Source organism: Bubalus kerabau, chromosome 14 (assembly GCF_029407905.1).
Source record: "Bubalus kerabau isolate K-KA32 ecotype Philippines breed swamp buffalo chromosome 14, PCC_UOA_SB_1v2, whole genome shotgun sequence".
NCBI classification, from domain to species: domain Eukaryota; kingdom Metazoa; phylum Chordata; class Mammalia; order Artiodactyla; family Bovidae; genus Bubalus; species Bubalus kerabau.
Genome location: NC_073637.1, coordinates 14,134,056 through 14,206,144, shown reverse-complemented (window position 1 = coordinate 14,206,144; position 72,089 = coordinate 14,134,056).

Below are 72,089 nucleotides of genomic sequence, written 5' to 3'. Positions count from 1 at the left end.
TTTGCATATTCAAAACAACTGAGGGGTAGAAGGCTTAAAGCTAGATTGTGATGACACCTTTCAATAACTTTTTCAGAGTGATTTCTAAACAACATCAAGTTTAAATAAAAGTTGCAAGTACAATATAAAGAATTTCCTTTTTCTCCCCCTGAACCATTTGAGAGTAATTTACAACAGGATGTTGCATCACCCTCAAATCATTTAAGGTTCATTTTCTGTAAATAAGAACATCCTTCTCTATGATCACAAAACAACTATCAAAGTCAGAAGGTACCATGGATACATTACTACTATCTAATCTTCAGCCCCAATTAAGGTTTTCCAGGTATTCTACAATAGTTGTTTTTAGATAGCACATCTTTTTAGATTATTTCAGTTTGGAACAATTTCTCAGTCTTCCTTGGACTTTAATGATCTTGATATTTTTGAACAGTTACTGGCCAGTTCTTTTGTAGATGGTTCCCTCGATTTAGGCTGGTCTCCTGTTCATCAGTAGACTTACGATGTGCGTCTTCAGTAGGAACACCACTGAAGTGCTGCTGTGTCCTTGTTTCCTGTCAGGTCACACGTCATTTCCACTTGTCCCACTACTAGTGATATTAACACTGACCACTTGATTAAGTGGACTCTACCAGGCTTCTCCACTGTGAAATTATTCCTTTTTCTTTTGTGGTTAAAAATGTTTTGAAGGGAGCTACTATGTAAATAGCACATTACTCACCAACCTTTCAATTTATTCATTGATATATTTATATCAGTGTAGACACTTGGATTCTTCTTTTATTCAATAGGTCATAGCCCATTACTCTTATTATTTTTTGATGCTATAATTGCCTGTAATTTGACAAATGGGAGCTCTTTTAGGTTGACACGTGTGTCCTCTTGACATGTCCCCATTCATCTTTGAGCACTTTTTTACACTGGCAGGAAAAAGGTGCCCCAGGCTCATTTTTTTATTGTCCCTGTACAGCCCTAGATTCAGTCACTTCTCCAAGTAACTCTGACTCCTTTTACTGGAAAACAGTACTTTTTAGAAACCAAGAGGTGACTGTCAAATGTGATCATTGATATCGGAATGACTCAGCTCTTTGGTCCTTTCTGTGGACAGAGCACGAGAATATATGCACATACTTTCAGTTCAGTTCAGTTCAGTTCAGCCGCTCAGTCGTGTCCGACTCTTTGCGACCCCATGAATCGCAGCACACCAGGCCTCCCTGTCCATCACCAACTCCTGGAGTTCACTCAAACTCATGTCCATCGAGTCGGTGATGCCATCCAGCCATCTCATCCTCTGTCGTCCCATTCTCCTCCTGCCCCCAATCCCTCCCAGCATGAGTCTTTTCCATTGAGTCAACTCTTCGCATGAGGTGGCCAAAGTACTGGAGTTTCAGCTTCAGCATCATTCCTTCCAAAGAAATCCCAGGGCTGATCTCCTTCAGAATGGACTGGTTGGATCTCCTTGCAGTCCAAGGGACTCTCAAGAGTCTTCTCCAACACCACAGTTCAAAAGCATCAATTCTTTGGCACTCAGCCTTCTTCACAGTCCAACTCTCACATCCATACATGACCACAGGAAAAACCATAGCCTTGACTAGACGGACTTGTGTTGGCAAAGTAATGTCTCTGCTTTTCAATATGCTATCTAGGTTGGTCATAACTTTCCTTCCAAGGAGTAAGCGTCTTTTAATTTCATGGCTGCAATCGCCATCTGCAGTGATTTTGGAGCCCCCAAAATTAAAGTCTGCCACTGTTTCCACTGTTTCCCCATCTATTTCCCATGAAGTGATGGGACCAGATGCCATGATCTTCGTTTTCTGAATGTTGAGCTTTAACCCAAATTTTTCACTCTCTTCTTACACTTTCATCAAGAGGCTTTTTAGTTCCTCTTCACTTTCTGCCATAAGGGTGGTGTCATCTGCATATCTGAGGTTATTGATATTTCTCCTGGCAATCTTGATTCCAGCTTGTGCTTCTTCCAGCCCAGCGTTTCTCATGATGTACTCTGTATAGAAGTTAAATAAGCAGGGTGACAATATACAGCCTTGACGTACTCCTTTTCCTATTTGGAACCAGTCAGTTGTTCCATGTCCGTTCTAACTGTTGCTTTCTGACCTGCATACAGGTTTCTCAAGAGGCAGATCAGGTGGTCTGGTATTTCCATCTCTTTCAGAATTTCCCACAGTTTACTGTGATCCACACAGTCAAAGGCTTTGGCATAGTCAATAAAGCAGAAATAGAGGTTTTTCTGGAACTCTCTTGCTTTTTCCATAATCCAGAGGATGTTGGCAGTTTGATCTCTGGCTCCTCTGCCTTTTCTAAAACCAGCTTGAACATCTGGAAGTTCACGGTTCACATATTGCTGAAGTCTGGCTTGGAGAATTTTGAGCATTACTTATACTAGCGTGTGTGATGAGTGCAATTGTGCTGTAGTTTGAGCATTCTTTGGCATTGCCTTTCTTTGGGATTGGAATGAAAACTGACCTTTTCCAGTCCTGTGGCCACTGCTAAGTTTTCCAAATGTGCTGGCATATTGAGTGCAGCACTTTCACAGCATCATCTTTCAGGATTTGAAATAGCTCCACTGGAATTCCATCACCTCCACTAGCTTTGTTCATAGTGATGCTTCCTAAGGCCCACTTGACTTCACATTCCAGGATGTCTGGGTCTAGGTGAGTGATCACACCATCATGATTATCTTGGTCGTGAAGATCTCATGAAGAGCACGAGAATATATGCACATACTTTATATATATATGCACATTTGCATAATCCTCCTTGTTGTGCCTATCTATATATTAAAAACTATGAGATTATACTCTCACCTCCAATTCCAATTCTACACTACAAGATTCATTCTGGTTTTCTCTCTTTTTATATTTAAAACTCTTTCACAAGAATCTTGAAGTCATTATCCTTAATGCGCTTACTTACTTGATCATTCTCCCTGTATGTAAACAGCTCCTCACCACAAAGGTCACCCTTGGCTTTTGCAGAGATCACCTGTGCACCCTGCTTGGGCTCTCATGCTCTCTTTCACTGTCTAACCCTGATTCCTCCTGGGCATACTCCTCACCAGCCCAGGCTGTGACATACCTCTCTGCCACCATTGCTGGTTCTCTGTCCACTGCAGAGATGCCTTCCTCTCCTCACCTGAGCTTCAGTCTCCCAGGCTGGGCTACTGCTGCTGTTATTCTGCTGCATGGATGCCTTCTTTGCCCTGCCCAGGCTCTGGTGCCCTGCATTGGGCTAACCCCTTCCCCCATGTGGAAATCCTTCCCTGCCCACTCAGGCTCTGATGCTGTGCTGGGATGTTCTCTACATCAGGTTTCCTAAGTCTTTCTGAAATCTGACATCCCATACCTGATTGCAAATTCTGCCATCCCCTTATGTGTATGTGCCTCTTACCTCGTTTAGGCTCCAGTAACCCTGCAGGTTAACACTCCCACATGAATGACTTCCAGAGGCCAGTCAGACTCTGACATCCATGGCAGGCTGCCCCTCCCCTGAGGCACTGCCCAACATCCAATTGGGCTCCATTCCTCTGGGCTGGGCAGCCCTGCTGGGCAGGTCCCCTTCTTACTCTGCTCAGACTTCAAAGCTGGGGCTGTGTGACTATGATCTGCCTCTTTCACCCACAGACACCTGCCTTACTCAATGTCCCCCTGAATCACTTCTGCATTGAATTATTTGGGAGGGTAGGGCTTCCCAGGTGGTTCAGTGGGTCAAAAATCTTCCTGAAATGCAAGAGATGCAGGAAACCCAGGTTCAATCCCTAGGTCAGGAAGGTCCCCTGGAGGAGGGCAGGGCAACCCCCTCCAGTGTTCTTGCCTGGAGAATGCCATGGACAGAGGAGACTGGCGGCCTACATGAGGTCACAAAGAGTTGGACGCAACTGAAGGGACTGAGCATGCACTCACGCATTTGGGAAGGAAACAGGAAGAGAAAACTATTTTTTAATTATGATTTTTTAACTTTTGCCAGTAGCTGGAGAGAGATATTCCACTCGTGACAAAGGTCATGAGGAAGGAGGCTTGGCATACACAAAGGTGGGATCGAGCCTCAGGAGTGCCCCTGGATATTCTCGAGCATCTACCCCCCAAAAAAACCCAGAGTCTGCCTACTTTATTGCTTTGTGCTCTCACCTCTGACTTTACTGGGGGCTGTCCCCCACCACCATCTTGCTCTCTCTGTCAAAGAGTTAACTTACAGCTCCAATTAATAAAGTTCCTGGGCAATTAGGAGTGTTTAAATCCAAACCCCTCAGATGGCTCTCTAACTTGCCTGACAAGTTTACCCGGACTCCTACAGCTATGCATACGATTGTTTACAGTCTCCCAGCCTCAAGAGGCATGGGAAGCTTAAGATATTCAAATAGCCTGTGGCAGATTCATTTTGATATTTGGCAAAACTAATACAGTTATGTAAAGTTTAAAAATAAAATAAAATTAAAAAAAAAAGATATTCAAATAGCTTAGAGCCTCTCAGAGAGTTAGAAACTGTCAGAATAAAACTAGTAAAAGATTTCATTGATGAGCCAATGCTTGTTGCCAAGTTTCCACATCCCCTGAATTGTATCCTTGAATGTGTATTAATTAATATAGTTGGTATGTAGAAAAAATAAGTAGTGGCCTTGGTGCTAGCAACTTTAGACCCTTAAGGTAATAAATTCTTTCCTTTGTTGTATACCCATTACACATCCGCCCTATAGGAATGCAATTTTATCTTCGGAAGATGGCGCCAAACTTTAAAATAATTACTCTTAGAGAAAATAAGTCTTTGTTGTTAAGTCTTTGTCAAGAGTCATAAAGTGTTAATAGGCCTTCTGGCCAGAAGATGATGTAAATCACCTAAACCATTTGTATATGATAAATTTACAGGAAAGAAACCCTGGTTTTTGATAAGGATCAAAGACTGCTGACTTTGCATCCCCTATTATCCTCTATGTGTAACTTAGGATATAAAAGCCCCTGTTGAAAATAAAGCTACGGGCCTTGCTCACCAAAGTTTGGTCTCCCCATGTCATTCTTCCCCTTAACTTCCAGCTGAGTCTCCATCTGGAGCGCGGATATCCTCTGTGACCATTTATTTGCCTGGGCTTCTAAGACCCACTCGAGAAGGTGTCTAAGGTGGGGCACCTTCTGCTATTTGAGAGGGCGCCTGCGGCCTCCATGGTCAGAGCTAACCTGGTGTCACGGGTTATATTGATTTTCCGCGTAAACCAAGCTACTCAGCCTCTTTTCTCCACTGAATTTTCCTACTGAGCTATCCTCATTCTATTACTCTTTATATCTTTGATAAATATGTAAATGGTCGCCGACGCCATCTCCCCTTCAAATACCCTGGATCAGCTGGGGCTGGACCTCGGCAAACTTTGAATTTGAAAATTAATGTGACTTTTTTGTTTGTGTGTGTGTGTGTGTGTGTGTGTGTTTAGTTAAAAAGTTCTGGCGTATTTGTCAGAACATGGTCCTTAATTTTCCAAAATGATTCTAACCTCTTTGTTATCTCGTGGTCTAAAAAAAGCGTCTGGTTTTTATAATCTTCCTAGATAGGTGTGATCTTCTGACATTATAATATTAACACCTGAAAAATAAGTGTTCCCAGTAGAAAATAGATGGCGTGTGGAAATTAGGATGATTTAAGTAGAGTTTAATAAAGGAACTAGTTACAGAGTTGTAGGTGAAGCAAAAAATCCACAAGGGATCATGCTGGATCTTGGAGGTAGTACGTATAGACACAATCAGCATTCCCGGGCCTTGTGTCTTTGGATTCCATGGGTGGACTGTTCCTAGCTCTCTTCTTAGAGAACCAGCAAGCTGGCGGTTTCATCCATTCTAAATTTTTCCAGTTACTTTCTGTATTCAGGAGGACGTTTGTTTTCCTTTTAGAGTGTGGCTTCCCCCACTCTTATACTTTGTTCTCCCTTTTCTATAATTTCCTTACAGTCACTCCAGTTCCTTACATGTTAAAAACATAAATAAGAGAAAGAGAAAAAAGCAACCATGACCTTCTGAGACATCTTTTTCTCTTTTTAGAATCGGTCTGGGTTTCATGGTTATTATCTCCCTGTAGGATCAAGCAAACAACACTCTGTTTTGGAACTCAGAGCTTGATAGTGATGTCTTCCTTCTGAGCACCACTAGGTAGAGAAAGCCACATAATCATTAGGAACAACCAGGGGTCCTTCAGTCAGTTCAGTTGCTCAGTCGTGTCCAACTCTTTGTGACCCTATGGACTGCATCAGGCCAGGCCTCCCTGTCCATCACCAACTCCTGGAACCTACTCAAACTCATGTTCATTGAGTCGATGATGCCATCTAACCATCTCATCCTCTTTCATCCCCTTCTCCTCCTGCCTTCAATCTTTCTCAGCATCAGGATCTTTTCAAATGAGTCAGTTCTTTGCATCAGGTGGCCAAAGAATTGGAGTTTCAGCTTCAGCATCAATCCTTCCGATGAACTTCTAGGGCTGCTCTCCTTTAGGATGGACTGGTTGGATCTCCTTGCAGTCCAAGGGACTCTCAAGAGTCTTCTCCAACTCCACAGTTCAAAAGCATCGATTATTCAGCACTCAGCTCTCTTTATAGTCCAACTCTCACATCCATACATGACTACTAGAAAAACCATAGCTTTGACTAGACAGACTTTTGTTGGTAAAGTAATGTCTCTGCTTTTTAATATGCTGTCTAGGTTGGTCATAACTTTTCTTCCAAGGATTAAGTGGTCCTTAGGAATTAGCAAAGGGGTCCTTCCAAGGGGTCCTTAGGAATTAGCAAATTCTTGTTTAATTCATCTTATAGAGTCTTCCACTATATGTACAGGTGATGATATGGGTATTATTATCTCTATTTTGCAGGTGAGGAATCTGGCCCCCAAAACTATGTAATTTTCCTGAAGACATAGCCTGTCATGACAGGTTCAGGATTCAAACCTAACTTTGACTATCAATACATTCCTTTTCTACCATTGCCTACTGTTACTCCATCATCTCAACTGTATATAATAATCTATAATTTATTTACACAATGAACACTCTCATGATTGCTAACACAGGTCTCAAAATAATAGCTTGTTGTGAAAACTAGGGTCATTTTGTGTCTGTGTACATAAAGAAATGACATTTTGTTGTGGGCAGGGGAGCATCTTAAATTTCAGCTGTTTAAAATGTAGAGTGGTTGAGGTTGCTTAAACTGTCTGTGAGTTATTGGTAGATTTGGAGTCAATTTCCAAAAACTGTGAAGCATAACCATCCATATGCTAACTCAGTGATTGCTAGAGAGAAGACAGTGCTATAACAAGTCTTTGAAGATTGGTGTTCACCACTGAGATGTAGGGCTCAGATAACTATTTAACCAAGAACTTGCTCTTCATTTGTAGGGAGTAAGGTCAGATGACATACTCTAGCTATAGAACTCTTGGACTAGCCAAAATATTTGAGCAAGACTGTACTCTTCTGGGGCACAAGGAGGTACCCGTTTCTGCCCAATTGTGGCTGATGAAAGAACGCCCTTGTTCTAATGAGTAGTCTTTGCTCTCTGTTGGCTGAGACTTTGTCAGACCTGCATTGCAGACTGAGGCTTTCCCTGCCCAGTCCTACTTCCTCCTCTTTTTGTTATTCACTGGCTCATCCCACACCACCCACCCTATAAGCCTCTTGCACTTGTAACTCTGTCTCAGCACCTCATTCCTGGAAGCCTCATTTGGTGCAGAACTACTAAACAGAGTGTTTAATCTTTTATCTCCAGGGTTTACCAGTAGTGACACAAACAAAAGTCAAACTCAAGACTATTGGGCTCAATTTATCACATTGCCTGATGATATCTGAGGAAGTAAGAAGCCTCATTAAATGGTTGAGTGTCAGGAATTTATAGATCTCAGCAAAACTGGGTTGGAAGCAATGGGGTATACTGACATAAGAGTGGGTGAGAGGTTTAGTCAAAGTAGTCAGTCTAGGCTGCAAACTATGACACAACCTGAAGGGAAGTCAAGGCAGGCCAACCTGCTTATTTCCTGTGCAGCCAAATCATTCCCATCTCCCTGACTCCATCTTTTTCTATTCATATGTCTATTGTAACACTTACCAGATACTAATTAAGAAAACACATCTTTATTTAATATAATCTTAGGCACGCTAGAGCAGCAAGCGCCATGCTTTCGGCTCTCCAGAGCTCACCAGGGCACAAAATGGGGCCAGTGCTTCTTAGGTGCTCAAAGAATGTTTACTGAATAAATTTACGAACAGTGGTATACGAAAGTCCCTGATATATCAGTTTCTAATTATGCATTCTAATCACATCAAATTATTTTAGATATAACAGGTGTTATTCACAATGAACTGCCATTAAGGTCCTTCCAGAGGGAAGAGTCAGCCTTCTCTGTTTTAGCTGGCGATGGAGGCTACTGGCAAATCCACTACGGGACAGTGGAGTCACCAGGGAAGAGAGACTGGCTGGTCCCATGGGGAATTAGTTGGGATGGATTTGCCACCAAGAGAGTCAGCAACAGCCATATCATCTTGGTATTACTTAGATCTGTAACACTGTGGCTTTTGCTTCCAAAAACCATCCTCTCTTCACTAACCATCCCACTGAACACTTTTTCTGTTCATCTGAACTTTTTTTTTTTTAATTTTATTTTATTTTTAAACTTTACATAACTGTATTAGTTTTGCCAAATATCAAAATGAATCCGCCACAGGTATACATGTGTTCCCCATCCTGAACCCTCCTCCCTCCTCCCTCCCCATTCCATCCCTCTGGGTCGTCCCAGTGCACCAGCCCCAAGCATCCAGTATCGTGCATCGAACCTGGACTGGCAACTCATTTCATACATGATATTTTACATGTTTCAATGCCATTCTCCCAAATCTTCCCACCCTCTCCCTCTCCCACAGAGTCCATAAGACTGTTCTATACATCAGTGTCTCTTTTGCTGTCTCGTATACAGGGTTATTGTTACCATCTTTCTAAATTCCATATATATGCGTTAGTGTACTGTATTGGTGTTTTTCTTTCTGGCTTACTTCACTCTGTATAATAGGCTCCAGTTTCATCCACCTCATTAGAACTGATTCAAATGTATTCTTTTTAATGGCTGAATAATACTCCATTGTGTATATGTACCACACCTTTCTTATCCATTCATCTGCTGATGGACATCTAGGTTGCTTCCACGTCCTGGCTATTATAAACAGTGCTGCGATGAACATTGGGGTACACGTGTCTCTTTCCCTTCTGGTTTCCTCAGTGTGTATGCCCAGCAGTGGGATTGCTGGATCATAAGGCAGGTCTATTTCCAGTTTTTTAAGGAATCTCCACACTGTTCTCCATAGTGGCTGTACTAGTTTGCATTCCCACCAACAGTGTAAGAGGGTTCCCTTTTCTCCACACCCTCTCCAGCATTTATTACTTGTAGACTTTTGGATCGCAGCCATTCTGCCTGGTGTGAAATGGTACCTCATAGTGGTTTTGATTTGCATTTCTCTGATAATGAGTGATGTTGAGCATCTTTTCATGTGTTTGTTAGCCATCTGGATGTCTTCTTTGGAGAAATGTCTATTTAGTTCTTTGGCCCATTTTTTGATTGGGTCATTTATTTTTCTGGAGTTGAGCTGTAGGAGTTGCTTGTATATTCTCGAGATTAGTTGTTTGTCAGTTGCTTCATTTGCTATTATCTTCTCCCATTCTGAAGGCTGTCTTTTCACCTTGCTAATAGTTTCCTTTGATGTGCAGAAGCTTTTAAGGTTAATTAGGTCCCATTTGTTTATTTTTGCTTTTATTTCCAATATTCTGGGAGGTGGGTCATAGAGGATCCTGCTGTGATGTATGTCAGAGAGTGTTTTGCCTATGTTCTCCTCTAGAAGTTTTATAGTTTCTGGTCTTACGTTGAGATCTTTAATCCATTTTGAGTTTATTTTTGTGTATGGTGTTAGAAAGTGTTCTAGTTTCATTCTTTTACAAGTGGTTGACCAGATTTCCCAGCACCACTTGTTAAAGAGATTGTCTTTAATCCATTGTATATTCTTGCCTCCTTTGTCAAAGATAAGGTGTCCATATGTGCGTGGATTTATCTCTGGGCTTTCTATTTTGTTCCATTGATCTATATTTCTGTCTTTGTGCCAGTACCATACTGTCTTGATAACTGTGGCTTTGTAGTAGAGCCTGAAGTCAGGTAGGTTGATTCCTCCAGTTCCATTCTTCTTTCTCAAGATCGCTTTGGCTATTCGAGGTTTTTTGTATTTCCATACAAATTGTGAAATTATTTGTTCTAGCTCTGTGAAGAATGCTGTTGGTAGCTTGATAGGGATTGCATTGAATCTATAGATTGCTTTGGGTAGTATACTCATTTTCACTATATTGATTCTTCCAATCCATGAACATGGTATATTTCTCCATCTGTTAGCGTCCTCTTTGATTTCTTTCACCAGTGTTTTATAGTTTTCTATATATACGTCTTTAGATTCTTTAGGTAGATATATTCCTAAGTATTTTATTCTTTCCGTTGCAATGGTGAATGGAATTGTTTCCTTAATTTCTCTTTCGATCCTCTACATATAAAACCCTAAAGACTCCACCAGAAAATTACTAGACCTAATCAATGACTATAGTAAAGTTGCAGGATATAAAATCAACACACAGAAATCCCTTGCATTCCTATACACTAATAATGAGAAAACAGAAAGAGAAATTAAGGAAACAATTCCATCTGAACTTCTCATCAGAAAACGTGCTTCAGATATTTGGTCATAGCACAGCTTTTTGAATGTTCAGTCCTAAATCTACACAAATGCATAATATTCTGTTTTGTAAAGCCTTTATTAGCATTGCATAATTATTGAATATTATTCCATTCTCAACACTAGTACTACTAAATGATTTGAATATATTTAATTTGCTTTTGCTTCCTTTTTAAGTATATTTGTTTGTAACATCATTTTCTTGGGTCTAAAGTATGGTTTTAAAAATAAAAATGATAACACATTCATGTGTGCTAAATTGCTTCAGTCATGTCTGTCTCTGTGTGACCCCTTGGACTGTAGCCTGTCAGGCTTCTTTGTCTATGGGATTCTCCAGGCAAGAATATTGAAGTGGGTTTCCATGCCCTTCTCCAGGGCATTCATGTGTAGAAGACTCCACATTTTACAAAGAACTACCACATGCATTAGCTCCTGGGGGTAAGGACAGCAGTAGCACAAATCCATGTGCATTAAGAGATTTGAATGAGTTCATTACCAAAGTCCTTTGGTCTGTTTAAGGATGGGTAATTACAATATACTTTGATCACAGTGATTATGAGACCGTATTGAACATTTTCAATATGCTAAGGGATGTGAAAAATGTGTTCCAATGAAACAGATTCCTGGAAATTTTTTTTTTCTATAGCAGTATAGTGTATACTCCACCTGTCTAGTCATTCCTGGAGGGTGGAGGTCATAGGGCACTGTTGTCCTGGCAGACTGTGGGCTGAGGGTTCTAGGCAGATGTCATGCAGCATCCTTATCCTGAAACCAGAGGGCCACTATTAAGTGCATTCAAGGGAAATGCCAGAGACTCTATAAGACAAATACTTCACGCTTTATTGGCCAAGTCAATTGGAATTACTAGAACAATGATTGCTAAACCAGAATCACATGAAGCAGAGGCTAGGGTGAGAGGAACCTGGAGGTGGGTTGAGAGTCTGGGAGCAATTTCAGTGTGAGAATGCAGACAAGCATGGCGGCATTTGATCCAGTACTGGGAGCCTCTCCCTTGGGCTCTTCGGGAACACTGAAAGCCACTGTCCTCAGTCTGGCTTCACATTAGAAACACATGAGTTGCTTTGACAAGTATATAGTTGCCTGGCTCCACCTCCTAAGACTCCAGCTCTTTTAGTTTAAGGTTGGCCTAGGGAGGTGCATCTTTTTTCTTAAACTGTAACTATTTGGAACAAAATTTTCTTTAACTAATGTTTTTAAACACCTCAGGACAAACTATTCCAAAAAGGAACATTTTATTTCAGAAGGGGCTTGAGTAAGTGGGTTTTTTATTCCTGTCTTCCTATCATTATGAATATTTGCTTTATAGTTAAGTATATTCTTAGTTACACCCTTCTAATCAAATCAGGTGATGAAATTGCTGTCAGTACTGAAATATTACAGATAAGAAGTAGGCATATGTATTTTTGAAAGTTCTTCAGAAGACTTGATCAGTTGAGAACCAGTGATCCCAAATAAATAACATTTAAGGTAGAGAATTTATTCATTCTGACTGCTGTTTCATAAACACACAGGTATTTTTGATGAATTCTTGTGAAAGGTTGGTAATGAATAAAGTCAGTCTCCCCTGCTGAATTGATACATATAAGGTCAGTGCAATGGCAATGAAGAATTGAATTCTTGCTTTGGTCCATCTACTATTAGTGATATGTGGTATGATGTATTCTTAGGGTGTGAACCCTTCAAGGCAAGAAAGTGTTTCAGGCAGGATCTGAGTAGGGAAGAGATGATGCACTCAAATTGGGTACTGCAAAGAAAGTTTAAGTACATTTACAAGTGTGTCAGTGGGGAGTGTGGAAGCCCTAAGGAATAATTACCATCAAGGCAGAATTTAGCACTCTTGGACCTAAAGGGGGAAGAGGAGGAGCAGTTCCTGGAAACAGGTCAGGAGAGGGCTATGACTCTGTTGAAGGAGGCACTTAGCCCCCATCCACCCCTAAGAGATGGAGCCAAGGAAATAAATTATCTGACCACATCCTTTCTTTCCTTTTTTCCAATTGGCCACTGATGCTTCTCAATCAAAATCAAGACCAACCATAATCTAGAAGGCAAGAAAACCTTGGTTCACATAGGTTTAACTCATAGGACACAGTAGGGAGCATGAATCTAGAAGGCAAGTGAAAGACAGCCACACAGGGACCAAAAGCATTTCATCTGTGTGATCATTCCCCACGATACCTACACAGCTTGGCATATATAATATTCTAATAAAATACAGAATTACTATGGTCAATGACCAATGAGGTTACAAGAGAGAGAGAAGTAGCATTTACTAGATATGTTCCATGTGTTGAGTGTCCTATTTCACTTTGTTGAATTTCCTAAGAACTTGATAAGATGAGTTATTATCACTGCCATTTACAGGTGAGAAACAGCAAGTCAGAGAGGCTGAGTGGCTTAATGAGGAGCACGTGACCAGCATGTGGTAGAGTAGGAATGAGAGTCTGTAGAGCAGCCCATTCCTGGAGACTTTATATCCAAATCTCTTTGATTAAAATCATGCCACCCAGTACTCCAAACAGAAATACCAGTCATTACTACAGGAAATTTTGTGCAATCTCCCTGTGACGAGGTAGATGTGAAGATTGATTCAATTCCCTTTGCCCTAACAAAGCCTGTCCAGAGTTTCAGAAGTTCAGGGCTTGTTCCCGCCCTCACAGTGTGAGCAGTCTCATACATATTGTAACCATCTTGTGGCAAGGTCAGTGCACAAGCGACCCAAGCTTTAAAATAAAGCCATCATTTATCTATCATTCACACGTGCATTCATCTATTGTTTCCATTGTTTTTATTCACTCAATAGTTCTTGTCAATGTTCTAGGCCTGGGCAATAATGCTGTAAATAATTTTGAGTCTATGATCATATAAAACTTACATCATAGTGGGAGCAGACAAACCAACAAACAGCTAAATAAACAAGAAAAAGTGAGTAGTGATATGTATTCATATATGCAGAGAATTAAAGTAGCTGATGTGATAGTGACTAGCAGATAGTGACTGCTAGGTCAGTTAGCATGATTAGGAAAGGCTCTTTTGAGAGATTTGCATCTAAGCTGAAATCTGCATGATCAAGAGGATTTTTCAGAGAGGAAACATTTAGTGGAGAGGGTCTAAGGCAGGAATCCTAGGAAATGAAAGACAACTGAGAACGCTAAAGCGTGGCAAGTTAGGAGAAGAGTTGTGAGAGATGAAATTGGAGAAGTGTACCAGGGCTAGAGGACACAGGATTTAGTAACCTCTCTGAGGACAATGGGAAGGCATTGGAAGGCTTAGAGCATGGCAGTCAGGTGATCTCATGCGCAGTTAAAAGCATTACTCTAACTAGTGTCCAGAGAAGAGATTATAGAGGGAAGGAATGGAATTGGTAAAATGACTATCACAGAGATACAGAGAAATGTTGGAGGTTTGGAACAAGGTGATGAGTGAAAGTAGATGGTCAATGGGACTTGCTGATGTATCAGATGTGAGAGATGTAAGAAACAGTTACAAAGAATAAACTCACTGAGATGAGACAGAGTAGGGAGAGAGTAGATGGGGACAAGTGAATGGGGATGGAAATCTGGAATTTTGTTTTAATACTTAATTTTTAAACACTTGTTAGAAGCCTAAGTGGAGGTGACATTGGTAGTTACATACAGATATTTGGAAGTCAGGGCTGAAGACACTCTTGGACTTACTGATATAGAGACGATAGGAAAGCCCTGGGACTTGATGAAATTACTTAGAAAGTTGTTACAAAGAAAGAAGAGTCAGAGTCTTGGCCAGAATCCCAAGGCATTCCAACATTTTGAAGGCAAGTAGAATAGGATAAGGAGTACGTCAAGGCTGTATATTATCACCCTGCTTATTTAACTTATATGCAGAGTACATCAAGAGAAATGCTGGGCTGGAAGAAGCACAAGCTGGAATCAAGATTGCCAGGAGAAATATCAATAACCTCAGATATGCAGATGACACCACCCTTATGGCAGAAAGTGAAGAGGAACTAAAAAGCCTCTTGATGAAAGTAAAAGAGGAAAGTGAAAAAGTTGGCTTAAAGCTCAACATTCAGGAAACTAAGATCATGGCATCTGGTCCCATCACTTCATGGGAAATAGATGGGGAAACAGTGGAAACAGTGTCAGACTTTATTTTTGGGGGCTCCATTCACTGCAGATGGTGACTGTGGCCATAAAATTAAAAGACGCTTACTCCTTGGAAGGAAAGTTATGACCGATCTAGATAGCATATTGAAAAGCAGAGACATTACTTTGACAACAAAGGTCCGTCTAGTCAAGGTTATGCTTTTTCCAGTGGTCATGTATGGATGTGAGAATTGGACTGTGAAGAGAATTGATGCTTTTGAACTGTGGTGTTGGAGAAGACTCTTGAGAGTCCCTTGGACTGCAAGGAGATCCAACCAGTCCATTCTGAAGGAGATCAGCCCTGGGATTTCTTTGGAAGGAATGATGCTGAAGCTGAAACTCCAGTACTTTGGCCACCTCATGCAAATTGACTCATTGGAAAAGACTCTGATGCTGGGAGGGATTGGGGGCAGGAGGAGAAGGGGACCACAGAGGATGAGATGGCTGGATGGCATCACCAACTCAATAGATATGAGTTTGAGTGAACTCCGGGAGATGGTGATGGACAGGGAGGCCTGGCGTGCTGCAGTTCATTGAGTCGCAAAGAGTCGGACATGACTGAGCGACTGAACTGAACTGAGAAGATGAGCCAGCAGGGAATGACAAGGAGCCACTTTTATAAAATACGTGAAGATCCTGACATTGCAGAACAGAGAGACTTTTAAAAAATGCAAAAACAATTCATCATTGAAATCAAATTCACAAGCTTGGAGATATCTTTGTCCACCCAGCACTACATTGTGAATTATAAGGGTGAATATAAATCCTTTTTCATGTTCATAGCAGTAACTTATATTTGTAAGTGCATGGTTGTTTACAGGACATTTTAGAATATATCAGCTTCTTTGAGCAGTCCCCAGTGTGTGGGAGTTAGGTGTCATTATCCTTTATTTCACATTTTAGAGAAGTTACATGACTCTCCTAACTTCTCACTAAAGATGAGAAAGGCAGCAAAAATTTGTGTAAAGCATCTGATACCAGTATCCTCCCACCCCACTGTCCTTTCCATCAGTGCAAATTCTTTGATTTTTCCCCTGAACCAGCTTCACGGTTGACAGTATAGATGAACTGCACTACATATGGCATTGCTTTCTAGCTCTCTCTATCCCAAAGAAAGTGGACACCTGGGACCTGACTTTCTCGGGCTCAATTAGGTACACTGCTTTCCATATAGGCTAGCATTTTACTGTGTCTCAGAAGACAACAATGAACAATAGCTTTGAGACACAGAGGCTTTATTTCAAAGTCTGGCCCTGTCATTCATTAGATGTATGTTATCACATAAGTCACTTAACTTCTCTGAACCTCTCTTTTCTCCTGGGCAAAATGAAGACAGTGTCAATTTGTAAGGGATATTCATTGATATTGCTGCCTTGTATCCATTTTTTCTCCCTATTCCACTGTTATAGCAAAAATTTCACTTTTTTTTTTTATAGTATCATCCTACCCACCCTTGGTTCTTTGGCTTCGAATTAATGTCTCAATCATTTCTCTCCAGAGTGCAAACAGGTGACATAAGTTAAGGTTAAGCCAATCAATGCAATCTACAGCATTCATACCTCAGGCTTTGATGATTGGCTTAGGGTAGGTCACATGATCTAAGCCTGACCAATCAGAACCAAGAAAATTTTATTCTGGTTTTTCTTTTCTTAGCTGATGGAAGAAATAGATTTTCTTCTGCTGAATTGGGTGCTATATTTGTGAGTTTGAGCTAAGAGCTAATGGTCACCACAAGCACTTTGAGAAGACAAGTTTATCTAGGAGATGCAGATGGAAAAAATGATTCCAGGGATATCATTTGAGGCATTGGTTGAATCATGCCTGCATTTCCTGGATTCTGCCCTGAATTTGAAGACAAGTTAATAAATCTTTCTTGTTTGAGTCAGTCTGAACTTGGTTTTCTGTCGCTTGAATGCATGAGTTTAAATTGATAAAATTATCTTTAAAGAGTTGTAGCAAGGATAAAGTGAATAATTATGAAAAGCACTAATCCAGAGGAGACTCTCGATAAATAGAAGCAATCATTGTGATTTCATGTTTAGGTTTTTTCTAAATGTGATGCTCTTTCCATAATAATGATTGGAGTAGTCTCAAAAATGGAAAGCTACACAGGGATCTGAGCAGAACCAGGTGCTGCAGGTGCGTGTGTATTTTCAAAAGATCAAAACATCGGCCAAAATGCCAGTTACTCGGATGCAGACTGAATATTCATCATCAGAAGTACATATGTAGCAAACATACACATGTGCACATGTGTACGATGCCATAAACATTCCTCCTCATACCCAGTGACTATGTAAGTCTAGGGTAAAAAAGAAAAGAACAAAACTTGGCATATCCTATCAGGTGAAGTCAATGGAGTGTTCAAAGCAGATTACATTGATTCCAAAAGTAATTTTTAATATTTGTAATGTAGTATATTACTTGATAAGATTGTGAAACCTTCTGACAGCTTATTAGCCAGTGCCATTAAAACCAAATGTCAACTTTATCAACTGCTGTCAGTGAAATTAGCAGTGAAACTGTCTCTAAGGGATGGAGGCTCAGTTTGTGTTGGGTAATGGTGTGAGTAATCACTTGGATTATACAGCACCTTTTTTTCTGAAGGGTTTAAAGTTTTTACATATATTTATTCCTTGGTGGCTGCAACAGCACGTGAGTGTGGCCAAGAGGAGCTACCCCGAGCTGGAGGTCAGGAGCGGCAGCCAAGAGGAGCTACCCCGTGCCCGAGGTCAGGGGTGGCGGCAAAGAGGAGCTACCCCGCGTCCGAGGTAAGGAGCAGAGCTGTGCTTTGCTGGAGCAGCTGTGAAGAGATACCCCATGTCCAAGGTAAGTGAAACCCAAGTAAGACAGTAAGCACTGAGAGAGGGGATCAGAGTGCAGACAGACTGAAACTACAATCACAGACAACAAGCCAATCTGATTACATGGACCACAGCCTTGTCTAACTCAATGAAACTAAGCCATGACATATGGGGCCACCCAAGACTGACGGGTCATGGTGGAGAGGTCTGACAGAATGTGGTCTACTGGAGAAGGGAATGGCAAACCACTTCAGTATTCTTGCCTTGAGAACCCCATGAAGAGTATGAAAAGGCAAAAAGAGGACACTGAAAGATGAATTCCCCAGGTTGGTAGGTGCCCAATATGCTACTAGAGATCAGTGGAGAAATAGCTCCAGAAAGAATGAAGGGATGGAGCCAAAGCAAAAACAACACCCAGTTGTGAATGGGACTGGTGACAGAAGCAAGGTCCGATGCTGTAAAGAGCGATATTGCATAGGAACCTGGAATGTTAGGTCCATGAATCAAGGCAAATTAAAAGTGGTTAAACAGGAGATAGCATGAGTGAACGTTGACATTCTAGGAATCAGTGAACTAAAATGGACTGGAATGGGTGAATTTAACTCAGATGACCATTATATCTACTACTGTGGGTAGGAATCCCTTAGAAGAAATGGAGTAGCCATCATAGTCAACAAAAGAGTCTGAAATGCAGTACTTGGATGCAATCTCAAAAACGACAGAATGATCTCCGTTTGTTTCCAAGGCAAACCATTCAATCTCACAGTAATCCAAGTCTATGCCCTGACCAGTAATGCTGAAGAAGCTGAAGTTGAATGGTTCTAAGAAGACCTACAAGACCTTCTCGAACTAACACCCTAAAAAGATGTTCTTTTCATTATAGGGGACAGGAATGCAAAAGTAGGAAGTCAAGAAACACCTGGAGTAACAGGCAAATTTGGCCTTGGAGTACAGAATGAAGCAGGGCAAAGGCTAATAGAGTTCTGCCAAGAGAACGCACTGGTCATAGCAAACACCCTCTTTCAACAGCACAAGAGAAAACTCTATACATGGACTTCACCAGATGGTCAACACTGAAATCAGATTGATTATATTCTTTGCAGCCAAAGATGGAGAAGCTCTATACAGTCGGCAAAAACAAGACCAGGAGCTGACTGTGGCTCGGATCATGAACTCTTTATTGACAAATTCAGACTGAAATTGAAGAAAGTGGAGAAAACCACTAGATCATTCAGGTATGACCTAAATCAAATCCCTTATGATTATACAGTGAAAGTGAGAAATAGATTTAAGGGACTAGATCTGATAGAGTACCTGATGAACTATGGATGGAGGTTCATGACATTGTACAGGAGACAGGAATCAAGACCATCCCCAAGAAAAAGAAATGTAAAAAAGCAAAATGGCTCTTTGAGGAGGTCTTACAAATAGCTGTGAAAAGAAGGGAAGTGAAAAGCAAAGGAGAAAAGGAATGATATACCCATTTGAATTCAGAGTTCCAAAGACTAGCAAGGAGAGATAAGAAAGTCTTCCTCAGCAATCAATGCAAAGAAATAGAGGAAAACAATAGAATGGGAGAGACTAGAGATCTCTTCAAGAAAATTAGAGATACCAAGGGAATATTTCATATAAAGATGGGCTCAATAAAGGACAGAAATGGTAGGGACCCAACAGAAGCAGAAGATATTAAGAAGAGGTGGCAAGAATACCAATAAGAACTGTACAGAAATGATCTTCACAACCCAGGTAATCACAATGGTGTGATCACTCACCTCGAGCCAGACATCCTGGAATGTGAAGTCAAGTGGGCCTTAGGAAGCATCACTATGAACAAAGTTAGTGGAGTTGATGGAATTCCAGTTGAGCTATTTCAAATCCTAAAAGATGATGCTGTGAAAATACTGCACTCAATATGCCAGCACATTTGGAAAACTCAGCAGTGGCCACAGGACTGGAAAAGGTTAGTTTTCATTCCAATCCCAAAGAAAAGCAATGCCAAAGAATGCTCAAACTACTGCACAATTGCACTCATCTCACACACAAATAAAGTAATGCTCAAAATTCTCCAAACCAGGCTTCAGCAATACATGAACCGTGAACTTCCAGATGTTCAAGCTGGTTTTAGAAAAGGCAGAGGAACCAGAGATCAAATTTCCAACATCCACTGGATCATGGAAAAAGCAAAAGAGTTCCAGAAAAACATCTATTTCTGCTTTATTGACTATGCCAAAGCCTTTGACTGTGTGGATCACAGTAAACTGTGGGAAATTCTGAAAGAGATGGGAATACCAGACCACCTGATCTGCCTCTTGAGAAACCTGTATGCAGGTCAGGAAGCAACAGTTAGAACTGGACATGGAACAACAGACTGGTTCCAAATAGGAAAAGGAGTCCATCAAGGCTGTATATTGTCACCCTGCTTATTTAATTTATATGCAGAATACATCATGAGAAATGCTGGGCTGGAGGAAGCACAAGCTGGAATCCAGATTGCCAGGAGAAATATCAATAACCTCAGATATGCAGATGACACCACCCTTATGGCAGAAAGTGAAGAAGAACTAAAGAGCCTCTTGATGAAAGTGAAAGAGGAGAGTGAAAAAGTTGGCTTAAAGCTCAATATTCAGAAAACAAAGATCATGGCATCTGGTCCCATCACTTCATGGGAAATAGATGGGGAAACAGTGGAAACAGTGTCAGACTATTTTGGGGGGCTCCAAAATCACTACAGATGGTGACTGCAGCCATGAAATTAAAAGACACTTACTCCTTGGGAGGAAAGTTATGACCAACCTAGACAGCATATTAAAAAGCAGCTACATTACTTTGCCAACAAAGGTCTGAGTAGTCAAGGCTATGGTTTTACCAGTGGTCATGTATGGATGTGAGAGTTGGACTATAAAGAAAGCTGAGCACCAAAGAATTGATGCTTTTGAACTGTGGTGTTGGAGAAGACTCTTGAGAGTCCCTTGGATTGCAAGGAAATCCAACCAGTCCATCCTAAAGGAGATCAGTCCTGGATGTTCATTGGAAGGACTGATGTTGAAGCTGAAACTCCAGTACTTTGGCCACCTGATGTGAAGTGCTGACTCATTTGAAAAGATCCTGATGCTGGGAAAGATTGAGGGCAGGAAGAGAAGGAGACAACAGAGGATGAGATGGTTGGATGGCATCACTGACTCGATGGACATGGGTTTGGGTGGACTCTGGGAGTTGGTGATGGACAGGGAGGCCTGGCGTGCTGTGATTCATGGGGTTGCAAAGAGTCGAACATGACTGAGTGACTGAACTGAGCTGATCCTAACAATATCCCTGAATAGAAAGAAGGGACCAACTTTATTACCCCTATGTGGTTGGTGGTCACTTTACAGCTTTGTGTTTGTGGAGCTATGCTCAAAATAGTATTTACATCTCCTCTAACTACTTGTCTTGCAGTTAGGATATAGCATCACTGGGTGTGGAGAGATGCCTACATCAGATCAGAGATCAGTCGCTCAGTCGTGTCCGACTCTTTGCGACCCCATGAATCTCAGCACACCAGGCCTCCCTGTCCATCACCAACTCCCGGAGTTCACCCAGACTCACATCCATTGAGTCAGTGATGCCATCCAGCCATCTCATCCTCTGTTGTTCCCTTCTCCTCCTGCCCCCAATCCCTCCCAGCATCAGAGGCTTTTCCAATGAGTCAACTGTTCGCATGAGGTGGCCAAAGTACTGGAGCTTCAGCTTCAGCATCATTCCTTCCAAAGAAATCCCAGGGCTGATCTCCTTCAGAATGGACTGGTTGGATCTCCTTGCAGTCCAAGGGACTCTCAAGAGTCTTCTCCAACACCACAGTTCAAAAGCATCAATTCTTAGGCCCTCAGCCTTCTTCACAGTCCAACTCTCACATCCATACATGACCACAGGAAAAACCACAGCCTTGACTAGACGAAACTTTGTTGGCAAAGTAATGTCTCTGCTTTTGAATCTGCTATCTGGGTTGGTCATAACTTTCCTGCCAAGGAGTAAGCGTCTTTTAATTTCATGGCTGCAGTCACCATCTGTAGTGATTTTGGAGCCCAGAAAAATAAAGTCTGACACTGTTTCCACTGTTTTCCCATCTATTTCCCATGAAGTGGTGGAACCGGATGCCATGATCTTTGTTTTCTGAATGTTGAGCTTTAAGCCAACTTTTTCACTCTCCACTTTCACTTTCATCAAGAGGCTTTTGAGTTCCTCTTCACTTTCTGCCATGCCTACATAGAAGAGACTAATACTAGAAAAAAGAGAATGGAGTTATTTTCCATTTTATTAAATTGAAACATTCAGTTCAGTTCAGTTCAGTTGCTCAATCACGTCCAACTCTTTGAGACCCCATGGACCGCAGCACACCAGGCCTCTCTGTCCATCACCAACTCCTGGAGTTTACTCAAACTCATGTCTATTGAGTTGGTGATGCCGTCCAACCATCTCATCTTCTGTTGTCTCCTTCTCCTGCCTTCAATCTTTCCCAGCATCAGGGTCTTTTCCAATGACTCACTGTCTCTTATATGAGACAAACTGAATGGACTTTGAACATTTGCTAATCAAAAAGATTTTATACATGTGGTGCCTACTAAACCACACATGTCATGGATTACTAATTAACCTAAAGCTGCTTTTCTTTTGAGTGGATATATAGTCAGGATGGGCTAGGGTTTGCTGTGGTAACAAACACTGCTGTAGTCGTAGTAGTTTAAAACTATAATTTGTTTTTGTTTTTCCAGCTTAAATGCAAATCTATAGTGGGTGGGCTAGAAGCTCTTTGCCTTCTCAATAAGGGTCTCATCTGTCAAAAAGACCCCACATAGCAAATATTGACAAGGATATGGAGAAAAAGAAACGCTTGTATACTGCTGGTGAGATGGTCCACTGGTAACCATAATGGAAAACAATATGGAGGTTCCTCAAAAAGCTAAAAATTACCGTAAGGCCCAGAAATTCCAGTCCTGAGTATGTATAGCCATCTGATTACTTTTAAAACAATGGCATGTGAACAGAAATGGTATACACTATTATGAAACAAACCATAAAACTTCCTGACTAACCCCCATTCTATAGTAACAGTAATGGTGGAAGTCACATATTGAAAACAGTAAAGTCATAAGTTATGAGGAGCTAGGATCACAGAATCATTGTTTAAAGAGAGCTACCCAGGAGAGTCAGAGATCTCCATAGACACATACTGTAAGAAAAGCCTATGTGCTAAGCCACTGTGCTGTGCTAAGTCACTTCAGTCGTGTCCAATTCTTTGTGACTTCAAGGACTGTAGCCCACCAGGCTCCTCTGTCTGTGGGGCTTTCCAGGCAAGAATACTGGAGTGGGTTGCCATTTCCTCCTCTAGGGGATCTTAAGCCACTGAGTTTGTATTTATTCTTTTTTTTTTTAATTTTTATTGCATTATATGTGATTTACAGTGTTGTGTTAGCTTCTGCTGTATAGCAAAGTGAATCAATTATACATATACATGTGAAAAGTGAAAGTGAAGTCACTCAGTCGTGTCCGACTCTTTGCGACCCCATGGGTTGCAGCCTACCAGGCTCCTCCATCCATGGGATTTTCCAGGCAAGAGTACTGGAGTGGGGTGCCATTACCTTCTCCACATATACACATATGCACTCTTTTTTAGGTTCTTTTCCCATATAGGTCATTATAGAGTGTTGAGTAGGGTTCTCTGTGCTATACAGTAGGTTCTTATTTGTTATGTATTTTATATATAATAGTGTGTACATGTCAATTCCAATCTCCCAATTTATCTTTCCCTCCTCTCCCTGCCTCCCATGGTAGCCATAAGTTATATTTATTCTTTTTTATAGCTGGTGTGGATTTTTACTCTAATATATCAGAATGTATCGAGACCATCTCAACCATTTTGTAGCAATTGCTGCCTTGGGTTGCAATGACATAGGACTTCTCTGGTGGCTCAACAGTAAAGAATCTGCCTGCAATGCAGGAGGTGTAGGAGTCACGAGTTCAATTCCTGGGTTGGGAAGATCCCCTGGAGAAGGGGTCCCCACTCCAGTATTCTGGCCTGGAGAATTCCATGGACAGAGGAGCCTGGAGGGCTCCAGTCCACGGGGTTGCAAAGAGTCAGACATGACTGAGCACACACAGACATAGAACATGCACATGACTCGATTGAGTCCTCCCAGGTCATCTGGAATAGTCTCTCCATCTCAAGGTTCTGGGGATTAGGTATTGTTGGGGGGAGGAAGGACATTTTCCTGTCTACTACAGAACCTAAAGACAGTGTTTCTAATGAACTTGTGTATGTAATCAAAATCACCCTGCAAAGCACCTAATAAGTAAGAGATTAGGCCATTTTAGAAATGGGTATATTAGCTTTCATTGGATCCTGCCCACCCAGTTTTCACTCCAGTGTTGCCTCAGAATCATTTTCTTCAACTGGGTGTTGGGCAAAGCCATTGGTTGGTACTAGGGTCCATCATGTTAGAAAAAGTATGTTGTTGTTGTTTAGTTGCTAAGTCATGTCCAACTCTTTTGTGACCCCATAGACTGTATCCCACCAGACTCCTCTGTCTGTGGGATTCTCCAGGCAAGAATACTGGAGTGGATCAAACCAGCATCTCATTCATTGGTAGGTGGATTCTTTACCAATGAGCCATCTGGGGAGCTCTTGAAAAAGTATGTGTACATATAAAATATCACACACAGTGTAGAGACATCCCTAGAGAAATCCAGATGAATGATGCTTGCAAACTGAGCTCACCAAAGAAGCAACCATGCATAGCATGCATGCGCAACTACAGAGCACAAATAGAAAATATAGGGGCAGTGAGACAGGCTTAAATTTGGGGCATCTTTAATTAGACTTAATCTTGTTCAATGATAATTTTTGTGTATAGGTCTCTTCTGAGCTGGAGACTTTATTCCACGAAAAATGCACATGTGTACATAATTTAATACCTTGCCTATCATTCTAGGAGAATTATAAATTTTGAAGTCCACACATGGATTCCCATGAGTTAATAACTTTTGACCTAGTCTACCTTAACTCAGGATAGGATTTTGCTTGATGGTTCCATGTAGCAATCCCTAAAAATAATTTTCTAAGACTCCAAGATTTATGAGTATTAAATTCTGAGAACATAGGACTGTTACATGACAATTCAACCAGAAATACAATCCAAATACCTTTTCACTTGAGTCATGCTTTGGAGACAATTCTAATAAAGTCCCTTTTGATGTCCCCATGGATGACGTTTTGACAAGTCTTGCCCAGTATGACCTTATTGGCAGTTGAATTGTGGAATGAGTTGAGTGGCTATCCTTGAAGAATATTAATAATGGCTCTATGTCACAGGGGAGCATTGTCTCAAGTGGAGAGTGAGGACTAAACAGTATTTAATAGTTTTATCTGTTATTTAGGAGATACACAGAAGGGAGGTATATGGAATATAAAGATTCTACAGTTTAAAATGCCCTAAACAAATTAAAAATTTGGAAGAAACCAAAGATGTGATTAGAAAACTAAAGTCCAACATTTACAGTGATGCCATAAATTACATTAATGGAAATACACTGAGTAAATGACCATCTTGCACATCTTCTCATCGCTTCTAAGGGTACTCTTGGCAACTCTGCCTAAGAGACGTGAATGAATTTGAGCAAGTGCAAGTGTGAGCATCCAGTATGGTGGGTGGTGTGTGGTAAGAGTAGAACTGATCTAGAAATTATAAAAACTAGATTTAGGAAATGAAGGACTTTCCCCAAAAGTAAAGAAGACCATGGAGAAAGAGAAATCTGCTTCCAAATACTTGCATAGAATCTATGTTCTGAGTGGCTCCTGGTGGTGAAGTTCCAGCTTGTACATGAAGTCATAAAGAGGTACTTTTCATCCATTCTGAGTGAATAAAAGTCTATGCTCAGTCCCTCATCATGTAATGACTTGTCTGAGTGTCTATTGGGTTCTTATTATGGTTTTGCTTGTAATTACAGGGTTATCATTGGCCAAGTTTGCTAAAGAAATAGTGTTAACATTCTGTGGGTAGTTAGATTGAGGATCCCAAAGATTCTTAGGATCTTACAACTATAATACTTTGTATCTGTGATTTACTGTAAGCCTTAAAATGATAGTCAAGTAAGAACTCTTATTTAATGGTTAGCATCAGTATTAAAGTGCTAAGTAAATAATGATTCATACATTTCAGTAATTATTGTTCTGTGGTCTTGATATAGAACATATTAGATTTATTTAGAACCAGGTATTTGATAATTATTTCTAATTAAATAACTATTATTTGTTGAGTGCCTATGTGTTCCAGATGTTTTCGAAACACCTATGAAGTAGATGTGGCATTATTTCCAATGTGTAAAATTTAAATAAAAGGGTCAATGATGTACAATGTGTACATGGCAGGGCTAAGATTCAAAGTCCAGGTGCTAAACTAGTCTGCCATTTTGCCATCTCCTAATTTGGAAGGAACTCACATTTCCCGAGGCTGTAAACATGTTGGATTTAGAATACATTGTCTTCAGGAGTGGTTTATTTCGGTCTGTTTACTGTGGGTCATTTTCTCTGCTTGAACCCTTTAAACGCTAATAAGACCCATACAAATGTCTGAACTTGACAAACATTTGAAAAGCAAATATCAATGAAAAACATATAAAACCCTTTAGTGGGCTCTGAGGAGTTTTCCTAAATGAATCAGAGGAAGCTGAGAGGGGAACATCAAGCTGACCATTAGCACACATTTGAAGAGTCACAGATGTGATGCTTTTTAAAGCAGATTTACATTTGTGAAAGGTCACTCTCCACTGAGTATTTGCACTTACGTCTAAGACACAAGAAGGCCACTTTACCTTGTTCCTCCAATTTGTCTGTTCCGTGATCAATATCAGAGTCTAGACTGGCAAGACTACAGAATCTTACTGCTGCCTGATTTCCCAGAAGATCAGCTGGACTTCCTGAGTGATCTCAGGTGCATTGGAGAGGCAGAGGCCCTTATGTTCCACTAAGATGCACAGTCAGCAGAGCTGAATGCTTCCTGTTGTCTTCATCCACCACTCTGCGGAGATCGTCCAGCAAAATGTTTATGTATGAAATAAAGAAAATGCTACAGGACTGAGTCACAGAGCCCTGCTTTTGAAGAAAAGTCAAAGATGTATGTGGCATTTCACACTCTGTCTAGCAATGACCTGAAAATATGCTGCTCTTAATAGGCTATTCTCTCCCCTGGTAGAGCCTCTTGCCTTCCATCAGAAGACTGCTGAGTCTCAGGCTCAAGCACCGATGGCATCATCGACTCAATGGACATGCTGCTGCTGCTGCTGCTGCTGCTGCTAAGTCGCTTCAGTCGTGTTCGACTCTGTGAGACCCCATAGACGGCAGCCCACCAGGCTCCCCCATCTCTGGGATTCTCCAGGCAAGAACACTGGGGTGGGTTGCCATTTCTTTCTCCAATGCAAGAAAGTGTAAAGTGAAAGTGAAGTCGCTCAGTCATGACATGAGTTTGAGCAAATTCCGGGATGTAGTGAAGGACAGGGAAGCCTGATGTGGGCATCAAAAAGAGTTGGACACAACTGAGTGACTGAATAACAGCAATAACAAGCGCAGAAGTTATCTTTATTCAAAGACATTAAAACAGGTCCACAGGAGTTCCCCTTGGGAGGCATCCTTTAATTCCTCTTCCTCATAGTCCTGTCCAACTGAAGGTCTTTAGTCCCAGGGACTAGGCATCTGCCTTAACTGAGATCATGTTCTAATTTAAACATATAAGTTTATGGTACTTAACCTTTCTTTCTGTCCCTATGTCTACATCCTGTGCCTTGGAAGATTAGATCCTTGGGAACCCAAGTCTAACTACATGTGGATATTTCTTCCATCCAGCAAAAATGTACTGACTACTTACTCTGTGCTGGAAAACACAGTGATGAACAAGATAGACATTTTCTGCTCTCATGGAGCTTACAGTCTAGGAAAAGAAGATGACCAAAAATGTAAATTAAATGTGTGTGCTCAGTTGCTCAGTCATGTCTGACTCTTTGCAACCCCATGGACAGAGAAGCCCATGAGGCTCCTCTGTCCATGGAATTTTCCAGACAAGAATACTGGAGTGGGTTGCCATTTCCTCCTCCAGGGGATCTTCCCTACCCAGGGATCAAAACTGTGTCTCTTGAGTCTCCTGCATGGGCAGGCAGATTCTTTACCAAAAATGCAAATTAAATAAACAAGAAAACTAAGATGCTAAGAGGAGGCCACAGCTGAGCAAATACTCAATGATCTAAGGGAGCAAGAGTACAGACATGTGGGAGAAGCTATTCAAGGTGGAGAGCAGTGACAACAAAGTGAATTAGGAAGCCTATGCTTGGTGTGTATGAGAAAAGGGGTATGTGACATTAAAGGGGGCAGAGTGGGAGTGAATGAGGCCCTGGCTTCTGTGCCTTGGTAAGTTTCACTGCGTCTTTTCAGTTTTAGCAGTGGCACTGACTTTCTATTGCTGTGTATCTCTGAGTTGCCTCACTGTCCCATGTTTCGCTTCCCTGCTTTCTTATCACCCATGTATCTAATACCAAGTGCTAGATTCTCTTTACTGAAATATCTGAAGTGATTCCTGTTCCTGGCTAGACGCTGTCAGACTCACACGTTAAGAACTTAACATACGTTAAGTACTGCCTAATTCTCAGCCTGACCAGTGGGTGAGATGAGTGGGTAGAACTTTCATAATTATTACTATTTTTCAGTTGAGAACATTCCATTGAAAGAATGCGTATAATTCATCAAATGATTAGTAAATGGTGAAATCAAAGTTTGTTGTTGTTGTTATTCAGTCGCTAAGTCGTGTCTGACTCTTTGTGACCCCATGAATTGTAGCATGCCAGGCTCCTCTGTTCTCCACTATCTCCTGGAGTTTGCTCAAATACATGTCCATTGAGTTGGTGATATTATCTAACCACCTTATCCTCTGCTGGCCCCTACTTCTTTTAGTTTCAATATTTCCCATGATCAGGGTCTTTTTCTAACTTGAATCTCAGCAATTCATCTCCAGAAACCATACCATCTGACTTTTATGCTGTATCGTCTCCTTTGAACAAATATCTGGGCTCTGCATTTCTCCTATGCATTTGACATAGAGTTTGTGTTGCTGAAGTTTGCACTGCTTACTTTTATCCTAGCTTCTAAAAATAACTTAGATTATAAGATTACCCTCTTCTGGGTCTGGCATCTAATGGATATTTTCCCTCCTTTCATTCCTGACAGACTGTTCTCAGCATGACATCCATTTTTTAAAGGCTGAGTTGATAAAAATTCTCATAGTCTTTTTCAAGGTTATATAACTAAGAAACAGGAAAGGTCACTTTCAAATCCGGGTTAATTTGAGTTTCGATCAAGCTCCCTCATTTCAAATAGCATTGCCAAGAGTAATTTCTTTGCCTTCGTTAGTATGAAATGGAAATACATCATTGATTGCTGAGAAGAATGAGTTAACTTCTGCTAACTGCAACAGTTCCTTGTACATAGATCACTTGACTGTTAGGTCTAATTAATCAAAGTATACCTTTGATTAATTATATATATACTGTTTCTGTATATATACTGTATATATATATTAATTTGATTAATATATATATATTCTTTCTTCAATTTCTTATTTGGCATCTTCATTTGGTCTCTTATCTTAAACTCAATTTATTATCTCTCATATCTGTTTTTTATTCATTGTTTTCTGTCTCAATAAACTATCCATTCAACTATCCAAGGTGACCCAATTCTGTCCCTAAATTCCCCTACCTAACCAGTCATGAAGCTCATACGTGAATGTTTAGGGTTAAAAATTCATCCAAATTGACCCAGAATTGTCCCAATTTCAACACTGAAAGTCTGTTCTGGGAAAACTGGGAAATTTGATCATTCTATGTCTCTTTCTTAAACATTTCCCAACTAATTTTATTTCTCCCTATTCCTAATCTAATCTGTCATTTTTGTTCTCACCTGGACTACCTCAATAGCTCTCCAACTGTTCTGAAAACTTCGCATTTTACAATGGCCAGATCAAGCCTTTAAAAGACCAAAATCTGATCTTATCATGCACTTAAAATATTCCAGTGGCTTCCTATTGCCCATGGGATAAAGCCCCAGGCCTTTAATTGGTCTGTATTTCCCTGAGTGATCTGTCTCCTGTTTTCCCATCAAAACTCATATCTCATAACAATCATGTCTTCTTGTCTTCACCGTATCTACTGGACTCCAGACACCCTGCATGTTACTTAGTAGATTTGCTGTCAGGAGTGTTGCTTGTTCTTTGCCAGTTGTGTATTACTCAACCCCAGGAGCACTCTACATCTTGTAGCCTTGTTGAATTATACGTTTTTTTATGACAATTTTTTCAGTAGGTAAGAAACAGACTACTGTAAGGAAGGAGTCCTCTATCTGTAAGGATAGGCTAAGTTAGACTGCATAACAAACAAGGCCTAAATTTCAGTGGCTTCATCAAAAGCTTATTTCCCGCTCACAGGCAACTACTTCAAATCCATGGTGACTGTCTTCAGTAGCAGTCCTTCATTCTTTGTGATCCCATGATGTTTTGATTTTGCTGCTGCCATTTCAGTATGAATACTTTGGCCACCTGATGTGAAGAGCTGACTCATTTGAAAAGACCCTGATGCTGGGAAAGATTGAAGGCAGGAGGAGAAGGGGATGACAGAGGATGAGATGGTTGGATTGCATCACTGACTTGATGGACATGAGTTTGAGTAAGCTCCAGGAGTTGGTGATGGACAGGGAAGCCTGGTGTGCTGCAATCCATGGTATTGCAGAGTTGACACGACTGAGCAACTGAACTGAAGTAATTTCAATATGAAGCTCCCTCCACAGTTGCTGAGTCAGAGGGAAAATATACTGGAAGATCTTACATTAAACTTTACCTAGGGTTGTCTGGAAAGGACACACAGTACTTCTCTCAGAACCACAAACTAGAGTCATTACATAGGCCGGCTGTCTATAAAAAGGAGTTGATGGGAAAGTGTCATCTTTCCAAGTTCATAGAAAGAAGGGGAAACTGGGTATACCTTAGCATTAAATATTTATACCATGAAAATTTCAACCTAAATTGTACAAATTTTCCCTTAATGTTAGTGGGATATACTTCTGAACACTTAAGCCATTGCTTTGTCTGTGCAATCATTTTATTGGGTTTGGGGAAGGCATCTGGTACTTTAAACCTGGAATAGGCATGTGGGGATGTGGCTTCCTAGGCAACAGGTACCCAGCGTGATATCAAATTGGAGGAAGTGCTAAACAGAATAAATGCTTCACCAGATAGTGGCTGGCTAGAGGGTGTTTTGGGGAGAAGGCAATGGCACCCCACTCCAGTACTCTTGCCTGGAAAATCCCATGGATGGAGGAGCCTGGTAGGCTGCAGTCCTTGGGGTCGCTAAGAGTTGGACATGACTGAGCGACTTCACTGTCACTTTCCACTTTCATGTATTGGAGAAGGAAATGGCAACCCACTCCAGTGTTCTTGCCTGGAGAATCCCAGGGATGGAGAAGCCTGGTAGGCTGCAGTCCATGGGGTTGCACAGAGTCGGACATGACTGAAGCGACGCAGCTGCAGCAGAGGGTGTTTTGAAGGACAGTGGTCTAGAGCTTTTATGGTATGATATAGCTTAACTTGGTCAAAAGTTCTTTGGACTTGATACTGCTTGCACTTGATCAAGAGTTCAGGTCCACTGACTGTGGGATTTCAGTTGTTTAATATTCCTGAATTTGCTTTTATATTTGTCAAAAAGGATTATAATTGCCCTGTCTTCCTTCATAGGCTCATTTGAAGAATCACATGAGATGAAGTATTTTTCATAAAGAGTGAACTCCTGGTTGTACTAGATTGGATGGATGTGAAAGCACAATGGAAACTCTAAAGTACTCTATGAAAATATCACATAGCATTATTATTGTAATAAATATCAGGGACAATTAAAGTGAACCTAGAGTAGGAGGATCATGGTGATCTCTTTTGAGTATTCACCTGAGTGTGTCTTCCTTAATTTGTATTCCTAGAGGGAAGAATGTGAAGACATATTGACTTCATTCCATATTTACACATTATGGATTGCCACTAGTGTGCGCTGAGTGAAAATCTTTATGAAAAAAATGGTGCTGGTGCAGCAGACTATACTGTGGCAGCTTTATTCACTCTTCTCTGAGGATTGCAGCCCTTTAGCCTTGAGATAAGGAAAAAAAAAGTAAATATTTCAAGTAAATAGCCTAAGATTGCCATATTAAAACCAAAAAAAAAAAAATGTAATGCCTGGATCTTATGTAGTTCTGATACACTGAATCCAATTGTAAAAAGACATCTTCTAGATAATTAGAGAAATTTGAATATGGACATTGTGTAAGATGAAATTAAGTGACTGCTGTTAGTTTTATTAGATGTATTACTGTCATGGTGTTAGGGAAACCATACAAACAAAACATGACCTTATCATTCAGAAATTCATACCGAAGCATTTACACATGAAATGACATGGCATCTGGGATTTGCTTTAAACCAATCTAGTAAGCAAATAAATAAACAAAATTAGAAAAGGCACTCATAGATGAGAGGTGATACTGGCAAAGCCATGATTATTGTTGAAACTGAGGGCCTTGATAGGAAGGGGTTCGTTTGCATATATTTATGTTAGAAAGTTTCTATAATAAAAGAACTTCAAAAACTTCCACATAGAAGAATGAAGTCATCTTGGGGGTGTGGAGGAGCTTCTAGAATGCTTTTATGAACAATGAATACTTTTGGAAACATCACAAGCAACTCACGCCAAGAAGAGGATTATTGTACTTCACTCTGGAACCTATCTCTTTTCTAAGGGTGACTAAGAGATAAATCCAAACGTATGCTCATAACAGAATAGTACAGTCAGTTCTCTTTCAAAGAAGGAGGAAAATTGACAAGAAACTGACAACTGGTCTTCAATCAACAAAAATAATTTGAAAGTCAAGTTTTTCTCAGGTCAGTCCTCTTTGTTTTCTATGCGGGCCCCCACCAATGACTGTTGAATATTCTGACAGCTTGTAGACTTATTTATCTAAATATGGGTAAGTGTGTTTATATGTATGCTCAATTCCTTTGTCTTCTCAATTCCATGCAGACAAATCATTGATGCAAAGCTGTGGAAACAGCTAAAGGTTCCGGAAACGTGAACAGAGCTTAAAAGGATATTAGTGATGATTAATTGACTTTCATGTATTGGGTTGTTCACACATTTAACCAAATTTGAGTGCCCACATGTGCAGGCACTGTGCTAGGCACTGGGACTCAAGTGGTGACTCGCTTATGGAAGTTACAGTTTATGACCCAGGGACTCCACATCTTATTATTAATGAGGTTGTAGGGGAGCCTGGTGGGCTGCAGTCCATGGGATCGCAAAGAGTTGGACACGACTGCACACACAGAAAACTGAAGAAGGTAAATCATGATGATGCATGTGTATGAAATCACACACTAGGACAACATCCATAAAAACAAAGAGTTTTAGCTTCATCTCTGATATCTGGCTTGCCCTATTCTCACTCTCACTAATCATGGCACACATATTACAACTGGACAAAGTCATTCTTCTATTCCCTAAACACGTCACCTCATTGAATGCCTCTGGATCTGTGTCCCGGCCTAATCTGGCTTCCCTCCTCTGTCCTCGAGAGGACTGACTCCTCATCTTTCTTCAAAGCCTACAGTGCACGTCACCACCTCGCACCCTTACTGTGATACTCTCTTTCTTGTCACCCAGAAGAATTACATCCTCTCTCGTGTCTTTTCTTACAGCACTCTGTGCAGACATGTGCTGTAGCACTTAAGACCTGTATTGTCATTTTTGTTTGTTTATACATCCAGCCTTCATGCTGAACTCTGAAACTCTCAAGGTAGAGTTTATACATGCATCCCTGTAACATCAATGCCTAGGGCCATACCTGAATCATAGTAGGTGATCAATAGAGTATATTAAACAAGTGAAAGTGTTACTCATTTAGTCCTGTCTGACTCTTTGCAACCCCATGGACTGTAGCCTGCCAGGCTCTTCTGTCCATGGGATTCTCCAGGCAAGAATACTGGAGTGGGTTGCCATGCCCCTCTCCAGGGGATCTTCCCAACCCAGGGATCAAGCCCAGGTCTCCTGCACTGCAGGCAGATCCTTTACCATTTGAGCCACCAGGTAAGCCCAGATGAATAGATATATTAATGAATCATATACATGAGCTTTTGATATAAAGGTTTAGTTCCCTAAGAGCAGTATACAGCAGTTCTTTCAATCAAAGTCATAGGATTTCAAAGTTGGGAGAAATCTTAGATATTATCTATTCTAAACCCATAATTTAGCATTCAAGTATATATTATGATGAACTGGACTTTCCTGGTTGGCGTAGAATGAATTGCCTTATTATGCTTTGATTACTGTAATGATTCTGTGTTAACAGATTCAGAAAGAAAATAGAAGAGCCAGGACACATGAGAGAGGAGCAGAGAGAAGCCAAGGCAAAGTTAAACATTTACAAAGGGGCTTATCTGCCTCCGGAAAATGGTCACATACTGTCCTAATGACCTCCTTATTTAATAGTGTGGGCCCCTTCCTTGCCTCCTGATTCCCTTACCTTGTTCTAGTCTTTCAGTTTTCCCATGACACTTATTAACTTTTAACATGCAATATCACTTATATATTGAGTGTGCCCATTGTTTAATATCTTCTGGTTCCTGATTTGGTGCTCCTTTCAATGTATTCGTTTCTGCCTCACAGGTTTATTACTTTCACAGCAAACATTGAGGTTTGGAGGCCTCAGGGCAGAGATCAGTAGGTATCAAACCTTCTCTGGTGAAGGACTTGTTTTTGAATTTCCAGTCGTTCATGGATCTACTTGTGGTCCTATTGAACATAACCAGCATGCAGCCTACGTCACATGTACTTTGTCATGTGAGTTCGACCACACCAGAACTGTTCTATACCCTGTTCACTCAGATGAGTCTGCTGATTATGCTATTGGCAAAGGGCTATAACATTGCCTAGTGCTCACTCTGAATTTCTGTACTCATCTCATCACAACTTGGGGCTTCCCGGATGCCTCAGATAGTAAAGAATCTGCCTGCAATGCAGGAGACCTGGGTTTGATCCGTGGGTTGGGAGAATCCCCTGGAGGGGGGCATGGCAACCCACTCCAGTATTCTTGCCTGGAGAATCCCCATGGACAGAGGAGCCTGGCGGGCTACAGTCCATGGGGTCGCAAAGAGTCGGACACGACCGAGTGACTAAGCACAGCAGCACACAGCGGCACACGCTGGTCATGGGTTGGGACCCATCCCCAGACCATCTTTTTGACTTGAGGGTCCATTGACCTGGGTTTGAATTCTAGCTCCACCCTTCCCCAGTGAGCCTTCCTGGTCTCAATTTCCTTTTCTGCAAAATGAGGATAATTGTGGTGGCCCCCATAAAGGGCTATTGTGTAAGTGACATAAGTCTGTGCATGTGAATGGCTGAGAACAGTGCTGGGCACAGTCAGTTCTCAGTAAATGTCAGCTCTTATTGTTACCCCTTGACCTTTTCTCAATCAGGAATACTCCCTTCGTCTCATGGTTACTGCATTTCACAGCCGTGAGTGCCCTGGGGGTACAGGAGAAGTTGGCTGTGGAGGCTTGGGGAGGTGAGCAGCAGGACAGCTGTCTAGAGATGGAAATAATTCCCCTTTCCTTCCTCTTTGCTTCTCACCAGCAGAGGGGCTCATTCTGTGCCTCTAGCAGGGGGAGGAAAGAGAACTCATTGTTCTAGATTTGAATGGCCAAAGATGAGAAGAGATGTTTTTCTTGGCCTGGAGATGCCTGGTGAGTCTCTCCATCCTGCAATGAAGTGTTCACTTCTGGGTAGAGCTCAGCTTGTCCCAGAAGAGGTGAGCATGTGAGTAACATGAACCCTTGCATCACTCTCTGAGGAGCTCAGACCCCAGCTTTCATCCTAATTTCATGGGCATTGCCTGGATTCATTCAGCACCTCTTTGGGGAAATACTTTTTTGGATAGTTAGTCATGTCCTGAGATGCTGTTGTTGTTTAGTTGCTCAGTCATGTCTAATTCTTTGGGACCCCATGGACTGTAGCCCACCAGGCTCCTCTGTTTGTGGGATTTCCCAGGCAAGAATACTAGAGTGGGTTGCCATTTCCTTCTCCAGGGGATCTTCCTGACCCAGAGACCAAACCCATGTTTCCTGCTTTGGCAGGCAGATCTTTACCACTCAGCCACCAGGGAAGCCAGTGTCCTGAGAGCAGCGGTGATGCAAATGTTCTGGAAGATGATTTCTCCACCCTGGATGAGCATTTATTTGTCGAAAGGATTTGCGTATATAAGCGTAAGCCACTTCCTAAGGATGTGACATCTCCTTATGTCACTTTGACATATTGATACTTAAAACAGATAAAAGAGAACAGTCAAGTAATAAACAAGGAAGAAATCTGTTTACTAAGCTGATTTGCTTAATTTAACCAATATTTCAGGGATGGCATAACTCAACTTTTATGAATATACATACTTAGCACTAAGTCAGCTAAAAAGTTCATTTAGGTTTTCTGTATCATCTTACGTAGAAAGCCAAATGAACCTTTGGCCAACCCAGCACTACAGACTTCTGTATAGCACCTCCTATAAGCTAAAGGTTTTTATTTTATTTATTTTTTTTAAGGTTTTTATGTTTTAACTAATTTAATCCCCTTAAAGTCAGCTACCAAGATCCTCTCTATTTAGAGATCAAGAAACTAAGATTCAAATAGGTTAAGTGATTTACCCTAAGGTTACAGTGTAGCAAGAGGCAGAGTTGGGATTTGAAATCAATCTGGAGGTAAACACCCGGGTTCTTAACCACCATGGCACCATGCAGGATGTTAGAGCTCCATTCATGGTCAAGTATATAAAAAGAAGTTTAACTGTTTAAGAATCAGGTAAAAGGTGGAGCATTTGGCCAGTGTGATGTGTGGGTCTAGATGAGTTACTTTCTGTCTCTGAACCTTAGTTTGCCAACCTTGTGAATGGAAGGACTTGATAAGACACTTCTTGAGGACTCTTTCAGTCACAGCATCCAAGGATTCTCTGCCTCTAATAGTGTTTCCTTCTCAGCAGCTCTGTTTTGTCTCCCCACCTCTCCTTTACCTAGCACCTCCTACCTTTCCTGACTGCCCTCATTTATTGCCTGACTTCTATCACAGCAGGCTGAAAGGAACATTCCATGTTGTTTCTGCATAAAGGTAAACAACTCCACCAGGCACAACCCTGGCAGAGATCCAGAAGTGCAAGGATTCCCACATGGGGCAAAATTAAGGGTCACCTATCTCTTCATTATATCAAACCCTCCCCTTTGCCCACCCCCAATACAGACATCACAGAAAAGTCCAGGATCAGAGAACAAAGGAAAGATCCCTTAAAAAGTCCTTAAATTATAGGAGCCTCCAAAAACCTGAGACTGTATTTTTTTTTTTTTGATTCACTGATACATCCTCAAGGCTCAGCATAGAACCTGCTACACATTAAACACCCAATAAATATTTGTAGTATTAAGAAGACTAGGTTCACCCCTGTCCTATGCATAATTCCACATTTACAATGACTGTCAATGTCTGTAGATCTATGTAGAGTTTAAAAGCCCCTGCGTATCCATTCTCTCATGTATTTACAATTATCTCACTTAATTCTGCCTTGTCTCTAGTGCACCAAGAAAAATTCAGTTGACTTCCTAGTTTTTAAGAGGACTTCCCCTTGCAACGGTGAAAACCTCTTATCTCTAAAGTAGGTCAGGATTCAATTCAATAAACTTTCTTCTGAGCCTCGTAGGTTTTAGGCGCTCAACCTGGGCACTAAAAAGCCAAAGAAAGCACAAACAGCCAACAACATAGCAGGCAGCAGTGACTCGAATGGCAGGGAAAGAAAGATTCTACAAGAATGTCCTTCTTTTTCTTAGTCAATGAAGCATTCAGAGCACTTGCAGAAAAAGACGTGACTCACACGGAGACTGACCACATCGTTGAATGAAATCCTCAAGATGGTCAGTCTTGGTATTCACGGTTGGGGAGAAAAAACTTTGGATAATTTCTATGGCACACATAAGAAATAAACAGTTTGATTTATTCAGGAACATACTAGTTGTGTCTTCCCTTTCACTAACAATTGGCTGACAGGGGACAATAGTAGATACTGATGCTGTGTACAAAGACTTCTACTATTTTATGTAATTATTCATGAGGGCTTATTAAAAGCTTTGCTTTAGAGTAACTTGCCTGCCCTGAAGTATGTAAAGCTCTGGCTTATTAGATATATGAGTTAAATGATCTCTAAGAATTGTAAACTCCTCTTTTTAAATCTGAGATTTGAGTTGAAGATTTCAGTAGGCAGCTGTGGGCTTAATTCAGTCTGAGCCTTTTTGGAAAATGGAGAGTGGATATAGTGGTATTATGAGGTGGCATCGAGTAATAAATGTAGACCCTGGAAAGCTTGGGATGGGGATTATTATTTTTTAAAGGATCATCTCAGTTCTCCCTGACTAATCAAGTTGATGCCTGGCACAGTGGAGGTACCTGATAAATGTCAGTTAAACAAAGGAATGAACAGCAAGATGTACAATCCAGGGATGACGGTGGAGACTGGGTTAGTAACTGGACTCTGAAAACAAGGATCTGACTCAGACCTCCCTGCAGGTGCAGGGAGGCTCTGCAAAGACCTGGCTCTGTGATTGGAATCCATTTCACTACCTTTCAGTAGAGTGTCCGCTTCAAGGACATACTTTATTGAAACCTGTTTTAGTCAAGCTTCATTTTTTAGTTGAGGTTTCCCATTTAGCAGGAAGCAACTACCCTTAGGGGCATACTTTCTAAACTCTCTTGAGTCATAACACCTGAAGAGAAATAGAACTAAAGACTGGCAGGGGTTTCCCAGGTGGCTCGGAGGTAAAGAATCCGTCTGTAATGCAGGAGACGTGGGTTCAATCCCTGGGTCAAGAAGATCCCCTGGAGGAAGAAATGGTAACCTATCCAGTATTCTTGCCTGGGAAATCCCATGGACAGAGGAGCCTGGTGAGCTACAGTCTAGGAGGTCACAAAGAATTGGGCATGAGTAAACAACAGCAGCAAAACAACTGGAGGCTGGTTTTGATGAGTGTAGGGACAGAGACTATGAGACCTGTAATCATCTGGGAAGGAGTGTGGGTAAGGAGAGGCCTCCAAAAGGGCAAGACGCTTCCCTCCACTCCATGACTGGTGCAAGAGCACCTTCCTTGTAATTTTGCCGAGGACTGTCCTTGACACCGCCTATGTCTTAAATTACAGTCAAATTGAAGGGAGATAGCAAATCTCGAGGTGCAATTAAGAACCTTTTAAAAGGGCAAAGTTCAGAGGGAACAAAAACGGTCTGCACAAAACCATAAACAGTTATGGTCCTTCGGCCTTTTTCATTCATGATTGTTAATCAGCTCCTTGCCCAAGGATGGAAGGTGTGATATTTGTGCACGTGCTAATCAAACTGTGCCAAACGTTAGGCTCACATGAGACTTACCCCTCTGCAAAGTAAACACGGGCCCTTATTGGTTATCACGTCAACTGCAAAGAATTCTAAGTCAGGTCCTACGGATCCCAGTCGCTCAGTCGTGTCTGACTCTTTGCGATCCCGTAGCCCACCAGACTCCTCTGTCCTTGGAATTCTCCAGGCAAGAATACTGGGGTGGGTTGCCATGTTCTTCTCCAGGGGATCTTCCCAACCCAGGGATCGAACCTAGGTCTTCTGCATTGCAGGCAGATTCTTTACCATCTGAGCCACTAGGGAAGCCCAGTAAAAGAGATTAAAACCTGAAGAAGTTAGAGTGCATGTGCTTTTCCTTGGGGCGACTTCTGTCCGTCTCTCCAGTTTCATATTTCATAGAGTCATAAAGTGAACTATGCGATGCCTCAGGTGAACGCGGCTGTCACTGACATTGCCAATAATAACAGCTCCTGAGAGGCTGGAGGTGAGAAGTAGGTACAGTATTGGCATTGTAAGAGTAACATGGGCCGCGGGGCCAGACAGGCCTATTTCTGCAAATATTATCACAGTGTTACTACCTCTTTTCCGCTCTGGTTCCTGTCCGGTGCCATGATCTTTGTATATTTTGCAGCTCTTTTGTTTGGTGTAAACAAACTTGGGATTGTTATATCTTCTTGTTGAACTGAACCTTGATCACTATAAAATCTTGAAGTTTAAAAATAAAATAAAATTAAAAAAAATAAAAAATGAAATCTTTCTTAAAAAAAAAAAAACAAACTCTAATGATGATTCTTACTTTAAAATAAATTCTGCTTTTGTCTGAAATGATTGTGACCACATTAGCTTTCTTTCTTTTTTGTAGTATAGCTTTTCCTGTCTTTTGACTAACAACTTCTAACTTCCTTTTAATTTTAAGTGTGTTTCATAAACAACATATCGCTGGATTTTTTGTTGTTGTTGTTGTCTTAAATTTAGGCTGATAGTTTTGTGATCGAATTATTGATAGAATGAATCACCAATTTATATTGAATACTAATTGTTAATAAAATTGGGCTTATGTTTGTGTGTGTGTGCGCTCAGTTGCTCTGTCATGTCCAACTCTTTGCGACCCCACGGGCAGAGGTCCATGAGGCTCTTCTGTCCGTGAAATTTTCTAGGCAAGGATACTGGAGTGGGTTGCCGTTTCGTCTTCCAGGGTAACTTCCTGACCCAGGGATTGAACCTGTGTCCCTTGCATCTCCTGCATTAGCAGGCAGGTTCTTTCCCACTGTGCCTCCTGGGAAGCCCATTTTGGCTTATGTTTACACCTTACTCTTTGTTTTCTACTTGCCCCATGCCCTATTTCTTTGCCCTTTTTTTCTCCCTCTTTTTTCCTGGATTAACTGAGTTATTAAAAAAAAAAAAATTACTCCATTTTGTCACCACTTTCTTTTGGAGGAATTATTTCTATCCCTCAAAAGTTTATCTCTTTAACCTCATGCTTCAGACAACATTAAAAGACGGCAAATGCTCTGGGAGGAAAAAGGAAATTTCATGCTGCCTTCTCAGGCCACTCTCAGCCCCCGTGCCTCCCTCGCACTTGGCTCTAGTTTCTAGGGCTCTTCCAGGTTCCAATATGCTTCACCTGTCCCTGTCGCTGTCAAGCCCCCACAGCTGCCTCTTTCCCTTGCTGGGGGCTGTTGGCTCAGGCCAAGTCCAATCCTCAGTCTGTGTTCAGGATTGGCCAACACTCTCAAGGGAAGAAAATGGTAGCAGCTCAGCTGCCCTAAGAAAGACTCTTTACAGTTCTAGCTCATCCAGGCCTCTGTTTCCCAGCTTGCCAATGTAACTGAAATTATGATTTTGTGTGTAACTGAAATTATGATTTTGTGTGTGTGGGGAGAGCGTAATTTATCGTTTGATTTTTTCTAGCCATTTTAGTAGAAGCAATGGCCTATAACTACCTCCCCAGAAACTGAAGTCACCATCATCATTGAAATTACACATTTGAAATGCAGAGACACATATCAGAGGTAAAGTGAGCAGGGCTGGAGTCAGGTTGCTTGGTTTGAATTGCTGTCCTGCCAGGCAGCCTTTGCTGGGCTCTGGACATGGGATGTCGCCACTGCACTTCTATTTTTTCTCTTGTAAACTGGGAATAATGATGGAACTCATAGGTCACTGTGAGGATCTGGTAATATGTATGTGTGTGTGTGCACTCAGTCATGTCCAACTCTGCAATCCCATGGACTATAGCCCACTAGGCTCCTCTTTCCGTGGAATTATAACTAGTCAAGAATACCGGAGTGGATTGCCATTCCCTACTACAGGGGATCTTCCCTACACTGCACCCCCCGGGAAATCCTTTGCTAATGTAATGACTGTCGAATGTTTCACATGAAGACTTGTACATAGTAAATAATCAAACTGTTAGCTATTATTCGATATTACTGATTATATTAATTAGGAATCCAGAAATCACTGGTTTTGAATCAGATACCACTTAGGAACAGTGCTAGTTTGAATGATTTGCTTAATCTCTTTATGGATTCATCCTCTCATTGTGAAGCATTGGATTTGTAATTATATCTCATAAGGGCTTAATTTCTAATTTTATAAAGCCTCAGCTTTGAATCATAGGGATGTGAGCTGGGGACAAGGTTACTCATGACCAAGACTCATGTCATGGGTTTGAAACTGAGCTAAGGTTTTAGAAAGAATTCTAAGTATTGAAGGAATAGCACAATGGGTATTGTTCTCATTCTCATGACATGAAAATAGATTTCTAACAACAGTGTTCCAGGTCAAGTTGCATATTCTAGTTCAACTTTATGTGAGCATGTTGAATATAGATGTCCAAGTTTTAAATAAGCAGCAGAAAATTCCATATTATTTTTAATAATATCATCTTTTTAATACTATCATCTATCAATGCATATTGGAATTTTTCTGTGTTTTCATATATTTATGCTATTTAACCAACTTGGGAAATATATCTTTGATTCTGAGATTATGGCTTTTTTTTTTTATTAAAGTGATTCTTGTTTTGTAAAATGATGCCAAATAGTAAAAATAGTTCTGAGTATTTTAAGTGATTTTATTTTGTTAAAATAAAATCCTGGAAAACTTAGTCTCTTAGTTAAAAAAGCAAGCAAGCAAAACTTTTTGCTCATTCATGAAAGCAGAAAGTCTGAGAAGAACTCACTTGCGTATATCATAATTCAGATTCCCCTCAAACTTCATTTTTCTCCTTTCAGCTTCAGATATGTTGTAACACTTGCCAAGTATCTACAAATTGTGGATTTCAATTTTTCATGTATACTTTGGTGGCTCAGATGGTAAAGGATCTGCCTGTAATGAAAGAGACCATGGTTCAGTCCCTGGGTCAGAAAGATCCCCTGGCCAAGGGAATGGCATCCCACTCCAGTATTCTTGCCTGGAGAATCCCATGGACAGAGGAGCCTGATGGGCTACACAGTCCGTGGGGGTCTCAAAAAGTCAAACACGACTGAGCAACTAACACTTTCACCATTACCAAGTATCACATTGTTGACATTTTAATTCCCTTTGTTACAAAAGGAAGAAACCGAGGCATGGAGAGTTTGGGTGAGGTGTTTGAAATCTTATGATCAATGTTGAAATCTGGGAAAAAGATTTCCCAGAACTCCCAATTCTATGAATTCCTAATCTCTTCCAGGCAAGTGGAAAAGATGTCTGGTATCCTTTCCGGTCTCCAGTCAGGGTAAACATCAGAGAAAGTAATAATTCTCTTCCTCTACCCTGTGTATTACTCACCTACCCCAGAAGCTGTATCACAAAATTGCCCTGTTCCTTGGTGACTTCTGAATCCAAACCAACTCCTATTCCATCTCTTGGCCTGCAGGAGACTGGCCACCCTCCCACCTCTCTGGAGGCCGCCAATCAAAGATGTGGATTCCAGCACATAGTTGGTACCCATGTTTCCAAGAGGTGCACAGAAGGCATTTTGTCAGGCTTGCCCTGCACCTCAATGCCCTTCTATTTTTTTTCTGTCATCAGCACAGACTGTTCATCTGGTTTGTGCATACTTTGTGGGTTTTTTCTCCCGTAGAACTTGGAGCCGTGGTAATAAAGTCAGTTTTCAAGGAAGCAGTGGATTGAATGTGACTCTTTCAATGAAGCTCAGAATCACAGCACTTACTTGTCTCTCGATGTTGGCAGTCGCATTTTTCTGAAAGGACTCTGGCTTGCCTATGTTGTATTTATGTGGGCCTCACACGATGACATGGTTTTGATCATTGGAAGTCAACTACCGCATACGAGGTCCTAGAAGGTTCGCTTCTTAGCACTGTATGAACTTAGCATTGTTGATTTTTAAACGGGAATGTCAACATGTGTTTGGTTCAATTCCTTGTCACTGGGCTATTATTAACCCTACCTGGTTGATGAGCCAACTGAGGTTAACCAAGATTAGAATTCCCCCAAATAAGTGACAAGGGAAAAGGAAGTGAAGCTCCCTTGTTTTCAAATTCTTTAAGTAACGAATCCTTTTCTCAAAGGAAATGTTATGGTGAAATCTAACTTTTAAACTACCATTAAAGCAATTGGCATGCCGTTATTTCAGTTCTACTTGTTTATGTTTATTTTACTATCAATAAATGAAAAAATCATGAGGCAGTTTTGATGAAATAAGTAAGCAAATTTGCCAATCTGAAGTGATAATTTATTTCATACTGGCATCAGCACTCCGTTTACTTTTGGTTTTTGTTTCTTGTTTGAGTTTTGCAGTCTCAGGTAAGCCTCCACTCACATGTGAACAGAGATGTAAAAGTAGTGAGAACCAAAATGCTGTACATTCTCTGGTTAAATTGACTAAGCAGCTGTGAAGAGCATTGAGTCTTTTCTACTCAAGTTGAATCACTAACCGTATCTACCTACTGCCCGTATTGCTTATTATAAACACAAATGTCAGAGGATCCAATACCTATAAGCACTAAAATTTAAAAAGGTGATGCTCTGGTGTTTTGCGTAACTTTTGACTGGGCCACCTATACCACACCGTGTTGAAAGTCTGCTCTGAGTACACAGAGCCCTGCTGAACTGTTAATCGAACACAGTGTGTGTGTGTGCTCATTTGTGCCGTTTTTCTGCGAGCAGATGTGTACAGGGCTTCCAAGAAAAAGGAATTCCAAGTTAGAAAGAAAAATCTTTCTAAATAATGATATAATTCTATGAAGTTTAGCTGTATGTGCAGAAATGGGATAAGAATCTCTAAGTTTTACACAAAAACTAGTTAACTTAGCCTAAGAGATCACATTAGAGGGTCTCTGAGGTCTTAAAATGTAATGAACATGTTTGAGTGTGCTTCCTGTGATAGTTTTTTTTTAATAGTGTTTATTGTGTTGGCCAAAGAGTTTGTTTGGGTTTTTCTGTTACACTTTATGGAAAAACCCAAATAAACTCTTTGGCCAACCTGATATACTATGAATATGTGAATTGAAAATTGTGAAACTTCTAAAACACCCTGGAGAATTCTTTCCTATGGTGTGTACCTCTCTAGATTCTGGCTCTTGTCTGCTGCCCCATCTACACTTTCTATAATAATCACCTCTCTGTACCTTCAGCAAAGTGCTTTCCCACTGGAAGATCTTTGTATTAGCTGTTGCTTTCTCTACACTCCTTCATCTATGTATACTTCCCTCTTAATCTTAAGATCTCCACTCAAAGATCACTTCTGTAATGGGAGAAGACCTCCGCCAAAGGGATTATCTCTTCTAAAGCACCCTCCTTCCTTCAGCCACATCCTATCACATCACCTGGTAGACCCTAAGACATATCACAGGCCTTTACTTTTTACGATTTTGTTCCCCGCCTTCCTCAACTAGGAAGAACACGCTGCAAGGACAGAGGCTCTATGACCTGAATATATCTGGATAATCCCGATTTATACATAGCCATTGTTCTGACTCTTATTTTTCTCTAAAATATATCCTTTTGGACAATAAATTAAATGGTCTCTTAAGTCGGGTCTGTCTAATCTAAAGTCTTACCCCCTAGTCCTAATTCTGCACACGGGACAGGATAAATGTTTAGTGAGGTTTTGCTGATAGTCACATGTCCTGGATTGGAAATCATGAGTCCAGTCTCAGGTCCAATCAGGTAGTGATCCTAATACCCCTAATGATCAGAAAAGCAGGTTTTAGCAGGCAACATCCTCAAATAGTTTCCATGATCTTGCTTTCTACCATATCAGGTAGATAACTGAGTACTTTTAGGCAAAGTAGTTCTATTTTCAGAGGTTTACATGTAACTTCAAAGTTAATTCACACTTCGAAGCGTCCACTGACACAGGAGCAGTTTAACTTATTGTAAGGAAGAGTTCTCAGAGTCAGGGAGACCACATGAGGCAGTGAGTGCCTGCTGCCGGAACTGCTCAGTGAGCTTCCCAGGGAAGCGTATTCCTGTGGAAGGAATGCTAGGCTCTATGTTCTAATCTTGAACCGCCAAGTAAGAACTGTGACACTATCTCCCTGAGACCAAGGCTTCTCGTGTGACATATTATTATATATAAAGTAAATAACTAATAAGGACCTACTGTGTAGCATGGGGTACTCTACTCAATAGTCTGTATTAGCCTATTTGGGAAGATAATCTTAAAAAGAATGCATACTAAGTCATTCAGTTGTGTCCAACTCTTTGCAACCCTATGGAGTATAGCCCACCAGGGTCCTCTGTCCATGGGATTCTCCAGGCAAGAATACTGGAGTGGGTTGCCATTTCCTTCTCCAGGGAATCTTCCCAACCCAGGAATCAAACTCGCATCCTTGCATCCCCTGCGTTGGCAGGCAGGTTCTTTACTATTAATGCCACCTAGGAAGGCCAAAAAAGAATGGATATATGTATATACGTAACTGATTCACTTTGCTGTACACCTGAAACTAATACATTATAAATCAACTTAACTGCAATAAAACATTTTTTAAATGATAATTAAAAAAAGACTTCTCATGTATAAAATGTAGAATATGATTTTGGTTCTTCCTATCAGATTCTCCCATTTTCTCTGTCTCTTTTAAGTTTGCTATTAATTAAAGGAGTTCATACATTATTTTATTATAAAGTACAAGTGACAAAACTTAAGAAGGCAGTCCAGCATAAAATAATTCATCCCAGATGGTTGCCTGGATTTCCATTCCATAAGTGGAGGGGTTAGGCAAACTATGTAAGGAGCTCAGGTGAACTGTTCAAGAGTCCTTTAGACAGAGCTAAGTCTGTTCTTGTCTTTTATGTCTCAATTTTGGGCTTTGTAAAATGGTTGTGATGAGTTGTTTTACTTCCGTTCTAAGATCAAAAGAGGATTCCATTTGAGAGTGCTGCTTGTGGTTGAGGAAGTACTATAGGGATATGAAAGTCTTGAGGTATTGCACAAAATCTAGGTGGGGGGCTCTTGCATGTCTAGATGGAAGTGAGAAACATTCAGGGGTGAATGAATTTCCCTTCCTCCAAGGTGATGAAATTGAAGGCACAGTTGTTCCTATAGATGTAAGAGCCTTGAAAGGTGAGAGTGTAAGAATGAGCCTAGATGTCCATGATTGGGATAAAAGCAGAGTGGAAAGGAAACTGGTATTTTTTAGCACTTATTTGGTGCAAGGTTGTCTTACATAGTGATCTCATTTATCTTAAGTTTCATACAGAGCCAATGAAGGAGATGCTGTAATATTATTCTTATATTCCAAGTGGAGAAACTAAGGCTCAAAGAGCTTAAATAACTCGCCCTGGATACTGTAGGTCCTAGGCAGCTGGCTGGAATCCCAATAAGCAGAGACAGAAGTAAAAACTGGAAGTATGTGAATACTCCAGAAGACCAAGCCTTGAGTGTTGGTCTGCCCCTCCTCCAATTTAGTGATATAAACAGTAGCAAGCTCTCCCTTTTCTTACTCCTCGACATCATGGTTTTCTCACCCTCACCTCTCAGTTCCACTCAACTTCAGTTCCACTTATAAGGACAGCAAGAGAAGTACAAGGAATTGTGTCCATTCATCTGTATCCATGTCTTGTGTGCCATCTACAAAGCTTGTTTACTTGTTTAGTGATGAAAGTAACCTTAAACCTAGTCCCAGCCAACATTCTCAGAAATCCTGGGACTCAACCCAGATCTCTGTGGTTTTGCTTAGGCATAAGGGCACACTGGTTGTAAGTGGCAGAACCAGAATTTTAACTCACTTCTCTCTAACCCATGCTCTACCTGTTCCACCATTCAGCTTCCTTGGCTATACACAAAAGGATAAACTGTACTTCATAGAAGAGTCTTTTTCTCAACCATAAAAGGATAGTTATGGGGAGTTTCAACTCTTTAATATTCATTCAGACCCATAGGAGTTAACATCATATTAGTAGATAATGTATTTGCTTATCTGCTTCCAAAGAAATGAGTCTAAATTAAATACAAATGATGACTGTTCTATAAATATTGTCTTTTTTTTAGTTGGCAAAGGAGATGGAATTGATGACTACCTAGTTCTTTTATCATCAAGATCTATTTTATTTTCATGATGACCTCAGAGTAGCCAGGGCATTTATGACCTTATTCATATGGGCTCCCTGCCCAGAAGCACAAGGGAATGAATCTTTCCCTAAAATGAATAATTGTGATGACTCTCAAGCACCTCACTGCCCCCTAAAACAATTTAAATATTTTATTGCTATTAATAAATATACCTTTTATGTACATCTATGTTTCATTTATTTTCTGCCTCTAAAGAGCTTCACAAAGAACTTCTTCCCATAGCATTTCCAAGAGTGAAAAAAAAAATTCTCAAAGTGTTGCTTCTAGAATTATCACCGTGGTGTGGTGGGAAGCACTTGTATTTGAGGATGTAACAGACTCAGGGCTAAAGGTCACGCTTGAAGTTCCAACAAACTGTGTCCTTGGGCATATAGCTTAACCTTTCAGAACTTTGGTGACCTCATCTATAAAATCCATATCATTGTGCCCACCTCTCTGGGTGCAGGAAGCTGTATGATACTGTGTGGGTTTTGTGATGGGCTTTCTCATTGCTCAGTTGGTAAGGAATCCACCTGCAATGCAAGAGACCCCAACTTCATTCCTGAGTTGGGAAGATCTGCTGAAGAAGGAACAGGTTACCCGCTCCAATATTCTTGGGCTTCCCTTGTGGCTCAGCTGGTAAAGAATCTGCCTGCAATGTGGGAGACCTGGGCTCGATCCCTGGGTTGGGAAGATCCCCTGGAGAAGGAAAAGGCTACTCCAGTATTCTGGCGTGGAGAATTTCATGGACTCTATAGTCCATGGGGTCACAAAGAGTCGGACATGACTGAGAGACTTTCACTTTCACTTTCTTTTTGTGATGGTTCAGTAAATCTCATTTCCATTCCCTTACACCTTCATAGGCTCCTGACTGATCTGATCTGGCACATTTTCCTATATTGGTAGTCATCACCATGATTAAGTCAAATATTTATGTTATTTAGCTAAATGAAATTGATTTTAATCAATTTTAAAGAAAATTTTACTTGTATTGTACAATAATACATCTTCATTTACAAGCATGTCCAGCCTGCAGGGGCATGTATATGGTGAAAAGTAAGTCCCTTCTCATCTACCCTGAATACCTATGTGCCACTTCTTAGAAGTGTAACAATTTAATGCACAAATTTCAAGAAAATTACAACGTATATACATGTATAAATATGGGTATAATATTATTTTAAAATCACTTACTATGGCTTCTCTCCATTTTTTCACTTAATTTATCTGTGTTATTTATTAGCATCAATTTACTTCATTCTGTTGAATAGACTCATAATATACCATAAGATAATCATACAGAATAATATTTTTAAACATAAATTAGCAGCAATGTTTAATATTTATTTTTGAGGCAAGCTTGTGGTTTTGGAAACAAATTTTGGTTCCAATTCTGGATCTGCCTCCAGCACAGTAAACTTGGACTTTCTAAGCTTCTATGTTCCCATCAGGACAAGACTAACTGGCTCAAACTATCATAAGGATTACATAGATAATGCCAAAGATGACCTAGTATACCACCAACTTACATAACTTGCATAAGTTTCCAGTATATGTTAATGGTAACCTCGTAACTTCTAATTGAAGGGCATTCCTTGTGAGTTGATGACTTTGAGAAACGACTGTTAGCAGGACTCTGCAGGATGTTGTGGTTATCTCTGTTGATGCTTTTTGGCGACCAATAGGGGGAGGCTGGGTAAACCACAGGTCTTGACCGCTCTAAAGAAATCTGCAGACGACAACATTTTGAGATCATCTCTCACGCTGTATTTTTCATTGTGTGCAATTAACTTGTTCCCTCCCTAAGGATAAAAGGGGGGTGTATCTTTTCATATAACTTTCACCTTACAGAAACTGAGAAATATTGTAGTAGAGATATGGGCTTGATTATGGTGGTGGTGGAGAAAGAAGAAATCTTAGTGGGAGAAGGTAATATTTATTGAATATCTGTGTTTGGGACTTTACTTGAATTATCTGATTTAAGATCCACACTATGAGGTAGGTGGTATAATTTTCAGCACACTACCTAAATTTGGGGTGTATGTTTCCATGTGTGTAAGACAGGGATCTTTGCAGGAAGATCTTAGAGCTTAGGTGTAAGGTTTTTTTGAGATCATATGTGCAAAGGGTTTAAGGTGTAAGGTTTTATTGAGATCATACATGCAAAGGGTTTAGAATGAGATTCAGTGTATGGAGAGCATCTAAAGAGCAAACTGAGGGTCAGTGGGGTTGTGAGGCGCCCTCAAGGGAACCTGTGGTATAGACATAGCAGTCGAATTTACTGCTGCTTCTCTATGCTTGTCATGAAAGTGAGTCGAATGACTCACTGCCTTTATAGAGAAAAGAAATTCGATTTAGGAAAGCAGAGTGACTCAGGTGTATCTGATATTAGGACATTTCAATATCCTTCCAAGCTCTCTGTTTGGGGATGTTCTCCACTACCATCAGCAATGCAGTTCCTGGGTTTTGAATCAGATACATGCTTGCATTTTCCACTTTTACTTAGAGGATTGGGAGGCTGAAGAGTGTAGGAATCCAGGGCCAAATTTCCAGTGTTCCCCCTATGTTCCTTTGGACTAGTTACCATCATGCCTCAATTCCCTCAACATCTATAAAATTAAGACATTTTTGTAACCCCTTATTTCCCTATAAGGTTTACTCAGCTTTGTCTGTTTCTTACCTTTTATCCAATGAGAGTGGTTATTGCTGTTTAGTCGCTAAGTCATGTTTGACTCTTTTGCCACCCTATGGACTGTAGCCCACCAGGCTACTCTATCCATGGGATGTCCCAGGCAAGAATACTGGAGTGGGTTGCCATTTCCTTCTCCAAGGGGTCTTCCTGACCCAGGGATTGAACCCTCATCTCCTGCATTGGCAGGCAGATTCCTTACCACTGAGCCACCAGGGAAGCCCATCCAATGAGAGCTAAAAACCTATAAACCCGTCTTCTCCCACTGCTCATTTGCCAGTGATCTTCAGTAGTCATTGAGATGATTTACATTTTCAGATTAACCTGAGCAAAGATATAATGGGAGTTAGTTGAGATTCCTTCTTTGATCCATTGACCTGGGACCTAATGAAGGGGCCAAGCCCTCTTGTAATGAGTTGTCTCTGAGCAGTCTGTCCCAGTGACATCAACATCACTTTTTTTTTGGGTGCTATGATGAGCCATCTTTAAATGGCTCACACCTGTTGTTACTATATGGGTAGTTAAGGCTCAGATGCTTTGACATCAAAACAAGAATGGTTGCTGGGAGACAGAACAAAGATGTAGAGTTCATGGACACTTGTGTCAGTACTACAGAATGCTAAGCAGCATGTCAACTCAAATACTCGATAGGCATGTTGGGGAGACAAAAGAAATACAGATATTAAATGCATCTAACAGGGAGTTTCAGACTCCTACAGTCAAAGGAGGTTGAAATAATGTTCAGCCACTTCAGTTGCCATATGCAATGAGCTGCTTTACCCTTACTCTAGCACAGATGTGTCAAACTCATGCTGTAACATCCCCTGAGATGGAAACCTCATTTCCTCACAAGTCTCCTGAAGTCTAGACAATTCTATGATCTTATATCCCTATACCAAACTGAAGTCTTTATGACCTTCAAACAACAATCTCTGTTGTATCTCCATTGGCATAGAGCCCAAACCTAGTCATTCTTCCACATGGCAGCTCTCAATTCTTCCCAACTTTTTCTTTACCTAAGACATTTCCCCCTGATATAAACACATCCTTCCTCTATTTCTCAAAGGATATGATCTCAAATCTTGTCCTAGTTATGACAGAGACTGTGGTTGATTAGGAAGGTTAAATCCTATACACTTGTTCATTAATTCAACCTGTCGTTAAACATAAATATCTTATGTGCCTGCTGAAAGCAAGGCATTCTGAATGATGTAGAGATGAATCATATCTGATCCCTTTATTCAAGTTGTCTCAACTTTGTCAGTTTTTACTTGCTGTGAGACTTTAGATGAGTTGTTTAACCTTTCTGAATCTCAGTTTTCTCACCACTAGAATGTGGATCAATTGAACAGCCTCACAGGATCGATGTGAGAATCAAATAAAAAAATTTTTGTGACACTCTGAGCAAACTGTGATGCACCATAAGGACACAGGGCATCCTGGTTAGAGAAGAGAGGAAGATCACAAACCAACTAACCATCCATTGTAGATAGAAAAGGATTCATATCACAAAAGAATCACTAACCATGCACTAAGACTGAAAGACTGAATATTAAGTGCTGTCTTCTTGGTATTGTTCAATACCAGAAAAAGGAGAAGTTCCTAAGTGCAAGTCCAAATTAGGAATTGTTATGTGAACGTCCAAGCAAACAAAATTAACCCACCACAGAGACAGTGATGACTCTGAAGGAGAAAGGCAGAAACTTTTACTCTACAAAAATCCAAGTGAGAAATGACTGCATTCAAAATTCGTTCTGTGAAGCAAATCAAAGAAAAATACTTTTGGAAGTTGGCCTAAAAATGCACAAGTGTGTATCTGTCTCTGTCTACATGCCCTTGGACATGTGCATTTTCAGTGGCATTCATGTTATATGTTCCCTGCTTCCCATGACATAATAGCCAATGGCATGGCAAGCACTCCACAGACTGTATGGGGCCACTGGTGGTCTCCTCATTGGGATGCCCCTGACTCTGGGATGAAATCCTAGTCAGGGGGCTTCTGATTGAATTTTTATCCATGGCAGAGGCCAGAGCTTGCTCCAGGCAGATGGAAAGTTAGAGGCAGATGATTAGATCACATGCTTTCTAAAATGGAACAGTTTTGAGAGTACAAAAAAATGACTTTAATAATTGTTCTGGGACAAAGGGTGGATACTAAGACTTTCCCAGATAAACAGGGATGTGTGGCTTAAGAAATGAGATTTAGGGTCAGTATAGACCAGATTTCTCTTTCGTCTCTGCCCCCAATTAGCTGTATCACTTTGGGAAAATCATGAAACATCTCTAAGACTCTTTATTTGTGAAACAGAGTCAGTAATACTCATTTCAAAGTTGCATAGAAAGGATTGGAAAACATACTGTGTATAGAAGTACCCACTTCAGTCATGACATCTTGAAGCTTGTGAGATGTGTTGGTGTTCTTTTGGTCCTTGGTTATTTTGGTCTTTTCTCACCTCTCTGCCTTCTCTTCCTTCCTTCCTGCCACCCTGCGCTTCTCAAGTCTTCAGGTAGCAAAGCTAAGGACAAGAATTGGCACACCCATCTATGCAGAATCCGTCAGGGCTATCATTATGATGTTTATGATCTACAGGCTCAGGTGCAGACTGAGGCCAGAAAAGAAGGGAGATTTTTGAAGTGTCTACTTAATGTCTGCACCACATGGCTTGCAGGGTCTTAGTTCCTCTACCAGGGATGGATCCTGAGCCCCCAGCATTGGAAGCACAGAGTCCTAACCACTGGCCTGCCAGGGAATTCCCAAGAAGGGAGATTTTGTAAGAAGGAGGTCAGCTATAGGTCAGGACATTTGATTCATTGGAAAGTGGACATCTGTATAACATAGATAATGAAAAAGAAGGAGTATATAAACATAGAATGTTGGAATTTATTCAACCATCCACCCATTCATTCAAAAATATTGAGTGCTTCTTGAGTCTCTGACCCTGTGCTAGGCATGGCAAACATGGTGGAAACATAAGACAGAGTCTATGCTTATGAAATTACTACTCTAAACTTTCAAGAATCCTGAGAAACCCTAAACTGTTCTATGAATCTCAACAAGGAAGAAAACAGTGATATTTTAGCAAGTATACTTAAAGTATTTTCTTATTACTGAATTTTTACATTTACTGGCAAAATCATAGATGCACACGTACCCCTGACACTGATACTGTGTGCTCTGCTGCTGCTGCTGCTGCTGCTAAGTCGCTCCAGTCGTGTCTGACTCTGTGCGACCCCATAGATGGTAGCCCATCAGGCTCCCCCGTCCCTGGGATCCTCCAGGCAAGAACACTGGAGTGGGTTGCCATTTCCTTCTCCAATGCGTGAAAGTGAAGTCGCTCAGTCGTGTCCAACTCTTAGCGACCCTATGGACTGCAGCCCACCAGGCTCCTCCATCCATGGGGTTTGCATGTCCAGCTCTTTGAGACCCCATGGACTATAGCCTACCAGGCTTTTCTGTCCATGGAATTTCCCAGGCAAGAATACTGGAATGGGCTGCTACTTCCTCCTCTAGGGGATCTTCCCAATCCAGGGATCAAATCTGCATCTCCTGCATTGGCAGGTGGATTCTTTACCACTGAGCCACCTGGGAATCCCCTTCTCATATTGCAAATCTCATATTACAGATACATATGTATCAACATTTCACTCTGTTCTCTGGTATAGAGATTCCATAACAAAAAGTTGTTATCGTTAATTATCATCAGCGAAAGTCATAATCTCTAATCCAGGAGTTGGGAAATACAGTGTTTTTGTAAATAAAGTTTTATTGGAACACAGCCACAGCATCTTGTGTATGAATGATCTGTGGCTGCTTTTTGCAACTGAGCTTAATTAGGACAGAGGTCCTCAGACTCATAAGCATCTGGCTGTCTAAGAGAAAGTTTCCTGACCCCTACTTAAATGATGATCCAAAAAACACATTTGTATATTAAAAGCTCTGAGAAGTGTTGTAGTGAAGATTAACCCAGAACTTTTGGGCTGGGCATTTCCTAAAATGGTCATCAATGATTCCCATTCCCTGGTGTCCCAGTCCTTGTAGAATCTTCTGTCTTTGAGTATAAGCTGGATTTTTATTTGCTTTTAATGATAATATGCTCTTGCTGATGAGATGTCACTTTAGAGATTAGGTTATAAGAGAAAACGTGATTCTGTCTCTGGTTCTCTCTTGCTTAGGATCACTGGCTGCCATGTCAAATACACTTGGGAAGTCTCTGGTGAAGCCCATGTGGTGAAGATCTGAGACCTACAAACAACTATATAAGCACACTTGGAAATACACCTTTTGATGCTGCCAACAGCCACGCGAGTGAACTTGGAAATAAATTTGTTCTCTGTCTCATTTGAGCCTCGAGGTGATTGTAGCTATGACTGATTATCCCAAGGCTTCTTCATGGGAAACTGAGCCAGAGGCATCCTGCTAGGCAGACACCAGATTCCTGGCCCCCTGAGACAGTGAGGCAATAAGTTCCTATGGTCTTCAGTTGATAAGCATTGGAGTAGTTTGTTATACCGTAAAAGATGATACAACTTCTTAAAGTATTTAGCCATTGAAAAACTCTGTTTTCTCTCTTTCCAGCTCTTTCCCATGAATCATTTATTGCCTTCTCTCAGGATGCCAACCATCCAGAGAATACCATTTGGGAAATGATAATAAAAGATTAAATAATGGAATCTTCCAAATATTCTGAACTAAATAAAAATAAAGATAAATTTTGTCTCCATCCTAGATGTGGATTAAAACCTCAAACGGTTTGGTTTTAACGGCTTTTATTTGATATGGTACTAACATGTAATCTTTACAAAAAGGATGATTATTCAGATCAAGTTTCCCACACCACCATAAAAAAGAAATACAGTTATGGAAAATCATCAGAAATAATAACTGCTTTAGAAAAGAGTTTACCATATGCTGCCCTCTAAACTGTGTTTTCCTTGTTCTAGGAAAGACAGAGATGCTGTGCAATAGAGACACATGTTGCTAAGTACTGAGCACTGATATTTTCCCTGAGTCCTCACCTGCAGACATAGAACTGAGCATCATTATTGTTTATGAGCTCCGGGGAAATGTCTTGGTTGTCCTGGAAGCTGCTTTGCCTTCTGATTTAGCCCTCAACTGACTCATTGTTCCATGATGTCAGTTTTGCTGACTCATTAAACATGTGGGTTAGTGATGTATTTTTCCCTCATAAATGACCATAAAGCCTTTTCAATTGAGTTGGACCAATAACAGAAGAGACAAGAGCTCAGAATAAATGATTCTGGAGAGCTTAGATACTCAATCTATCTTTCATTGCCAGTAGCAGTTGAGCAAAATGTTCATCAATTCAATGATGTCTCTATAATAAGCTTGTTTTTAGTAACTATTTTGAGGCTTCCCATGTGGCTCAGCTGGTAAAGAATCTGCCTGCAATGCAGGAGACGTGGGTTCGATCCCTGGGTTGGGAAGATCCCCTGGAAAGGGAAAGGCTACCCACTCCAGTATTCTGGCCTAGAGAATTCCCTGGACTGTATAGTCCATGGGCTCTCGAAGAGTCAAACACAACTGACTGACTGACTTTCACTTTCACTTTCACTTTCACTAGTGTCTATTTTGTGCTCAGGGCTGGGATTGTACAAGAGCTTGCTTTTCTCTCGGTGAAGAATTTAAGCCCTTTCCTAAGTGGAACCCATGGTGACTCAAAAGAATGTGCACTTGGGAATTAGACAAGACGGAGTTAGAATTCTAACTTCACCACTGGCTGGCTGTTTGGGCAAGATACTTTGTTTCCCCATCTATCAAGGTGTAAAACCATGTTTTTTTAAATTATGAAATATATGTGAAGTATAACCAAACATAAAAATTTGCTTTTTCTATAAAACATTAGCTTTTTCTATAAAAAACCTTTTGCTGTCCCCCTGAAACTATCACAACATCATTAATCAACTGTACTCCTACATAAAATGAAAGTTTTTTTTTAAAATAGGCAAATCCATAGAGACAGAAAGTAGATCAGGAGTTGTCAGGACCTGGTTGAGGGGGTGGGGAAGGTGATTGTCAATGGGTATGGGGTTCTTTTTGAAAGATGCAAATATTCTAAAGTTAGATAGTGGTAATGATTTCACAGTTCTGTAAAATACTAAAAATCATTGAATTATATACTTTAAAAGGGTGTATTTGATATTTGAATTCTATCTCAATACACAAATTATAAATAAAAAACAAAGACCAAATAGTAAATACATTACACTTTGTGGTCATTACCTCTCTGTCACAAGTACTCTATTTGGCAAATGTAGCGCGAAAGCAGCCATCCCTTAAAAATGATCATTCCTTTCCTTACCCTCGTACAAGACTTACGTTTCACAGGAAAACACCGTGAGGTCCTTTTTATACACTGCGTCCTGGATGAGCGGGGCTACTGTTGTGTTTGTGTGTCAGTACCACTTGCTTAGCTCGTTATCTTTTGAATCCTTATTGTGTAGCTGCTTTTTACCTCTGATTTACATGTGCTGTCTTTGACTCGAAGGTTAGAGAACTTCAGCATTTTCCATAAATGACTAAGACGCTCAGTAGTTAATAAAAATCCTAATTCATAGGATCTTAACTAGTTGAGGGATTACTGGGAAGCAGTATAGATCTCAAGTAGGGGTCAGTTAACTCAGGCTCCTGGACCAGGTCTGGTCCATCGCCAGTTTCTGGAAGTGAAATTTTATTGGAATGCAGCTGCTTGTTTATGTCTTGTCTGCAACCGCTTTCTGATACAATGGAGTGGAGTATTTGTGACAGAGACCATATGGCCCACCAAGCCTGAAGCATTTACTATCTGGCCTTGTATAGAAAATATTTGATAAGCCCTAATCTAAAGAGTTGATCTCTGGAGGCAACTTTAGGGGCTAGACTCCTGAAGGGCTGACCTGATAAATATTATTGTGGAAGTAAATTAGACTTGAGAAAACAATAAACATCAGAATGTGGGAAAAAACAGCCTGAAAGGTCTAGAACTAAGATGCATTTTAATGAGATTAGTAAAGGTAGCTGGGAGAAAATAGGCATGAATTCAGGTATTTCGGGTGTAAAGACATAGATTCCTTTCACAGCTCTGTCACTTTCAAGCCTATGACCTTGAACAAAATACGTTGCTCTTAAAGAACTGGTTCCCAAACCTGTAGAATAAGGATGGTGGTTAGTCCTTTGTCAGAGAATTTTTGTAAGAGTCAATGAGATAGAGTACTCTATAAACTTTAATGCTTTATACAAATGTCATGGTTACATTGTTATAACTCACAATAGGCATTGGAAATATGTTTGCTGAGTTAATTAAATTAATTTCTTACTTGAAAAGAAGTACATCTCTAAGGTTATTAGCAAATTTCTACAATTCTACATCACATTATATGTTAATAGTCAAGTATGGGTTAAATTCATCCTTGCCCAGTGTATTCCAATTACATTTTGTTTTCAACTCAAATGATATTTTAGAGTTTAAGGTGAACGTCCAACGTGGACACTTTCAAATCCTTGTAGACGATGTTCCATGTGTAAAATGATAAAAGCCATGAAATGCCATTGGGTCCCATCCGTACTGATCAATGGCAAGATCAAGCATTCTTGACTCTTCTTTAGGGACCGTTCCATCACTGGGCCTGGAATGACCAGCCTGTCTCTGAACCACTGGAACCATATTGGATAAAAACCTTTTCCAGTCTTCCTTCAGCCTAGGGTCATTGATACCTTGGCCGTTTAGGCAAGTCTCCTTGTGTTCCTACCCCGTGAGTCTTCAGGCCTAGTTTCAGACTCACCATGCCCATTGGTTTGTAGACATCTACAAATGATATCTCTGGGAAGGTGCAGGAAGAATCCAGGGGCTTTTACAATCAGGATGAGAGGGGAGGAAGAGTGAGACAGTTAAGATGATGATAGAGAAAGAGGTCTTCCTTGAGGAGGGGAAAAGGGGGAGAATTTAAATGAAAAATTATTATTCTGGGAAGATGCTGGCAGGATTCCCAGATTCCCCTTTGTGTGAATGGCATTCAGTTCAATCAGGTTTCCAGGCTGGGACACGCTCCAGCTGTGACTGATGCTGCCATGTCAGTGATTTACTCTCTGCCACTTTGAATCCACACATTTTCAGGGCTGGTGACAAGACATCCTGGCACCTCATTTGCAGTGACTGGTGTCATTCTGACATCAAAATGCCAAAAAGTAGAAAGTGCCTATAGGGAAAATTCCTTGCAAGTGTGGGCCACAGAGGGAGTTTGGGTGCCCAGGGAAAGAACCTTAGGAAGACCTAAGGCCTGTGCCCAGATTCCAAAGCAAGCCCTCATTCTCTCCTCTGCTTCACATACTTTTATTTCAGATACTGTGTATAGACAGATATTCTCACCATTTTACAGATGAAGAAACTGAGCTGAGATGAAGGCCTTGTGTACAGTTATTCAGGTAGCAAGTATTACCTGTGTAGAGAACAGAGGTTGCTGCTGCTGCTGCTAAGTCACTTCAGTCGTGTCCGACTCTGTGCGACCCCATAGATGGCAGCCCACCAGGCTCCGCCATCTCTGGGATTAATTTGTCCATATTCTTTCCATTTTAAAGGGCTGTTCTTATAAGCCCTGGCTGGACCTTTTAGTGCCAGAATTGTCTATTGCTTCCTTCTCTTCCTATTCCCTCCCTCCGTCCCTTCCTCCTTCCTTTCCTTCTTTCCTTTTTAGAGCTTAGAATTGGAGTTCAGTCAAACAATCAGTCCATGCCAACAAAGCAATTTTCTCTTCCTGCTGGCAGAATTGAGAGTGGTTGTGAATAAAGGCATGGTGGTCCCCTTATCACCAAATCCAGTGCCAAGCCAACTCCATCAGAGTTCCTCATCTAACTGATACATATGAGTTAATTTCTGAAGGAGAATGATTAACTTTTTCTGTAAAGGTTAGATAGTCCACATACTAGACTTAGTGGTCACTTGGGCTCTGTCCCAGCTCTGCAGCTCCAGTGTTAAAGCAGGCATGGACTGTCTGTAAACAGATGAGCAGGGCTGTGTTCCAATATAAAATCTTATTTACAAATATAAGCAGCAGACCAGCTTTGGGCCACAGTCTGCTGACCTTTGTAAAAGACTGCCTTCAGCTTTAAGGGGCTGAGCTGGGATTTCTCTGCAGTCTATGTCAGATAGGATGAAAACAAGGAGACTGCCTGGGGAAAATGTCTGATTGGCAGAAAGTGCCTCCAGAGAGCTCCAGCTTCCCTGATTTTTGTATGATGAGGTGAAAGAGGGTGATCACTGGTGACCAGAACAGCCAGACCCAAGAGCACCTGCTCCTATGAGCCTAAATATGAGAGGGCAATTGATGGACCTCAGTCCTGAGGGCCAGGACTGGGGTTGAACTTGAATATTTCTAGAGACACTGAAGAAAAGATAAAATAAGGAAGAGGTGGTGGAGGGATTTAGGGACCTGTGTAGGGACAGAAGTCAAGCATTTCAAGCATCTGCTCTGACATCAAACTGACTTTGAAAGATGGCAGGTACTTCTTTTGTCCTGTGTTCTAAGCAGCCAGGGCACACTCCATCTGTCCAGCCATCCACTCCCTCACTGACTCATTCATTACACATTCACACCAATCACATTAATTACTTACTATATGTCAAAGACTCTCATTGCAGGTCTCTGCCCTTGAGAAGCTTAAAATCTAACCGCACGGGCCTGGCAAGTGACTAACAAGTGCAGTGACATCTTGTGGATTTCAGGATAGAAGTTTATATAAGGTACACAAAAGAGGCACAGATAAATGAGTGTGTATCAGTCTCAGGTCAGAATATGGGCATACCTCCTTTTAATGATGAGCTTCTCAGATACTGCATTTTTTACACACAGAAGGTTTGTGGCAACCCTGCATCCAGCATATCTGTTGGTACCATTTTCTCACCAGCATTTGCTTACTCCATGTCTCTGTATCACATTTTGGTATTTATCACAATATATCAAACTTTTCCTCATTATTATATTTGTTATCGTGAACTGTGATCATTGATCTTTGATGTTACTTTGGCAAAAAGATTATGACCCACTGAAGGTTCAAATGATGGTTGGCAACTTTTAGCAATGAATGATCTTCTATTTAAGCTATGTACATTGTTCTTTTAGACATAATGCTACTGCACACGCAATAGACTATGTGCTAAGTCGCTACATTCGTGTCCGTCTCTTTGCAACCTTATGGACTGTAGCCTGCCAGGCTCCTTTGTCCATGGGATTCTCCAAACAAGAATACTGGAGTTGGTTGCCATTTCCTTCTCCAGAGGATCTTCCAGACCCAGGGATTGAACCTGCATCTCTGCATCTCCTGCATTACAGGGAAACCCAATTTGTCATGAGGAACCAATAAAAAAAAATTCACTTTGGGGCTTTTGCTAGGTACAGTTTAGTAAGTATCAACACATTTTTATTATCAATGTTAATAATTATCTAGACGGCTAGTGTTTATATAGGGCTTTAGCATCTGAAGAATACTTTTATATATCATCTTTTTTTCTGGTCCTATAGCAATCTTATGAAACTGGATGAAGATGGAGGGGCAGAGATGTTAAATGACTTAGTCAAGTTCTCATAGTTTATTAGTAGCTGGAGCTGAATCTCAAAGCTGCTTCCCCAGTTCCAAATTCTGGTTTAAAATTCTTTAGGACCCACCATGCCAATTCTAGCTCTATTATTTCCCTCTGTTGCAGATATTAAATGAGCATCATGAAATATTATTATTTAAGTTAACACAGAAGGGCAGGGAAGATAGAGCACTGGGAGCTTAAAGTTGGGAGGGAAATTGATTGCTGAGGATTTGCTCTATCAACGTCTGCCCTCCAAATGGGCAGGGGGTATTTGTGGTCATAAATGTAAGCTAATCCTCTCTTAGTCTCTGGGAGGTTATAAAAAGAAGACCTAAAGTGATAGGGGGATTTTGATATCTCTAAGGAGAGAGAATGGATCCAGTAATCTCATTATTTGGGGCTGGAGATGAGTGTTAGAATTATTCAGAAAGAATGTCACATAAGGATTTCTGTGTTTACTCAATCGTACTTCTGTATAAGGATCAGGAAAAAAAAAGGGGGGGAGTGGATATAAACCAAAAGGATTTTCAAACTTCCTTACAGTCCAACAAGTATTTTCTCATTGGTTATCTCATTGAGGCCTCCCAAATTTTTGGAAGTATCATGATGGTTTTTAAGTAGTGTTATCACCACTTTCATGGAGTAGATGGGAAAACAGGCTTAGTGAGATGAAAAGCCATGTTCATACTCACTCAGCAAGTGACAGAGTTGAGAGCTGCCTCATTCTTAGTTCTATGTGAGGTCCTGGCTTTTCTTGGCTTATTGCTGTCTCTACTGAAAAGCTTATTTGTATTTTGTCCAGATGGAAGGAGATCTGTATCTTTTTTGGCCACCAGCCATTTTCACTGCTAAAGGACAGGGCAGCAAATTAGTTCACCAGTGTCACGCACAATCTGTCTCCTTGAGTAGCCTGGATGTTCCCTGGTGCCTGACACATACACAGAGGAGATGCTGACACACGCACACAGATGCTTGATACATGTTTGCCATGAAAAAGTGAGGAACTGATTAGTGGATTAATGGGTGGAAACCACGGATGTGTCATTGACCCAGATCACAATACCTCACGGACTATGGACACGACTTTTATTCTCCCTGGGGACCACTTTTCCAATCCTTGACTGTCAGAGCTGGAAGAGGTTTGAGGTCATTCTAATCCAACCTCCTGATGTTGCAGACAAGGTGCAATGAAGCCACATTGGAGAACTATCTAGCTTAAGGCTCAGCTCGGCAGCCATGAAGCGTTGCTTTGTAACTATGCCATGCTATGCTCAGTCTCTCAGTCAAGTCCAGCTCTTTGCAACCCTATGGACTCTAGCCCTCCAGGCTCCTCTGTCCATGGGATTCTCCAGGCAAGGATACTGGAGTGGGTTGCCATGCCCTTCTCCAGGGGAGCTTCCTGACCCGGGGATCAAACTGGCATCTACTGTGTCTCCTGCTTTGGCAGGCAGATTCTTTTACCACTGAGCCACCTGGGAAGCCCCTGGTAGCTATGCACAAAGGTGCAAATTACTCACGAGGCCAGCCAGTTCAGTGGGGGAAACTCTGCATGGTGCTGAAATACATGTTAGGTCTGATAACGTATGGATGCTGGAATAAATGACCAAACCCATGGTCACTCCTGGCAAATGATCCTAAACACATGCCTTACAGAGAATGCGTCATCCTGTTCTTATCGCCAGGAAAGAGAGAAGATGTGTCTGTGTGTCCGCTCCAGAAGGAGTCTCAGGGCCCGTACATGTGTGACTTTTACGGACTCATTTACTTCTGGGTCCAGAATACCCTGGCTGACAGGTACAAACCCCCTCTGCCTTTCCAGAACCATCTCATTTAGCTAGATGTTAAAAACCTCCTGTCTCTTTATTCAGAGAAATTGAGGTTGACTCTACTGTTTTCTCCTGCTTTTTGGTCTCTGATGGATTCTTGAGGACCAGCTTCCCCTGCCAGCAAATTATCTGCTTTTTCATAGAAAAATGCAACCACAATGGCTATTCATGTTTCTGAGGAACTTACCTGGAACAAAGGCATCTTTGTGTAAGGCTAAGTAAAGAAAACCCCTCTTTTCTGATTTTTTTCTTCCTGGGCCTTTTAATGCCTCTGGAATAAAATTTAGTTTCCACAATCCTGAAACTACAATAAGATCAATTAACAGAAATATGGGTCCAGGTCAAGCCAGAGACTTCCTTCTCTGAAGGCTTTTGAGAAACCTACCTGAGCAAGTGAAATTCATTTGTATGTCCTTTCAAATTGAGGACGCTGGAAATCAAACAATCAAACTTGTAAAGAACAGGTGATTTGTGTCCATATTGTATGGCTGAACAGGAAGAACATTGGCTCAGAGTTTGGGTTCTGCTGTATTATCATCATTTCCTATTTATGTGACTTTAGGAAGGCAGGTCCCTTATAGTCTCCACAACACTCAGTTTTCTTATTTCTAAAATGGAGAGCTTCCCAGGTGGTGCTAGTGGTAAAGAAGCTGTTTGCTAATGCAGGAGACTTAAGAGATGGAGGTTGATCCCTGGGTCAGGAAGATTCCCTGAAGGGCACTGCAACCCATTCCCATATTCTTGCCTGGAGAATCCCAAGGACAGAGGAGCCTGGTGAGTGATAGCCTATAGGGTTGCAAAGAGTCAGACCTGACTGAAGCGACTGAGAACGTACTCAGAGGTTCCCTGGGAAAAGAACTAACACAATCTGAGGCACCTAGTCGGCTCATGGCTTGATTTCAACCAGTGTGTGGAACTTTTGGAAACTAGATTTCAATGGAATGAACCTCAGGCAAGAATGACATTTGGCAAGTAAATATTCCTTTGGACCTCAGTTCCCACACTGTGTTCTGAGTGTAGGTGGGCTGATCTCTGAGAGGTTTTCAAATAGTAGGAATTATATGCAAATTACTTAAAAAGTACTTTATATATGTATATGTATGTATGACCAGTCTGGCTATCATATTAAAAAGCAGAGACACTACTTTGTCAACAGAGTTCTATCTAGTCAAGGCTATGGTTTTTCCAGTGGTCATGTATGGATGTGAGAGTTGGACTGTGAAGAAAGCTAAGCGCTGAAGAATTGATGTTTTTGAACTGTGGTGTTGGAGAGGACTCTTGAGAGTCCTTTGGACTGCAAGGAGATCCAACCAGTCTGTCCTAAAGGAGATCAGTCCTGGGTGTTCATTGGAAGGACTGATGCTAAAGCTGAAACTCCAATACTTTGGCTACCTCATGCAGAGTTGACTCATTGGAAAAGACTCTGATGCTGGAAGGGATTGGGGGCAGGAGGAGAAGGGGACGACAGAGGATGAGATGGCTGGATGGTATCACCGACTCAATGAACATGAGTTTGAGTGAACTCTGGGAGTTGGTGATGGACAGGGAGGCCTGGCATGCTGCAACTCATGGGGTTGCAAAGAGTTGGCCATGACTGAGCTACTGAACTGAACTGAACTGATGTATGTTAATGTGATATATGTCCATAGAAGAAGAGTCTGGCAGGCTATATAGTCCACAGAGTCACAAAGAGTCAGACATGACTGAGTGACTAAGCACAGCACACACACACACACACACACACAGGAGTTAAATAATATCAACAGTTAAAAGAGGAAGGTGGCAAGGTTGGGAGAGAGAAAATCCAAGGCCACAATACCAAGAATAGGAAATACCAGATCCTGAAGACTATCAAGACCCTACACAGATCTGCCATATGACACTGTCATCTCAGAAATGGTGCCACGATGAAATAAATAGGTATGTTGGGGGCAATACTTAGGCACTTTGATTAGCATGCCAGCCTCTCAACGATTCCAACACTGTCTTCTTAGGTCAAGCCTCCCTGAACCTAGACAAAATTAGACAAAAATTAAATAATCTATAATCTTTTCCTCCTTATTAGTTTAGACTGATAACTAACAAACTGACTATGACCCCCTCTAGGGTGGATGATGTCTCTCCCCTTTGAATTCCCAGCTCCCACTGGACACATGGATCTTTGACTTGAGCTTACCTGTACTTTGTCTAGAGCTTCCCTGGTGGCTCAGATGGTCTATCTCTGTTTCCTGCTCATCTTTGCATAATTTTTTATTGACTTTCAGTTCAGTTCAGTTCAGTTCAGTCACTCAGTTGTGTCCAACTCTTTGCAACCCCATGGACCGCAGCATGCCAGGCCTCCCTGTCCATCATCAACACCCAGAGCTTACCAAAACTTGTGTCCATTGAGTCGGTGATGCCATCCAACCATCTCATCCTCTGTCGTCCCCTTCTCCTCCTGCCTTCAATCTTTCCCAGAATCCGGGTCTTTTCAAGTGAGTCAGTTCTTTGCATTAGGTGGCCAAAGTACTGGAGTTTAAGCTTCAACATCAGTCCTTCCAATGAATACCCAAGACTGATCTCTTTTAGGATGGACTGGTTGGATCTCCTTGCAGTCCAAGGGACTCTAAAGAGTCTTCTCCAACACCACAGTTCAAAAGCATCAATCCTTCAGTGTTCAGCTTTCTTTATCGTCCAACTCTTACATCTATACATGACTACTGGAAAAACCATAGCCTTTAGTTTAAGCCTATTAAAAAAAAAACTCATCAGAATCTTATAGTAAAACAGCTAAAGAGCATTTATTTTAATGCTTTCTTATTTTAGAAAGGAGTCTGAATTTATAAGGTGAGCTGATGGCAGAGGAAGTTCTTTCTTAAGTGCAGGATTCTTCATATTCCAGCTTCTTATCTCAATGAGACTGTCCCATGCTAGCTCCCACTGCCTCCAACCCCACTGCAGCTTCTCTTCCCTACAATTGCATCAAGTGATGAAAAGCATTTTGGCCCCACAATGTTAGAATTAATTGGGGATATTTCTTTTTTACATCAGGTAGGTTAGTAAGCTACAGGGCCAGGGACTCTCACTGCTGTTTACAAGTATACCTGATTGACTTTATTTTGAAAACCTACTGTGATACTGTAATTTAGTAGAAATAAATATTTAGTCTTCAACCTCCTTCCTGACCCAGGGCTCCTAAAACTCTTGCAATTTCCTAAGTGATGAGAACAATCAAGGTTTTTTTTATGTTAATGAGGTGACTTTTGGAACACCCCCTTGGTAACCTAAAGATACTTGCTGCTGCTTCATTTGCTCAGTCGTCTCTGACTCTTTGCAACCCCATGAACCGCAGTGCGTCAGGCCTCCCTGTCCATCACCAACTCCCGGAGTCCACCCAAATCCATGTCCATTGAGTCGGTGATGCCATCCAGCCATCTCATCCTCTGTTGTTTCCTTCTCCTCCTGCCCTAAGTCCTTCCCAGCATCAGGGTCTTTTCAAATGAGTCAGCTGTTTGCATCAGGTGGCCAAAGTATTGGACTTTCAGCTTTAGCATCAGTCCTTCCAATGAACACCCAGGACTGATCTCCTTTAGGATGGACTGGTTGGATCTCCTTGCAGTCCAAAGGACTCTCAAAAGTCCTCTCCAACACCACAGTTCAAAAGCATTAATTCTTCTGCACTCAGCTTTCTTTATAGTCCAACTCTCACATCCATACATGACCACAGGAAAAACCATAGCCTTGACTAGATAGAACTCTGTTGACAAAGTAGTGTCTCTGCTTTTCAATATGCTGTCTAGATTGGTCATAACTTTTCTTCCAAGGAGTAAGCATCTTTTAATTTCATGGCTGCAGTCACCATCTGCAGTGATTTTGGAGCCCCCAAAAATAAAGTCAGCCACTGTTTCCACTGTTTCCCCATCTATTTCCCATGAAGTGATGGGACCAGATGCCATGATCTTAGTTTTCTGAATGTTGAGCTTTAAGCCAACTTTTTCACTCTCCTCTCTCACTTTCATCAAGAGGCTTTTTAGTTCCTCTTCAGTTTCTGCCATAAGGGTGGTGTCATCTGCATATCTGAGGTTACTGATATTTCTCCTGGCAATCTTGATTCCAGCTTGTGCTTCCTCCAATCCAGCATTTCTCATGATGTACTCTGCATATAAGTTAAATAAGCAGGGTGACAACATATAGCCTTGACGTACTCCTGTTCCTATTTGGAACCAGTCTGTTGTTCCATGTCCAGTTCTAACTGTTGCTTCCTGACCTGGGTACAGATTTCTCAAGAGGCAGGTCAGGTGGTCTGGTATTCCCATCTCTTTCAGAATTTTCCACAATTTATTATGATCCACATAGTTAAAGGCTTTGGCATAGTCAGTGAAGCAGAAATAGATGTTTTTCTGGAACTCTCTTGCTTTTTCGATGATCCACTGGATGTTGTCAATTTGATCTCTGGTTCCTCTGCCTTTTCTAAAACCAGCTTGAACATCTGGGAAGTTCAGGGTTCACGTATTGCTGAAGCAGCGGCTGCAGCGATGTGGAGGCGTGGCCAAGAGGAGCTACCCCATGCCCGAGGTCAAGATGCTTAGCCTGTGGAATTTGCATTCCTTATCCCTAAGTATTGAGCTGGCCAAAAATGTTCAGGTTTTCCCTAAAATGTTATAGTAAAACCCAAACCAACTTTTTGGCCAAACCAATGCAGCATGGGGATTGAGTTGAATTGTAAGACAATCATTTAGTGTTGCAGTTTTTCTTAGATGTTTGGGGACCCTTCCCCACTGAAACTGGGTGCAGCACTCTTATCTCCCTAGCCGCATGCAGGAATAGCAAAAACCTATCAATTGAGATGCTACCCAAAGCATGAGAAGGCCCTGGGGAAAAGGAAGATGAAGACTCATCAGGAGGAAAAAATGCATGGGCTAATATTTTATTCATTTCTCCACAGTGAAAACTCTCAGTGGGCTATTCCATGTTAACAGCAAGACATAGTTGGTCCTGAGATATCTGTCACAAGAAAAAAAAAAAAAGTTGTCTTCTGTCTTGTCAAAACTGGGCTTGGGCCAATGAAGTCTGTGCATCTGGTGTCCCTGAGAGAGATGCATGGACAAAATCTAATTGTACTTTCCTGAGGAGTTAGCCAAAGACACTAGCTCCTGCTCCTGCAGGCACGGTCAGTCATGTCTGACTCTTTGAGACCCCATGGACTGTAGCCTGCCAGGCTTCTCTGTCCATGGGATTTCCCAGGCAAGACTGCTGGAGTGGGTTGCCATTTCCTTCTCCAGGGGATCTTTCTCGACTGAGGGATGGAACCTGCGTCTCCTGCATCTCCTGCATTAGTAGAAGGATTCTCTACCACTGAGCCACCCGGGAAGTCCCTAAATGGAAAAAAAGGATAAGAATGTTTATTGAGTATCTACCATGCTCCTGGTCAAGAAGGCTTTCACCTACAATCCTGCAAACCCAGATCCTCAACTCTCCAGTTATATAACCCAGCAATTTATTTAATTTTCCAGTACATTATAAAGTTTTTATGAGCATTAAACCAGATCAATTAAATAAAGTTCTTAGAACACTCCCTAGCATGTGGTAGCACTTGATAAGTTTTATCTATTATGTTGGGGTTTTTCACAATGTTTGTGTGGGTGGGGGTGGGAAAGAGAGGAGAGCATATTTTCAGTCACCTAGGTGACCAGGGGTATTACTAATATTCAAAGCTCAGCTTTCAGAGATATTTACTATTTTACAATGTATGCAACAGACTCACACAAAAGAGGGTTTTCCCCACCCCAAAGGTCAATAGTACTTTTGTTGGGAAACCACAGAGCTAGGACCTATAATGTGAGTTGCATAAGTTTTAATCATTACCAAATACAATAAGGTCAGTTATGATTACCCCTAATTCACGGATGAGATACCTAAGATTTTCCATCACTTGCTCAAGGTCAAAAAGCTATTAATTACCATGGCTTGCTTTTGAATGTACACATTTCTGTTTCCAAAATTAATAGGCTTTTTGCTATACACTGCTTTCTCGATTTTGGGGATCCAGATATTGGAGTTCAAGTCCTTTAGAAAAATGGAAAATTGGGAGTGAGTCCAAATTTCTATCATAATTTGAGTAGAAATATCCTAATTGGGTGGAAACAATAGCTAATTTACAGGACAGGTTGTTGAAGTTTAGCAGCTTCAGCTATGTGAGAAGCTGCTCATTAGCTGGAAGGGAGCTTGTGTTACTAATAACCAGTCTTTCCTGTATCAGGAGTCTCTACTATCACAGATGGTGTGATCACACCGTGGAGATGCCGTGGACATCCACAGTGGCCACCAAAAACATGAGCTTCCCACATAGGTGTTTTGAGCTGATGTGTGGAGAAACCTGGTAATTAAAAGAAGGATCAAATACATCAACATGATACGATTTAGGGAACTAGATGAAAGCACCTCTGTGACATATATATTTTTCTTCAACTCAAAAAAAAAAAAAAAAAAAAAGCAACATAGCCTCCAAAGGCTTCCTGCATCTACTTCCCAATGTCCACAAAAATCCCTTGGACAGGGTGCAATGCATTATTACCCAGCACCTGATTTCATCTGTGTCTAAATTCACTTATTCATTTAACAGTTGTTTCTTGACTCCATTCAAGGATAAGCCATTGTGCCAAGAACTGTGGATACAAAGATGAATGTAGCATATTATTGTCTTTAAGTTTATGATTTAATGAGGGGGGGTGTTAAGAAATGATTGCTATCCCTTGTGCAAAGAATGATACTAGAAGGATTTACAAGGTGCAAAGGTAGCACAAAAGGCAGAAAGGCTAAAGGCTCATCTGGAGAATCCAATCTGCTGCTGCTAAGTCGCCTCAGTCGTGTCCGATTCTGTGCGACCCCAGAGACGGCAGCCCGCCAGGCTCCCCCATCCCTGGGATTCTCCAGGCAAGAACACTGAAGTGGCTTTCCATTTCCTTCTCCAATGCATGAAAGTGAAAAGTGAAAGTGAAGTCGCTCAGTCATATCCGACTCTTAGCGACCCCATGGACTGCAGCCTACCAGGCTCCTCTGTCCATGGCATTTTCCAGGCAAGAGTACTGGAGTGGGGTGCCATTGCCTTCTCGGAGAATCCAATCAGGCTTCCTTTATTTCGGTATTGGTTTGGGCATTCGTCAAGGGTACTAGAGGAAAGGACTTCCCAGGAAGAGAGGTGAGCAGGTGTGCCACAGTAAGAAGCTCAGCCCCAAGAAGTCTGGTGAAGTGTGACCAAAGGCGGGAGGGGAAAATGGGGACATACAAGGCTGGAGAGCAGGCAGGGGCAAGGTCAGGAAGGGAGCTTGCTGAAAAAAAGTTGCCTTGTTTTGACAGTTAATAGTGAACCAGTAGCAGTGTAGGGATATAACAAAATAAAAACCGAAAGTGGATGCCTCTTAGTATTTGATACAGAAAAAAAAAGGTATTGAGATCTACCATTTATCCTATGATGTCCCTGTTAATATTCAATGAGATACCAAGTCTATGCCTCTGTCCTTTAGGGCTGTATCTCACATTTCTTTCTTAGGATCCACTCAGTATGTATGTGTTAACTCCTCAGTCATGTCCGACTCTTTGCAACCCTGTGGACTGTAGCCCACCAGGCTCCCCTGTCCTTGGAATTCTCCAGGCAAGAATACTGGAATGGGTTGCTGTTTCCTTCTCCAAGGGATCTTCCTGACCCAGGGACTGAACCCTGGTCTCCTGCATTGCAGGCAGATTCTTTATCACCTAAGCCACCAGAGAAACCCAGTTGTGAGTAAAAACAGCATAGTTGCAAAGTAAATATAATGGGAGTCTGAATTAGGGGACCACTCTTAGTATTTGATACAGAAAAAAAAGGTATTGACATCTGCCTTTTATCCCATGATGTTCATGTTAATATCAAATGAGACACCAAGTCTATGCCTTTGTCTTTTAGGGCTGTATCTCACATTCCTTTCTTAGGATCCATTCTGTGGTCCCCTAATTCAGACTCCAATTATATTTAATTTGCAACTATGGTGTTACTCACAATTACTGTCTCCTTCCTTTCAGCCATTGTGCTCTTACAGAGTTTTTTAAAATCAGAAAATCAGGGAATATGTGCTAAATACAAGATAGAAGCTCAATACATACTTCTTGAGAGACTGCTTCTTGTTGTTTTGTTGTTTAGTTGCTAAGTCAGGTGCAACTCTTTTGTGAGCCCATGGACTGTAACCCACCAGGCTCCTCTGTCCATGGTATTTCACAGGCAAGAATACTGGAGTGCATTGCCATTTCCTTCTTCAGGGAATCTTCTTGACCCAGGGATCAAACTCCCATCTCCTGCATTGCCTGTATCTCTTGCGTTGAAGTGAATTCTTTATCACTGAGCCACCTGAGAAGCCTGAGAGACTTCTGCTGCTGCTAAGTCGCTTCAGTCGTGTCTGACTCTGTGCGACCCTGTAGACGTCAGCCCACCAGGCTCCCCTGTCCCTGGGATTCTCCAGGCAAGAACACTGGAGTGGGTTGCCATTTCCTCCTCCAATGCATGAAAGTGAAAAGTGAAAGTGAAAACGTTCAGTCGTGTCCGACTCTTAGCGACCCCATGGACTGCAGCCTACCAGGCTCCTCCATCCATGGGATTTTCCAGGCAAGAGCACTGGAGTGGGGTGCCATTGCCTTCTCTGGAGAGACTGCTAATAAATGCTAATTAAAAGTCACATAGGATTTTTATTACTTACATAGTATTTTTTCATACCCTTTACATGTTATAGCTATCCTATGTTGTGTTCATAAAGGACTGAAGATTGTGATAAAGACAACAAGCAGATATGGTGAGGGTACAACGTCAAGAGTTAAAATCCCAGACAGCAGTACCAGGAGGTGAGAAGGTGAATATGGGTATGGAAGTGGGTTACTGTTTTGGGGTTTAATAAAGTTTGTGAAATGGAAGAATATTGTTATAGATTGAATGGTGTCTTGTTAAAATTCATACATTAAAGTCCTAACCCCTAGTACCTCAGAATGTTATCTTGTTTGGAAGTAGGGTCATTGCAGGTATTAAATAGAATTAGTTAAGATAAGGTCATGTTGTAATAGGATGGGCCTTTAATGACTGGTGTATTTATAAAGGGGAAATCTGGAAAGAGACATGCATAGAAAAAAAACTGTGAGAGGAAACTCAGGGAGAAGATGTTACTGAGTCCAAGCTCACTCTGATCACCTCACATCATGCCAATAAATCTGAGAGATGAGGTGCTGATGCAAGGATTATGACTTTGTTCAGAAATTTAGCTGGCCAAGAAGACGGCAGATAAAGTTCTCAAAATAACCATCTCATTT